This window comes from Salarias fasciatus, chromosome 15, assembly GCF_902148845.1.
Source record: "Salarias fasciatus chromosome 15, fSalaFa1.1, whole genome shotgun sequence".
NCBI classification, from domain to species: domain Eukaryota; kingdom Metazoa; phylum Chordata; class Actinopteri; order Blenniiformes; family Blenniidae; genus Salarias; species Salarias fasciatus.
The window spans coordinates 22,087,657-22,149,044 of record NC_043759.1 but is presented as its reverse complement, the minus strand read 5'-3'; the positions used below and the strand labels follow the sequence as shown (position 1 = coordinate 22,149,044).

The 61,388-nt window shown below is 45.2% G+C and overlaps 3 protein-coding genes across 7 annotated transcripts in view; 2 read left to right on the top strand and 1 right to left on the bottom strand.

Moving 5' to 3' along the window:
• The first annotated feature begins 3,080 nt into the window (after positions 1-3,080).
• LOC115401450 (cholesterol 24-hydroxylase-like) lies at positions 3,081-9,715 on the top strand. 2 transcript variants are annotated; one of them, XM_030109637.1, is made up of 15 exons: positions 3,081-3,855; positions 3,932-4,009; positions 4,461-4,542; positions 4,698-4,771; positions 5,275-5,361; positions 5,513-5,651; positions 5,768-5,878; positions 6,572-6,734; positions 6,842-6,904; positions 7,222-7,294; positions 7,372-7,456; positions 7,531-7,641; positions 8,925-9,013; positions 9,103-9,169; positions 9,264-9,715. In XM_030109637.1, exons 1-15 carry the CDS (start codon positions 3,731-3,733, stop codon positions 9,411-9,413), a joined length of 1,497 nt encoding a protein of 498 aa, XP_029965497.1. In that variant the 5' UTR covers positions 3,081-3,730; the 3' UTR covers positions 9,414-9,715. The 2 variants fall into 2 exon arrangements, with proteins under 2 accessions (XP_029965497.1, XP_029965498.1); XM_030109638.1 differs by lacking the exons at positions 3,081-3,855; positions 3,932-4,009 and adding an exon at positions 4,059-4,367.
• Positions 9,716-11,352: 1,637 nt separating this feature from the next.
• ccdc85cb (coiled-coil domain containing 85C, b) lies at positions 11,353-56,273 on the top strand. 4 transcript variants are annotated; one of them, XM_030109640.1, is made up of 7 exons: positions 11,353-12,785; positions 41,391-41,470; positions 42,583-42,624; positions 47,513-47,614; positions 52,125-52,217; positions 53,223-53,321; positions 54,416-56,273. In XM_030109640.1, exons 1-7 carry the CDS (start codon positions 12,071-12,073, stop codon positions 54,503-54,505), a joined length of 1,221 nt encoding a protein of 406 aa, XP_029965500.1. In that variant the 5' UTR covers positions 11,353-12,070; the 3' UTR covers positions 54,506-56,273. The 4 variants fall into 4 exon arrangements, with proteins under 4 accessions (XP_029965500.1, XP_029965499.1, XP_029965502.1 ...); XM_030109639.1 differs by having other exon boundaries at positions 47,510-47,614; XM_030109642.1 differs by lacking the exon at positions 42,583-42,624 and having other exon boundaries at positions 11,356-12,785.
• A 2,191-nt stretch (positions 56,274-58,464) lies between these two features.
• Positions 58,465-61,388, bottom strand: part of ccnk (cyclin K) — a 4,982-nt gene continuing 2,058 nt past the window's right edge. Inside the window, exons 7-11 of the mRNA XM_030110945.1 lie at positions 60,741-60,910; positions 60,450-60,658; positions 60,228-60,258; positions 59,945-60,016; positions 58,465-59,583 (exon numbers count right to left, since the gene is read on the bottom strand). Coding sequence (XP_029966805.1) covers positions 59,054-59,583; positions 59,945-60,016; positions 60,228-60,258; positions 60,450-60,658; positions 60,741-60,910 — 1,012 coding nt within the window. The 3' untranslated portion in view covers positions 58,465-59,053. The remainder of the gene's footprint in view (positions 59,584-59,944; positions 60,017-60,227; positions 60,259-60,449; positions 60,659-60,740; positions 60,911-61,388) is intronic.

The following is a 61,388-nucleotide window of genomic DNA, read 5'->3' as shown; positions in this document are numbered from 1 at the left end:
ATCGAACCCGGACCTACAGCATGCACTGGGGCAGTTCGCAGCCGAGTGTGAAGCGACAGGGATGAGGATCAGCACCTCCAAATCCGAGGCCATGGTCTTCGACCAGAAGAAGGTGGCTTGCCCTCTCCAGGTCGGTGAAGAGATTGTGGCCCAAGTGGAGGAGTTTAAGTGTCTTGGGGTCTTGTTCACGAGTGAGGGGCGGATGGAGCATGAGATTGACAGGCGTATCGGTGCAGCGGCTGCAGTGATGCGGTCGTTGTATCGGTCCGTTGTGGTGAAGAGGGAGCTGAGCCGAAAGGCAAAGCTCTCGATTTATCGGTCAATCTTCGTTCCCACCCTCATCTATGGTCATGAACTTTGGGTCATGACCGAAAGGACAAGATCCCAGATACAAGCGGCTGAAATGAGCTTCCTCCGTAGGGTGGCTGGGTGCTCCCTCAGAGATAGGGTGATGAGCTCAGTCACCAGGGAGGAGCTTGCAGTAGAGCCGCTACTCCTCCACATCGAGAGGGGCCAGCTGAGGTGGCTTGGGCATCTGGTTAGGATGCCTCCTGGACGCCTCCCTGGGGAGGTGTTCCGGGCATGTCCCACTGGGAGGAGACCCCGGGGAAGACCGAGGACACGCTGGAGAGACCATGTCTCTCGGCTGGCCTGCAACGTCTTGGGATCCTCCCAGAGGAGTTGGAGGAAGTGTCTGGGGACAGGAAAGTTTGGGCATCCCTGTTGAGACTGCAGACGGAGGGGGGGGAGAGACTCCATCCTCCATCCTCCATATCTTTGTGTGATTCATATTGAGTAGGTGAGATGTGCAGCTTCTGATTCCAGAAAAATGTTTATGGCGTTCAACTCCCTGCTTTCTCCTCCAGCTGCTCAGCCGTCCACTGAGCTGACTCCTGATATGTTCGCCTCCTTTTTCACTGAAAAGGTGGCTGCAATCAGCAACCAGTTCTCTGAGCCTGACCAGCCCAGTCAGCTCAAACCCACTACTGCACCTTCTTTCTGCTCTTTTCCTCCTCTGCGTGAGTATGAGGTCTCCAGACTTCTGCTGAGCTCAAAACCGACAACATGTCCTCTCGATCCAATACCCACCAGCATTCTGCAGACCATCTTGCCCATAATCAAACCTGCAGTCACGCACATTGTCAATTCCTCCCTGGAAACTGGCATTTTTCCTGTTACTTTTAAACAAGCCCGTGTCACCCCACTACTAAAAAAGCCTCATCTCAACCCAGCCCAGGTTGAAAACTACAGGCCAGTCTCACTTCTACCATTCCTGTCGAAAATACTGGAGCGCTCAGTATTTAACCAAGTCTCTGAACACCTGCGGAACAACAACCTACTTGACCCTTTTCAGTCAGGCTTCAGATGCGACCACTCCACCGAGACTGCACTCCTTTCAGTCACAGAATCTCTGCGGCTGGCAAGAGCTGCTGGTCAGTCCTCTGTCCTACTGCTGCTGGACTTGTCTGCTGCCTTTGACACCGTGAACCATCAAATCCTCCTCTCCTCATTCTCTGACCTTGGCATCTCAGGTTCCGTCCTGTTGTGGTTCAAGTCCTACCTCACAGACAGATCTTTCAGAGTGTCATGGCGAGGAGAGGTGTCAAGGTCACATGGCCTATCAACAGGGGTCCCTCAGGGGTTGGTGCTTGGCCCCTTACTCTTCTCTCTGTACACCACTTCACTTGGCTCCCATGGCTTCTCCTACCACTGTTATGCTGACGACACTCAGCTCTTCCTCTCTTTTCCACCTGAAGATATGACAGTCTCAGCTCGGATATCAGCATGTCTGGCTGATATCTCCACCTGGATGAAGGAACTAAATCTGCTAAATCTGTCTAAGACTGAACTCATGGTCTTTCCAGCTTGTCCATCTGTCCAGCCTCAGATCAGTGTCCAACTTCACTCGAGCCTACTTGTGCCCACTAACTCAACCAGAAACCTGGGTGTCATGATTGATAACCAGCTGACCTTTAAGGTTCATGTGGCCTCAGTTTCTCGGTCTTGTCGTTATGCCCTCTACAACATCAGGAAGATCAGACCCTTCCTGACCCAACAGGCCACACAGCTTCTGGTTCAGGCTCTCATGATGTCACGCATTGATTACTGCAACTCTCTTCTGGCAGGTCTCCCTGCATGTACAGTCAAACCTCACAGATGATCCAGAATGCAGCAGCACGTCTGGTCTTCAACCAGCCCAAAAGAGCTCATGTCATTCCTCTGTTCATCTCCCTTCATTGGCTTCCAGTTGCAGCCAGGATCAAATTCAAATCTCTCCTCCTGACTTACAAAACGCTTACAAGAATGGCTCCGGCCTACCTGGATTCCCTGATCCAGGTCTACTCTCCTTCACGCCCTCTTCGCTCTGCATGTGAGAGACGTCTGGTGCTTCCAGCCCAGCACGGCTCTCAATCTCTTGCCAGACTCTTCTCCTCTGTTGTTCCCAAATGGTGGAACGAACTTCCTAACTCGGTGTATTCCGCCGAGTCTCTTTCTACTTTCAAGAGACAATTGAAGACTCAATTGTTCAGAGAACACCTGGGTCTTAATCCGACCCCATGTTTGGGGAAGAATAGGTCAGGTGTTCTAAAACCCAGCACTTATGTACCACTGACTAAGTTGACACACACACACAAAAAAAAAAAGGGGGGGGGGGGGGGGGGGGTGTTAGTGGCTCCTCTTCTGCAACTTGATGGCAACTCCCTTGTCCAATCGCACTTGAAGCAATTGAAGCATTTACTAATGGTTTCTTTCTTTCTTATGTCTGTATTCTTGCTTTTGTTGTACGTCGCTTTGGACAAAAGCGTCTGCTAAATGAAATTGTAGAATTGTAGATGTACATGTAGGTGCAAGGTGACAGTTATCTTTACAACCGAAATTGCTGTTTCTTTTTCTTTCTTTTTTTAAGGTATGAAGTTTGTTATCAGTTAACCTTTTATCCAAAGCTCCGAGCTGTCGAAGGTTGATTAGAAAATATTTGAATCTGATGTTGTAGTATTTCTTATGTGCTGTGTTTTTTTTTTTAATGCTTTGCTCTTTACTTTTAAAGTCTTGGTCTTGTCTCAGTTTCGAAACAGGTGCTCTGGACTACAACACAACTGAATCTGTCCCACAGCAGAAATAATCAGAAGAAAGAGGCAAACCATGATGTAAATTATTAATAGGCTGCTATTATGATCCTGATCATTATTATTATTATAATATTATTCATATTATTATTATCATTATTTATTGAGTCAATCGTGGAAATTAAAAATAAATAAATTCAGTTGTGACGATATTTTTTATTGCAAGGTTAAAAAGAAAAGAAGAAATCAAGGAAGTATAGAAGGGTTTGTTCCTATAAACAGAAAACAATTAAATCAGCAAACTTGTGATTGTAAGTCAGTGTGGCTGTTAGATTGTGGTTACAAAGACATTTTGTAAATTCACAAAGCCTGCAGGTCTGTGTTTCCTGTTGAGGTGAAAGATCAAACGGCAATAAATAAGATAAAAGACAATAAGATGTTCAGAGCCAAGCCTGGTTTACAAGACCAGTGCTCTAACCACTGAGCTATGGAGCCTGCGCTGTGCCACGACATCGCGAGAAAAATCCTTTGAAGGAAACTTATAAAAGCGCACACTGCGGAAATGTTTGCAAAGCAGTTTGGTCAGTCTGCGTTGAGCAACCACATCTTTGCGGACTGCCTGCAGCAAAAGTGTTGCAGTTTTGGTGAAGCGATCGGCCGACATGGCGCTTTTGAACCTGCTCCTGGTTGTGCTCGCCCTGCTTTTCGTGGCATTCCTGGGTTATTGCCTGTACATCAAACGCTCCCACATGAAGTATGACCACATCCCCGGACCGCCGAGGGACAGGTAAACCCCCCCGGGGCGCCGCAAACACGGCTCAACGCAACAATTCAGCTGACTTTAACTGCTTTTCTCCGGACAGCTTCTTCTCGGGACACACTCAGACATTTATGAGGATCATGAAAAAGAACGGAAATATTCACGACAAGTTTCTGGAATGGTAAATGGAAATTTTAATGGTTAAACCAGGTTCATACCAGTGCACCGCTTTCCTGATGTTTCCTATTGAATTGAACTTTTTTGTTGTTGTTTCAATATTAATAGCGTTATACTGTTTTAATACGCTCCTCCGAACCTGCGCAGAGTAGTTCACATAAGGCAAAACAAGTGTGCAGGGAATGACAAACAGTGATTTCTGCTCCATTACTCCTCTGGCTTTCTCTGAAAAGGCAATGCTCCTTCTTATCTTTGACTGAGTGCATTGTATTTGTGAGTTCTGATTTTGTGTTCCAGCATCACACCAGGAAATGTATTACAAGAGTCAACTCCAATGATTGGACATATGTAATATTTTGATGGTAATGAATCACTGCGCTATTGTAGATTTTGTACCAGGTGCACTTGAAGCGTACTGTATTGGATGTTTGTTTTACTGTTGATTTCATTCACAGGGCTGAGACATATGGACCTGTTTACAGAATAAATTTAGTCCATATCGTTTTCGTGTGTGTCTACTGTCCAGAGACAACCAAGGTAAACACTTCTCATGCAATCATTACGCAAGAAAAACTGTGTAAAAGTGCTCAGAAGTGCCTTCCTGACACGAGTCCCAGTTTTTAATCTTTTCCAACGGATATCTCTTGGTAAATTTGTTCAATCAAAAATTTCTTAAATGTCATTCAATCCAGGAAGTCTTGATGTCCCCAAAGTATCTGAAAGACAATTTCCTCCACAGCAGAGCCTTCAAGCTGTTTGGTGAAAGGTGAGTGATGGGATTGTCAGATTTTCTGTTTTTTCCTGTTGTAAAAGCCTCAGAGAAAGTAGAGTTTGTGGATGCCTTCTCGCCCATATTTGTGGATATGCCACAACATGCTACAGATGAAACCCCAGAAAGATGCAAAGTTTTTTTGATATCTTGCTGAAATGAAAACAGTTTCCCTTGGAGAAGACATGTCTGTCTGTTCTTTTGCTCGGTTCGTAGGAAAACAATTAGGCAGATAGCCAGATGTCATTCCACTCCTCATCCTCAATTTCAACGAAAAAGTCAACCTGAGGGTCTTCTGTCTTTCTTTAAACTGATCAAAAGGGGACACAACTGACCCATTTGGCTCATTACCTTGTCTTGATACCTTCCTCTGGCATTGTTTTTAAAGTGGGTGCATGTTTTTCAGACACAGCAGCTTTCTGATGTGTCTGTGTGATGCATGTGACTAGACGACTCCTGTGGTCATTCACTTTTTTTATTCTCGCCTGTCCCTTGTCAAGGTTCTTAGGAAACGGCCTGGTAACAGCCGTTGATCATAATCTGTGGTATAAACAGCGGCGGATCATGGATCCTGCATTCAGCAGCGTGTGAGTAACTCCAAGAAGACCGAACAGAGCATCTGTATGTTTAGAATCATGTTGATCCTGTTTATATTGTGTGAACTGTTTTTGTCATTATGTTTTGTTCGTTTCGTTGGTATGTTCTGGAAATTCAGTCTTAAAGTGCCATTTCCTCCAGGTATTTGAGAGGACTGATGGGCACCTTCAATGAGCAGGCAGAGAAACTGATGAATAAACTTTCGGAGATGGCTGATAGTAAAACTACCGCCACAATGCACAGCCTCATCAACTGTGTCACCCTCGACATTATCTCAAAGGTCACTGTCTGTTTTCCGGCTACAGAAGCTCTCGTCCAACATTCCTGAACAAATCACCTACCGGTCTGGTGTAGCTGTCAGTGTGTACCTTTACTTTCTTCTTTGGTTCCATTCAGGTTGCTTTCGGTGTGGATTTAAACCTCCTGAATAATAGTTCACCGTTTCCAAAAGCCATCGAGACGTGTTTGAAAGGGATGATGTTCAACTTCAGGGATAATTTCTTTCAGGTATTACTTCACTGTAACAATCCGTCTGTCTGCGGGGGGCCACATGAATTCACCTGGGTGGTTTTAATTCACTGTTGGAGAATTGGGCATGGCCTGTGGTATCACAGGGAGGGAAAGGCTTTTGTCATGAAACATTAACTGTCGGGTGTGACTGCATTGATTTATTGACTGATCTCTTCTCTTCTGGTTTCATGCTGTGGGATTGTCAACCTTTCTTTCACATTTTCGATAATGGACAGGTTATCGTTTTTTTACAGAATTTTGTGTTTTGAATAAAGGTTTCTTCAAGACTTCTTTCCTTCTTTCTTTGTCTTTTTTGCCCTCAATCTTTTCTTCATACCTGCCTTTCTTTCTTCTGATTTGTCATCCTTTCTTCCATGAAAAGCTGGGAGTTGGAGGATTGAGGTTCTTCACAATACTGATAAATGTGAATATTTTTTAGGTTACCTGGTTTCAACATGCTGCTGAACCTCAAACTTCAATCGTTCAACACAGTGGGTGATGGGTAAAGGTGTGCTGATTGGCAGATCAATCATATTGAAGGCATCATGAGCATTAAATGTCATTTTCTTGATAGTTGATCCTCCTGTATCTGCAGGCAGATCTAAGCCAATTGGCCACAACTTATACCAAAACATGTTCAGTGGAACCTTCTTAACAGTGTAGCATCTCATGTTCCATCTGTGTTTCCAGTACAATCCAGTGAACTGGCCATTTGTTAGCGAGGTGAGAAAAGCGTGCCGGCTGCTGCGCACAACCGGAGCTCAGTGGATCAATGAAAGGAGGCTGGCCATGCGAAACGGCGAAGATCCCCCCAAGGACATCCTCACGCAGATCATCAAATGCTTTGACAAAGGTTCTGGTCCCTGAAGTTCACATACATCTCATGATGATTTAAATATGTCTGTGATGTGATTTATAGAGTGTTCATCTAAACATTTGCTTTTTTTTTTATTCCAAAAGAAAACACTACTCAAGAGGATGAGGAGATTATGTTGGACAACTTCGTTTCATTTTTTATTGCAGGTATGTTTTGCTCTGATAAATACTGCAAATACAATTACATATGGATCAATATGAAGAAAAACATACATCCATTCTTTGGAAAAGTGTTTGGATGAAATATTGATATTTCTTGGCACCAAAAGTTTTGATCCCTTTGTTAAAATGGATATTTGCTCTCTGTATGTGGAGTTTTATTTCATATAATATTGATAAGATTTGTTTCAAATTTTTATTTTTATTTTTATGTTTTTATTCAGGATTGATTTCACTGTGATTAAAAAAGTCCCATTACAGCACATTCTGATGAGCTTTTTTTGTTTAATTTGCTGATGTTGCAGGACAAGAAACGACAGCCAGTCAGCTGGCCTTTTGCATCATGGAGCTTGGACGTAATCCTGACGTCCTGGAGAAGTAAGAGTTAGCAAGGACCGATGATACAACCAGTAAACAAGCCAGTCAGTTTTTCAGTTATTCTTTCTGTTCTCTAGAGTGAAGGCTGAGGTAGATGAAGTCATTGGGATGAAGCAGGACCTGAGTTATGAAGACCTGGGGAAGCTGACCTATCTCACACAGGTCTGTGAAATTCTGCTCCACTGTGCTCTACTAGTCTATTTCTATTGAATAATTTCAACCTTGACCTTTCCCAGGTGCTGAAAGAGACTCTCAGATTGTACGCGACGGCTCCAAGAACGTCCCGTGAAGTTTTGGAAGACAAAGTCATCAATGGAATTAAAGTCCCTGGAGGCCTCACGTATATTGTGAGTCTCATTTGAAAGCTGATGGTTTGTGTGTCTGAACCTGCTGTAGCTTCCAGTAACGGATACCTTGTGGTTATATCTAGGTGTGTTCTTCTAATTTATTTGTGGGTGGTATAAGGCCCTCTCCTGGTCATTGGTGTTATTTTTACATCTCCAAAGCCATAAACATGTAGCCAGAACTCAGAGATATAGCATTTTAGATGATATCAGGGTTATTCTAAACCCTAGGACATTTCATTGGCTACGAGGACCTGAAATGACCTCTGATGCTGGTAGCAGCACATCTCCAGTGTTTCTGGACCGTGGGAGGAGAACAGTGAACCGAGAGGAAACCCACACGCACACACAGAAAGCTCCACACTGAAACCGACCCGCAGAATCAAAATGAAAATCCTCTTTCCTTCTCCACAAACTGACATGAGAAGATAAACGTGGAAAGTGGCTTCAGCTGGGAGAATGCTACTCCTGCTAGCGTCAGCTCCGTTCCAGGTGGTGTGTGTGTGTGCATAACCTGAAAAACATATACGGTCCACCCCTTTTTTACATCTATAAATATACATAAAGATATACATACATATTCATACCCGCATACGTTCACACATGTGCACAATACAGAGAAATAAATACATATACAAACAATTGTAAGGAAAACAACAGCCAATCATCAAAACAACAGTAATAACAGCAACAGAGCTCTGCCACCAAGGAAACATACAAACAAAAAATAAATAAATAATAAAAATGCAAAAAGTAAATCAACAAGTAAATTTGCAAAGCAAAAACAAATGAATAGCAACAGCAAGGATATCAGCAGTGGCGGTGGAGGCAACAAACCCAAGCATCATGACCATCAATGACAGTGACAGCTGCAGCAGCTACAACAAGAAAGTCAACAACAATATAACAACCAAAATGATAACAACAATAGGAACAACAACAACAGTAACAACAATAATAACAATAGGAACAACAATAACAACAACAATAACAATAACAACAACAATAGTAACAACAACAATCACCATTACAACTATCACCATCACCGCCACCACAACACTGACACCACTGCACCCTCCGCCACCCCACCCCAATAATAATAATGATGACAACAACCAACAAAAAAAAACCCGAGTGGCTGTGGTTGTGTTTTTTCCAGGCAGCTCTACATTTTCCAAATCAGCAGTGTGAAAGTAGCGAGAGAGGCCAAAGTTATCTGATACACAGCAAGTTTAAACAGACCCAGTAAAGTGCCTTACAAACAATTTGTGTGGTTTGCTTTTCAGTTCAGCAGCTATGTGGCTTCAAGGATGGACAAATTTTTCAAGGACCCACTGAAGTTTGATCCCGACAGATTTCACCCAGACGCTCCCAAGTAAGCAGCGTTTTCCCTCAGTATGATGTTCCATGAACCGGTAATCAAAGTCAAAGGAAAAACTTTTTAATTTTGATGTGCTTTTAAAGGCCGTACTACTGCTACTACCCGTTCTCCCTCGGACCACGCTCATGCCTGGGAATGAACTTCGCTCAGGTGGGCGTGGCCAAATCAACTCATAAAAACACATCAAGCCGCAGCAAAGATTAATGACTGGAGTTGATCGAGCGCTTTATGATGGTGTTTTCAGATGGAGGCCAAGGTAGTGATGGCCAAACTCCTCCAAAGGTTCGACTTCGACCTGGTCCCGGGACAGACCTTCGACATCTTGAACGCCGGCACGCTCAGGCCGAAGAGCGGAGTGGTGTGCACCGTCACACACAGGAAGTACAAGAAATAACACTTCATGCAGTTCTGTGCCTTTAAACAAATTTACTTAACATTCCGTAAAATTGAGTTGTAGGGTTGCAAAGAGTATCTCACTTTTCAAAAGCTGATTTTCTGCCTCTGCTAGTTCCTAAAATCTCATATAAGTCAAATAACATGTTTTCATAATATGGGTTTCAAATCAAGATTTCATTAAAATAAAATCCATCAATAATATCTATCATGTATAAATTGCACATGTTTTCTTACTCTGAATTTAATGTTTTGACTCTTTATTGAAAACCACTGATGAACTTTGTGCCTGTAATCCTGATGTTTACGCTAAATAAACTGATCAAAAATGCCATGTCTGATCATATGTATGTATTATTTACAGCATTATTTCTGTGTGTGTCAGCTGAGCCCAGATTGGAGGTTACACTCTTCATTTGGAGATGTGTGTGTGTGTGTGTGTGTGTGTGTGTGTGGGGGGGGGTGTTTAACATACTGGTGTGTCCCAGCTGTGAGGTCAGACCAGGACTGGCCATACACTCTGTAACTTTTACTCTGACTTTCTTTAGAACGTAAAACAACCGTTGTCAAAGATCGCTTCATCTCTGAAAAAAACTGTTACAACAAGGTAGTATATCCAATATACAAACAGTTTTCTTCATTCTGTCTATCACGTAGCAGAACTTAAAAGTGTAAATACATTTAGAGTGACTGAGAGTGACCAGTCAACCTCAAGCACAGGTTTTTAGAATATGGGAGAAAAATTTAGGAAAAATCCAAATAGAAAGACCTTCAGATTTAGACTCATCAGTGTGAGGACATTTTTTAAATCCTAAATTCCTGTAATTTTGGGCCACATTTGAAGCAGTTTGGATACTTGGAATTTCCAGCTTTGTCCTTTTTTTTAATAAACAATGCTTTCTATCAGGAAATATTTTATATTCTGTAGGTTAGGGGTGTGGGTGAAAAAATTTAAAACTTTCCAAGAAAATATTGATTTTAAAAAAAGAAATCCTAAGAGTAGCAGGCACAACGCAACACTGAGACCTGAGCTGAGATATCAAGGTGAGTTTTTAAAAGCTATAAGAGGACTTTATTTTATTTTAGTTTTTTATTTCACTGTATTCTGCACCAGTAGGTATCATTAAAATTGGCTTCATGTTGAGATTGTAGTAATTTTCGGTTGCAGCTGTTTGGTTTTGCAAAAACATAGACATTTTCATCATGAATACACTGTACTATACCAAAGAAAAACTTAAACAAAAATAATTTAAAGATAATTTTTGCATGATTTTACCGGTCTGACCCTCTCAGGAAAAACTCAAACTTTATGTGTCCCCTGAATTAAAATGTAATTGAGAGTCCTGCTGTAAATGGTAGTAATAACATGTTTATTAAAAATGATCACTATTTAACATAATAAATAGCATATTCGGCATAATTTTTTTCTTGTCCTTTAAAATACATAAATGAATCAATTAAACAACTATTTCAGTTTTTTCCTGATCATTGCGCATAATTTCCACACGAGGGCGCTGTAACCTCATTGAGAAATATCCAAAGCACCTGTTTACAAATTTTCTGACATTGTACACACTCAAGCCACGAGTTGCTTACTTGTTTCTAGACCTTCCACTTAGATAAATACATTCAGAGTAAATAGAGTTGCAGCTTACAGAATTTCTTCTGTTAAAGTTATTTTTTTCTTGTGATCTATTTAATGCGCTTTTCCAAAAGTCACATTCGATTTATAGGATATTATCAAATGAATGAGTATGACTGATTTCTTTATACAGCAGTGAGAATAGGTGCTCTGTTGTGAAATTTTGAGAATAAATGTGTCTTTTTTTGGCTGTTTCCTGCGCTGTTCCTTTAAGTGGGCCGAGCCTGCGCTGCTCATCTACCTGCTGCCCGCTCCGCGCTCGCGCGTCTTGATTGGCCGTCTCGGACCAAATCCTCTTGAATGATTTCAAACCCGAGTGTTTGGACAAGGAGGAGGAGGAGGAGGAGGGGGTGGAGGAAGGTGGAGGGGAGGGGGTGTAATTCCGAAGCAGGCTGGGTGGGAGAGAAGGACTGAGCCGCGAGTCCGCCGCCGCTATAACGCAAAGAGGTTTATCCCCGGAGAGCCTCCATCACGCCGCCGCGTGCACGGCCGACACCAACAACAAGTAAGCCTGCGTCGACTGCGCGTGGACTTCAACAAAGGTTTTTTTTTTTGAAAAAGAGATTCTGTCGAATACTGGAGTGTTTTTTTTTTCTTTCTTTTTTCGGCGTGTTTTCCATCACTTGGATGGAGGGATGTCCAGCGCGCGCGGTGCGCACGGCGACGGGACGCGCTGTGCCGAGCTGACGGGACGCGGACCTGCCGCGGAAATCTGTGCAAATCAATGAACATTTTGACGGAATGTGAGTACGAGCACTTGTTTTGCACATTTCTCCACACGGATTTTTCCTCGCGTTGCCGTAGCGTCGCATTAATATTTTCCTTTTGATTAATTTGGAGATCAAAACGATCTTTTATTTTTATTTTTTTATGTATATATTCTGGACAATGCATTCGTATTTTAACACGATCCCACAACTGAGGTTGGGTTGAGTGTGATTTTTTATTTTTTTTTTTAAACTGTTGATTATTTGTAACCACTGAAGAAACGCGTACTGGGACTCAGCCAAACAGTCATGGCTAAAAATCCGTCCGAGGGGCCGAAGGATGACCTGGGCCAGCTGACGGACGACGAGCTGCTGCGCTGCAGCAAGGACGAGCTGCTCCGGAAGCTGAGGAGGATTGACGGGGAGAAGATGAACTTGATGATCGAGCACGGCAACATGATGAAGGACATCAACCGGCGGCTGCAGGTGCACCTCCACGAGATCCGCAGCCTGAAGGAGATCAACCAGAAGCTGCAGGACGACAACCACGAGCTGCGGGAGCTCTGCTGCTTCCTGGACGACGACCGGCAGAAGGGCAAGAAGCTGTCCCGGGAGTGGCAGCGGTTCGGCCGCTACACAGCCAGCGCCATGTGGAAGGAGGTGGGGACCTACATGATGAAGCTGAAGGAGCTGGAGGCCAACCAGGAGAGCGTGCTGAGGGAGAACTCTGAACTGAAGGAGATTATCCTCATGCTGGACGAGGAGAGGAACGGAGCGGGCTCCAGGAGCTCCATAGACAGCCAGTCCAGTCTGACCAACCTGAACGGCGGCACCGGTACGGTCAGGGATGTTGGGGACGGCAGCAGCACGTCCAGTACCGGCAGTGCTGGGAGTCCGGATCACCACAATCACAACCACATACACAAGCCCTCAGAGAATAATAAGCTGGGCCCCACCATGAGGAGGTCCATGGATGACCTGTCTGCGCCACACCATCACAGAAGCATCCCCAACGGACTGAATGGTGAGTACATGAGAAAAAACTGACTCCAAATCATAAAAGAAAACTTTTCCGAGCCTTCATTAGCCTCCTCGTGAGGCATTACTCTTCTCCACCTAATTGCTTAAAGATTAATACACTCCAAGTGATTACTCCGACAGCATATGCTGATCAGAACTGTTGTGGAGGATTAACGCAGGGGTCTTGGCTTAACCTCACTGTAAAGTCTTGATTGGGGTGATTACGCCCCATGCACACGCACAGCATCCTCAGGTGGCATCCTCCAGTCCCATGCCAACCCATCGCTTCAGACGGCGCCGATTTGGGTCAGTGCACCCGTGGCTCTAAAGGAAGATGGCTTATCTCGAGAGCTTTCAGAGGAGGCTCAAACAAATAGAGTTTTTGGGGTCGTTTGATGATTATTGTTGTGGTATTTCGGCTGTGGACTTGCACTCACAGCCGCTTAGGGACTATTTAAAATACATGGCGAGGAACCAGAAATCAGTGTCCCTGTTTTTAGACCTAAATACCCGGCTGAAAGCTAGAAGTGGGGATGAAAATGCCGTGATGGACCAGGAGGACACTAAGCTCAGTTTACCAAGCACATGGTCCCATGATCTGTTTGGCAAAGGGAATAATGTCCTCCATCCATTTTAATTTCACCCTGATTTAAATGGATGGGGTAACAACAGCAGCATCACACGACTCACATACTGCTCACTGGACATTCCTGGAGCTGGGCTGTGATAACTGAAGGGAGAAAGGATGGATGTGTACAGGAGGCATCGTCTGTAATCTGAAAACACACACACACACACAGTCACCCTCTGGCACACAACATTTTGTGACATTATGTAACATCAATATTGTGTTTGCGGCGGCCTAGCGCCTCTCTGAGCTACTGTTTGGGAGGATGTGTGTGACATTGTGTGCCCCTGAGGCTGAGGCCCTGTTTGTTCATCGCTGACAATGATGAACCGATACACAGCGAGCATGGGAGAGGCCCGCATCGTTCCAGAGGAGGTTTATTATTTCATTGTTGTGGACAATGCGTTGGTAATGAGAACGATGGTATCTCGTGCTAAACAAAGCTGAGCATTGCAAATCCTTCTAGATTTTAGCAATAAACAAAACCGTGGAAAGCTGCACAACCACTAAGTCTAAGAAGCGGTCCACAGGGGTGTACCCTGAAGCATGCCTGTCAAACAAGGCCCCACTCACATGGCAGAGTTTCAGGTGAAATCTCGTTGTTTTTGCATTGACATTGGCAACATTTTGAAAACGGTGTCTGTTTACACAAAAATGGCAAAATGCTGGAAACGATGTCGTCTTCATGTTGAGCCGTTACATATTCTCCTGTTTTCAAAAAGTTCCACCTTGGGAACCGTTCGCAGAAAGTTGCGTTTTCAGTGCCTCCGTTCATCTTTGTCTAAACAGACACCCAGAATGCAACAGAGATTTTGCATTTTCTCTTCAAAATGTTGTGTTATCAATGAGGCCCAAGTGTCCTGTTCTTCAGTTAACTCTGAAAAGTGGGAAAAGTCGGGTCACTCTCAGGATGGCGCTCGCTGAAATATGCCAGAAATGGGTCTTCGCCACCAGTACAGACTTCTTGCTGAAATTTGAGTGCGGTGGCCATGTTGCGAGGTCAGATGTTCCCGTAGTGTGCGGTCTGCCGAGAGTGGTTTTATTTAATGCTGGCCAAATGCTAGTGGCTCCCCTGAGCATTTAGGAGACAAGCTCGAGGATTGCCACTCAAGTGCTAAATGAACAGCATCTGTCTGGTTGCCAGACAAACACAGAGGAGGAGGAGGAGGAGGGGGGATGATGATGAAATTAAATTAGTTTTTTTCTAAAACTAACATCCTTTCTTGACTAAAAGTTTGAGTTTGATCTGCATTCTGTCAAGTTTCACTTTTATTTTTTTCTTCTTCTGTCAAAGATTTCCATCTCTTTGGAGGGAAAAGAGCCACTGGGAGAGGAGTGCATAAAGGGAGCCCTGCTAAGGGTCTTGTGGTTGTTCGGGGTGGGGGGGGGGGGGGGGGGGGGGGGGGGGGGGGGGGGGGGGGGGGGGGGGGAGTGGCTGAATGGCAGTGAGGGGTTGGCTGGGAAGCTTGGGAGTGGAGCGTTGGACTGTTGGAGGGCATATTGAGCTCAAAGGAGGTTGGGTTTCGGAGACATCCCGCTGTCTGCTTAATTGAATTTCTTGTGCGTTGACACAGCCAGCCCCCTCCTCCCACCAGCCTTCCTTTGTGGGTATGGGCTGTGTCGGAGAGAGTTTGTGTGCGTGTGATTTCGTGTTACATAGGAAAGAAAGCTTCTGCTCAGACGAAATTGAAGATGAAGCAGCTGAGATTGCATAAAGCCACAAAAACTGCCTTTTGTAACCCAAAATAGTGACGTCTATCCCAAAACTTCTCTGCATTCACTTTTGGTGGTCTACGACCCAATTCCAGTCAAAGACCCCCTGAAATATGATGCTGTGTGCATTAGGCTCCCCTATAGTGCCACAAGACCTGAGCATACTTCAGACAAAGTGGCCGAGAGAGAGAGAGAGAGAGAGGCAAACGTTGCTTTGACATCGTGCAGATCAGCGAATAAAGATCCTTTTCCGCAATAATACTTGTTGACCTTAAGCAGACCCTTGCTCCTCTCACCTACTCCCCGAAGCCTTTTCGCCACCACTGGCTTTGAGGAAACGCGTTTCTAACTCAGCAGATAAAGACGCCATAAGTAAGCCAGAGGATGAGTTTTGTCAGACCCAGAAAAAGGAAGAGAAACGATCAAACTCGGGCTGACATCGGCATATTTTACTTCTTATACCATTTTAAGAGCCATCAGCAAGAAAATCTCGCACTGTAGCAGTCTTTATTGTGCTGTGGTGTTTTTAGTTCTCAGGGAGGATCCCTTAGACGATCACCGGTGTTATATGAATGGCGTGCAGTTTCATGAAAGTCAGGTTTACTCACGGTTGTCCTGGTGATCACAGTAATCCCACTACTTGTATGTTAATTGATGCTTTACACTCAGGCCCTGTTTACACTGAAGTGAAAACGTAAAACTTTTGTTGTGTTCTGAGTGTTGTGTTTACATGGCAATGGTGATTGGAGCTACTGAAAATGCAACTTTTTGAAAACGCCTCCAAAGGTGGAATTTTTTTGGACATTGCTCTGTAACTTTCTGGAAACACTCGGGCTTACAAGCCCGCCACGGCTGTAGTAAATCATTCTTCAGCACATGCGTGAGTAGGTGAACAGTAACAACAATGGTGGTCATGACTCCCAGTCCATGCTCTCCTGGGATTTGGTAGTTTTATATTTAAGAGTAACCCAGAGTGGCAATCCACCTTGGTCGACTGTCTTTATCAAAGTCCATGTTCTCGCCATTGTTAATGTTTTTAACATCCTGCTGTCAGTGCATGTGCCTGGTAAACACAAAACTTCACTGAAAAGAAAAGAAAAGGAAAAAACAATACATTTTCCCTTAAAATTGTTGTCGTGCGAAAGGGGCCTAATGGAGGTTAATAATACCAACAACCATTCATTTACTAAATCAACTTAGTCCAGCTGCACAGGGACAAGTGGTCCAGGAACATCGCTGCAGCCACAGTAGCCTAATCCTCCACTTTCGCACAGCCTGTGTGTGTGTGTTGGTGTTTAAACTGTGCGTGCCAGAGGCCATTGAGATTTTGAATCGAGCCCAACTTCTGTCGACCGCCCGAAACAGTGTGCTGAAATGCTGGCCTCCTTGATTGCAGGAGGGTTTACAGTGGCCTTTCCCCCTCCCCTCCCCTCCATACCTGCAGGCTCGCTCATACCAGCGAAAATCAATTAATTCCAGCAGATTGAACTGCTGCCAGGGGTGGATACGCTCACTGGGAGTGAAGTAATTTCCTGATAGAGTTTAGAGTTATTTTCAAAATGAGTGACCACCTTTGACCAATAACAACCTGGCCTTCAGCGAGTTGACTTTTGATGGAGCACCAATGCAGCAGCCCGGAGCTAAAGACTGTAGTTCGTGAGCTACAAGAGAGCTTGCTGACAATGTGAGAAATAGAAGTCGATTGTTCTAATAGGCCTGTTGAATAAACAGTCTGAACTTTGTCCTGTGAGCAGTCGAATTAATGAGCTGGCTCCCTGACAGAAAGCACTTAGCGAGATTGTTGAGTCTTATTCTTACTTACTCAATAAATGGTTTGAGAACAAATTGCAAAGGGGGGAAGAAAAGACGTAGCACAGAGAAAAAGAATAGAGACTTTGAGAGAATGTCCCAGCTAGAGCTTGGCTGCCGTGTCTCCTAAGACTATTCGCCAGACATTGTTACCATGAAGTCTATGAATCCAATAAACTTCACGTGACTCCCAGAAACCAGTTGGATAGGTCGATGATTCACTGGAGGTTAGAATCCGTGAGTTCCTTTCCAGGGTGCCAATTTGAGCTTGATTCGTATGTTGTCTTGTCAAACAGGACTGCTGAGACCTGTCTCCTGCATCTGCCGTCCTGAGTAAACTGTGCAGCGCCTATAAAAACGACAGCAGTTTGGTTTTCAGTCACTCTGCGTCATCTTGTAAACCGACCCACTTGGGCTCAAATTAAGTTCAAATTGGTTCTAATTAGCTTCTTCCAAACTCATAAAAATTGTGTTTAAACAAGGGGGGTCTTTAGCACCTGGGCATTCTTTGCTCAAGTGTTCCCTAATATATGAGGTGTCACAGAGAGTGCCAACTATTACTTCCCTCATTTCAAGGCACTGCGTCTCGCTCTCTCTCCTTCCAGTTTTCGCTCCTTCAACCCTTGGGGAGTGACCTGACCTACAAACTCACAATGAAACTGTAGAACCAGCCCTCCCAGTTGGCCACCAGTGAGCGCATTTCATCATGTTTGCACAAATTACTCAGCGCCTTTGTGTTTTCACATTTATATTTGACCGAGCCCGTTTTTTTTTTTTTTTTTTTTTTCCTTCTCCCTGTGAGGTGCTTTGCCAAACAGCTCAAAATCAAACTTTTAGATCCCTGCTTTTATGTCTTAACAACACATTAAAATCTGCTGTCAGGATCTTGTATTATGAAAAAAAAAAAAAAAAAAAATCAAAGTCAGTCATTCAGTATGTGTCCTGTTTTTCTTAAAAACACCACAGAAAGTCATTGCCAGCCAGTCTCGACTTTCTCTGTGTGAGTTCCTTTCTTGTTTCAAAGGAAACCAGATGATCAACAACACAATGGCGTTTTCCTGTTCGCTGTTGTTTCAAGTCATTGTGTGCCATATCTGTGGTTTAAAAAAAGGGCGTCTGTGCAGGAATAGGAGGTTTGGGTGACTGATATCCTGTTTGTCCACACTCAGAATCACATTTCTGAATACCAAGATGGTTTCTTGTTACCCTGGTTTGTATTTTTTCCAACAAGGTAGTCAAAACTTTGAAGAAGTTGGAACATAAAGTGACCGTTTATCCTGGAAGTAATTTGATCAGATACACTGACATGAGGTCAGGTTAGAACATATAGAAGTAGTGTGTAATTGTCGGTTTTTAGTTTGAAAACTATTCCCCATTAGCATTTCTGGGGTCACTCTATGTCAGGGGTCTCTTGGTTGTGTTTCCCAGCACCCCATCTATGTTTGGCCTGGTCTGCTGATAACACAGATAAAAGGATCAGAAACACACACACACACACACAAGTGGTTAAGCGAAAGAGCCACAGGGAAACTCTCAGCTGTGTACTGTCAATGAAAAGCCAGCCTGTCAGGACGTCCCACATTCCTGAATAAACAAAAGAGGAAGTGGGTCCCTCTCTTCTTTGTGACACAGCAGGAATGGCGCAGCGTCGACGGAGAAATGGGGAGGTAGTGGAACCAGTGTGGCGAACACCCCTGGCTCACTTTCTGAACCTTTACCGCCCTGTCTTTTTGCTACCTGCCAAACTTCTGTAGTGGTTCGCCCTCTCTCCACCCCCCCTCCATCGGCATCCATCCCTCTTACGCTTCCTGTGAACCTGCTGTCTGATCCACTGTCTCTTCATTCCCATCAACGCAGCAGCCAGCCGACAGAATGAGGTTATGGAGCCAGCGTGAGGCTCGCGCACACAGACACAGACTTGCTCAGAGATCTAATGCCAGGACTTTTAGCGGAAGAATCCATTCCTCAACAAGTCGTGGATGCTTTTTTCGTTTGTGTGGTCACCGCTTACACAGTGGCACCTGCCTTGCGTCAAGTCAACATTGTGTTTCCCTCACAAATACGAAGGCACTTGGCTCAATCTTCCTCCCCCTGCGTCTCCCCCTCCTCGTCTGAAGTTGCTCTGAGTGGATGTCCTTCTCTTCTGATTGTCGGGCAGCGGGCTGCAAGAGGGCCCGGGTTGGTTAGTTACCAAGGCAACGGCAATGATCAGTGGGGCGAGTGGACGGCACCCACGCCTGGCCTCAGAGTCAGTGAAGCGGAGCAAAGTAAGCGAAAGGGGGATGGGGGATAGATTTGGGCCTAGTAGGCCTCCTCGCTGGTTGGTTGACCCATGCAGAATGATGCCAGCTCCAGTGAGGTCAGCTCTGTGTGTGTGTGTGTGTGTGTACGTGTGTGTGTGTGTGTGTGTGTGTGTGCTGTTTTGAAATGACTGACTCATAAGAAGCTAAAAGGGCGCTGCCCGAGTTGTACATGCCCTACTCATTTCTGGGAATTTGCGTTTACTGATTTTAAAGGGCAGACTCTGAATAATGTGGATGAAGATGTTTTAAATGTAACTTGACTACTTAGAAGGCAAATATAAAGTTAGTGGCATCAAAAGTTTTGGGCTGAAGTTGAAGTAGCTGTTAAATATGAAAACACAAAATCACAGGCGCATGAGTTGTATAGTTTATTAACACTTGAGCTTTACTATGGCTCTAAACCGTAAAGGTTTAAGTTTGCTGCATGTTTTATGTGCGTGTCTTTGAAAGTTTTGTATTTTTTCTGAATTCCATCACAAAGTTCCAGCAGGCAACAGCAACCCACTTGAAAAACAAAGTATAAATGCATCTTTTTTTAGTTTTTGTTTCAGAAAACTTTCACCATCACTGCGCAGTGTTTATAAAATGATGTCGTTTTGCTTGATAACAGTGGAAAATGCTGCAAATGATGTAGTTTTCCTGTGTTTGTTTTGTAATGAAAACACGCATATCTGTAATAAACATTAAAAATGGCGTGTACACAGGTTGGTTTGCTGTTCTGGGTGACTTTCAGTGTTTCTACATCGAGATGGAGCGCCACGGTATTCATAAATTTGCGACGTAGGTGAAGCGTTTTCTAAAACTTGAGATCTGTTTTCACAAATATGCATTTTAGTGGGTCAGAGCACCGTTGTCATGTGAACGGACACCCAAAACGCAACAAAAGTTTTGCATTTTCACTTTTAAAGACTAAACTCGATGTACAAAACTTTGCTGTCCAAAAGGGAAAAGAGAACTGGGGGCACATGACAACTCTTGTGAATGATCTAGGATGTACTTCTCCATATTTACAGTATCAAGGCTAGCTGAAGTGCAGCCCTGTGCCTGTGCCCTCTGTTGGCAGCCTGCACTTTGCAGACTAAGGCTGATTTGATTGAAAGGCATTGCACCCCTGGCAAGATCCTTATCGATCTGTGTAACACGACAGATGGCACCAGATCTTAACAACTGATTTAGATGCAAATGAGAGACACGAGAGAGTTCCATCGAGTTACTGGGTTCAAGTGGCACAGAGACAAAAACCCATTTGGGGCAGTGCCATAAAGTCACTATCAGCAGTTTCACTTTGTCTATGCAACACGCCCCTCGACCTTCGCCTGTTCGACAGTCCCAGGTTGCCAAAAGTCAGCAGATCGTAGACAGAACACCTCTTCATCAGCTCCTTTCGGGGCCTGGGGAGGAACAAGGCGTTCATCTGGATTTTCTGCCTGTCAGCTCTTTAGTGTTGCTTGCTGTGACATTGGAGACTGCAGTCAGCAAATGTCTTCACCTTGCTTCAGTTTACAATATGCTGTCACCTTATTCCAACCTCTAGTCTAACAGTTATAGATTGTTTTCATGAACGCTTGAGGGCTTCGATTGGGGCGTCTTCTGGACGATAGTGGTACTTGAGAAATTCAAACAATGAATTCCTGACTTGGAATTTGTGCAAAGTCTGTTACAATGAAGTTAAAATATCTACTTTATTGCTGAGTTGATAACAGCTTCCCAGTCATAACTGCATGCCTGGAGTTCATGCAGAGAAAAAAAAAATGAGGAATTGGCATTCGGCCATTGAGATGAATGAGATAATGTGGAGGCCTGATGGTCGACTGAAGCATCTGGAATGAATTGTACGGTCTGCAACACTGTTGCTCCATCCTCAGGAATTTTTTTTTTTTTGCTTTTGAGGAGGGTTTCAGGTAACCATGGTTTGCTTTTCTGGAGGGTAATTTCCTCTCGCGGGCCAGGCTGTGTAACTTGGGTAAACACGTTCTATTGTGGTTCGTGGGCAAGATTTGAGATAGACATTTCTGGTGTATTTTGCTTCTTTACGGTATCCAAGTATCGAGGCTGCTGGTTGAACGGTTGTATGATCAGTGGTCAAGTCAGATTACTTTTGTGTGTGTGAAAGCGGCAGAAGTAAGATGGTTCCGAGTTTTTGTTGTTGACTTTCAACACATTGAGCAAAAAGTTAGTAAGTTCATTGTGTCCACCCACCTCGTCCCACTAGTGTGTCCTACATTATGGTCACTTCGGTCATCTGTCAGTGCTTTCTATTGTTATCCACACAGTGCAACGAGGACAGCGAGGAAGTCGTTTTTCATCTGTCTTTTTTAACTTTGAGAAGACTTTTCATAGCTGAGTGAAACCCTGAAAGTGAAAATGTTTCATCTGTCTTTCTGCATCGTCTCTGTTGACTCGACGGTGACGATCTGATTGCTGCTCAAATTCCATCGAAAAGGTATTAAGACCAGCCCACTTAACCGGAGCTCGGCCTCGGATTATATGGGCCGATCGAAGTCATTATTTATCTGCCAAGTGCTGGGCGTTGATTCCATGTACTGTGGCGATCGTAAAGCGCTTAGGTGAAAGCTGATAATCATATGAAAATGCAAGCTCACAGAAAAGGAGTTTGCCTGACTAAATCAATGACTGGCAGCAGAGAGGAGAGATAGAAAAATGCAATGTTTTTTTTTATCTCTTCATCTTTTCCCAGAAGGAGGATATGGAGGATATTTGTGCTGATATTAATGTTCACAGAAAACCATCAGGGATGTCTGCCTGATTATCTAAAAATGTTCCTGGGTCTTCCCCCGATCCTCTTTTTACTCCATCAGAGTTGGCTTTTGGTTCAACAGATGTGCAGATAATGTCTGATTACACACTGGCTCTGTTCGGCTCTGTTTGTCCACAGCGGTGGATCTTTAAAGGGAAAGCAGTGGAGATGGATGGCGAGCAGATGGGATGGCTTTGTCTTAAGTATGGTGTTAAATGTAGTTGTTGATATAGAGAAGAGGTCTCTTGATCTTCTGTTTCGCCCACAGCAGCCTTCTGTAGTGATGAGCATTAAGAGCCATGCAAAGTCGTCGGGTGTGTAAAGAGACACATTGCTTCAGTTAATACAATTCTGCTTTGATGATTTCCAGTGTTTGTTCAGTCAGATTACTTCTATTCTTTTTTTCTTTTTACCTGTTTTATCCAACTAAGGTTGAGAGGACTAAGGTATACTGGCTTGCACTGGTTTGCAGTCTATCACTTTGACCGAGCCAAAGAAAATCCACACAAGACCGGGAAGAAATTCAATCTCCCCACTGAAAAAAACCCTGGCGTAGAATCAAACCGGGGTCCTCTCACAGTTACACCAAACACTATACAACCCTATGTCAGTGATATAAGGAACTAATGCCAACCATTTGTTAACACAGAGAAGAAAAACTATCAATTTCATTCAATGGTGTTCTGGAAGACAAAAATTGTCCCATCTATATTAAAGTCATGTAATTTAGAAAACTTTTTAAATCATTTTATGTAGAGCAGCAATTGCAATTTTCTCCACAATATGTGCAACAGCGTAAAAATAATGTCATACTCCGCATGATAAGATCGAGATATAAAATTGCACAATAAACCAAGAGTTAAATTTATTCACATTGCTGTCTTTTTTTCCAACTTTGAACACTCTCATTTCAATAAACTGTGGAAATCCCACATAATTGTGGGATATCAGATGAAAGCTTAAACATTTACCCAGAAGCCCAGATGTGTGCAATCACGAAGCGGTCATAATAAGGACACACGCAGACTTATCGCAGCTGATGGGGAAGCTGCTACAGCTGTGACGTCCTCGGCAGCGGCTCGGTGAAGTCGGGCTAATGAGTGCACTCGGCGAACCCCCACATCTATTTGTTTCTCTCCGGTATCCTACCCATTTGTGTGATTAATCCCCTCTAACTTGTGGCTATCTCAGAAGGCACTTCAGGTGGAGTAACAAACATCTCCTGGAATTCCTCGTGGCTGGGCTTAGCTATTATCTCCTCAAGATGCCATCTTTTCCACCAACCCCCCACTCAGTCAACAGAATCTGTAAGGGGATTAAAACTCGTTGATGTTGCAGCTCCGCCGCGGCTCCCTGCAACATGGCGTGGGCTTAGAGGGGACAGCTTCTTCGTTAAAAGGATTTCAACGTGGGATCCGGTGCTATATCTTTGCCCACCGCTCTTTTAAATACATGGCACGTAGCCCTGCGTATGATCGGCGCTGTATAAACCGAGGTGCTCTCTTAAACCCTTTAGAAGACAGAACGGTGTTAAATGGTATGCACACTTGATGAAAGTGCTCTTACCGGGGTGCAACGGAGTGCTCTAACAGGAAGGATGAAAGAAGACAGGAAGAAGGGGGAGGGGGGGTTCCCTGTGAGGGTTTTGGAGAGGAACCTGTGCTGGAAGGATCTAAGGTTGAAGATCCTGGAGCAACAGAGGACACTGCAGAGCAGGGAGCACTTCCTTTTTGCTTGTTGCTAGGATACTATCCCCTTTTATTCAGTATTATGGGGTTTCGCTTTCTACACGGAGAGATGCCTTCTTTAACTCCGCACGTCGTCCTGTGCATTTCTCACGCTGCTTTTTTGACAAATTTCTGCTGTCAACTTTGATTGTTTGTGTTTGGAAGCACCTGAAACACGTTGAGTCTTGTTGCAGAGGAATGCATGGAGATGGAGGGTTTTTCCTTCAGCCAGCAGTCCCTCAAAGTAGGAATGTGTGCTCCATACCTGTAGGGCCTCTTTATAGTTGGCGCATGCACAATAAAACAATTGCAGTAGACATTAAATGGGAAACGATGACGAGGGAACCTGCCCCGCATGCTTGCAGCGTAGTGATTCCACGGGCCTCGGTTACACACACTGGATTGCTTATGCAATGTGAAACAAAGTGAAAGGTACACTGCCAGCAGTTTCCTCGCACAAGTTAATAATTGATTGCACAGGATGAGATAACCGTGTCCTAAATGCTCAGTCGACGGTGTTTTCACCACAGCCGTGGCAGCGCGGTTCGCCGGGCGGGTGGAAAGGCTGACGGAGGAGGTTTTCAGGAAGCCCACATCAGTGGTCGTCTACTGACGAAGGCTGAGGGGAAGGGAAAAGTGACAAGTGGCAAAATTTTGGAAGAGGCAGCGAATGGGCTCAGGGGAAAGGAATGAGGGTCTGTGAAGGAGACGGAAAGGAATATGAGGTGTGGATGAAGGAGGGAGAATATGAACAGGAAACAGAACTGAACCCTGAAGGAGGTGAACATGGTAGAGGGGTCAGTTACTGCCAGAATAACCTTTAAATTTAAACTTCCTTTGTTGTGACGCATGAGAGCATGCGTGATGAAAATGTCTGTATTTTCACAAAAACAAAGAATTACAACTGAAAATGACTACGATTTCAACATGAAGATAATTTCAATGAAACCTTCTGGTGCAGGATACGTTGAAATGTCAACTAAACGTTTCCTGTTCCTCTATTTCTCTCAGGAAATTTAGTAAAAACTAACTGTTTTCTGTGAAATTTTTACATTTTCAATGGTAGTTTGTTGGGCCAGATTGGTCCAGAGGCCATATGTTCGACTCCCCTGTATTAGGACATTTTATTGCATTTTTGAATCTCATTTTTTAATTTCTTGTAGAGCCTACCTTTCTTGTCTCGTCTTTCTTCATCATGTTTTTTCCTGTCTTTTAAATGCATCATTTTGGTGCACTCTTACTGTAAACGTGAAATCTGTCCCAACTCTTTGCTGCTGCTTTAGTCTTTTTTTCATATTTCTGCTTGGTTGGAGAAATTGTTTCTAATGCTGTCTCATTTTTCTCAGGAAATAAAGATTGATTGCTATAATTGCAAACGTCAATGTTGAAAAGACAACTGCAATTACATAAACTAAAAGTAACACTCAGTCATGTCATTTGTACAAAAGGTGTTATTAAATGCACAGCTGTGATTAAGCACTTTGAATGTAACTTAATCACAGTATATAGGTACATATGCACAGAGTGGAACATTAAATGCACAAGTATAATGAAGTACACTAAAACCAACACCAAGATATATGCTAATATAAATTTACAAAAATGCAACTATGAATACATAACTATGGGAATACACTGAATGAAGAGATGGATAATATGAACACAACAGAGCACAGAAAAGACAGAGCAGAATATAGGAGAGCGACACCGAGAAAGATGTCACATCTGGAAACCGGCCATCCACGAAGCCTCAGCTGCTGCTGCTGTGCAGCGCTGCGAGGAGGGGGAAAAAAAAAAACTCTTAAAACACACAGCGAGGCTCAAAATATCACTGCACCTGCAGAGCGCTGAATGAGGCCGTGGTGCATTCTTTTGGAAATCTGTGTAAAGTCTACATGGAAGCAGTTACCTAAGGATTAGTAATGTGTGACCCTTTGGACCTGCGCTGAACAATGCGCTCCCTGTCAACACGGCCGAGCCCACTGGTGCCACGCCGTCGCTGCACGTTTACGACATTTTACCATCGCTGTGTTTCACAACTCCGCTGTCTCCAGCTGCTTACATTCTTGGCTTATCATCAGATATCTCCAGCCTGGTCCAGTGTTGACTGATCTACGGTGTCTTTCTTTGAGTTATGGCTGTCACACTGGAACGCTGATTGTGACAATCTCCATCGCCTGCGAAGCCGCGGACGTTAACAGCTTTGGGGCGGGGCTTCGCCAAGCCTTCAAATTTCTGGGGAATGTCAATGAGAGGATAGGGATGACTGGAACCTGGATGAAAGGAGCCGCGAGTGAAGTGCGTTGTCATTACGCTGAAATAAAAACACAGCTGGTTACGTAAGGTTGGGTCTGTTAACGTGGCCTTTAGCTGAACTGCTTCATCGAGATCAACACGTGGAAAGAGGAGTTGAGAATCAAAATCAGACTTTATTTCCATTGTTTACTCACTCCACTACGAGTTTACAGCCTGAAAAATGTCTTTTTATGTCTAGAAACATTAAAATGGCTACCAGGGCAGCATTTTCTCAGCAGATTGCTGATTTTTAATCAAATGTGTTCTCAGCATTTTTTAATCATATATGAATTTATTTTTGCCACTTTTATTCCATTTTTTCTTTACAGCACAGCACAGAATCAAACTAAATATCCGATGCTTCCACTGCTTCCTGTGTCCTTGTGCTGGGCCTCAGGGATGCTGGATAGATTCCCAGCACACGCTGAGTGACAGACTGTCCACCCCTGCCAGATCGCCGGTCCATCACAGCCATGACACACACACACACACACACACACACACACACACACCAGAGGAGTAATACATTCACACCTATACACAGCTTACAGTGAGCACAGCTTGCCTGCTTTTTGTTGTTTTTTTACTGAACCCAGCCAGCATATGGGGCTCGGAAAGGCTCCAAACAGAAAGACCTCCTCTTGCTGTAAACATGGAATTAGGAGGAATTTCTCCGCGGAGCCAGCAGAGTGCGAGACGGGGACAAAAAGCTAGCATATGTTCCTGTCTGCTAATCTGGAGCTTTTACAGTAAGATGATTAGTGGTTTGATATCCTTCCATTTGAAAAAGGCACAAAAAGGCTAACAGCTTGTTAACATCCAGTTAGAACTGATTTGCCTTCCTCCTCCTTAAAATCTGGTTTATTAAACTGAATCTGTCAGAATTTTAAATATGTTCTCACCCCCCCTCCCCCCTTCGTCGCAGCCTCGTCTCGTCCCGAGTCGCTTCCCTAATAGATTCGGCCGGTTTACAGTTGACCACCCTCCGCTTGACTCGTCAGATCTGAGGAGTCAGAGCGACCACCTGGCCACCGCTGTCTCGCTCTGATCTGCGTCGCTTACCGCTAATGCGAGCTGACACAGCGGCTCCCAGAGGACATCTGGCTCCGCCGACGACAATGGAGGCCAAGCAGCGTCTGACCCAACTGTGCCTTCCAAGATAAAGTTAGTCTGGCCTCGCTTGGTGGCTTGTGTCTGCTGCTTATCCCCCCCCGCCCGCCAACCGTGTAGAGGTCTGTGAGGTAAAGCTGTTTCCGGGCAAAGGACCAGAAACGCCTTCACATGTAAATAAGTGGAGTTTTGGTCCTTCACGTTGAAGACTCTTATAAATGACGTTAAACTATATATCTTCCAAAATCAGTCAAATTGTTCGGTTCTTGTGGTTTTTTCCCCAGTTATTTTTCCTATTTTTTTTCATAAATATGCAGAGTTTTTATCACCAGACGGAATGTTTATTCAAATGAGCGAATTCCAACAGGAAAATGTTACAGAATCTAATTATCTGTTGGAATTCAATTCAGTTCAGTAGTGCCAAACACAACATAGTCGCGTCAAGGCAGTTTTATCGAGAAAAACCAAACAATTCCACATCAGCAAGCAGAAATGATGGTGGGAAGTTAAAAAACGGGACAAGAAAGAAACCTCACTGACAACCTCAAACAACCCTAAAAGTTATTTTCTGTCTCATAGTTGTGCAGAGGTGACTCTGTGCTAAATTTAGCCGTAAGTGTCAAAGTCTTCACATTTTTTGGATGACTGAAGGATGTATTGTTAGCCACACTTGTTTTATTGTCTTCCTCAAACATACATTGTTAAAGTTGAGGCATGTTGTGCTAAAAAAGAAAAGGAAACTATACTAAATACAGTTTCTCTGGAGATGCAAGCACGAAACCTACTGCTAGATGCCGAGCACTTCTTTTTGCCTTTTAGCACAGGCACATTCAAAACACGCTTAACTTCATTCATTTTTATTAACATCTCAATTCTGTTCCTTTCTGCCATGTGGAAATCATCCATATCCTGAAGCGGACCTTAAATTAAGTCTTTCCCCAGTATTCTGCACATTTTTCTTTCACCACTCTCTAAAGTTCGATGGATTCACATCAGCTTCATCCACAGCCGTCATTCTCCACTGATGAAAAGTCTCTTTTTATATTTTTCTCAACACATTTATGGCAGCCTGGTTTTAAAAAGGAACGTCTTGAGAGCCTTTGCAGCTGCTGGGTTGATAAGGCGGGCCTGTGACGCCGCCCCGTCGGAGGACGTATCAAACCAAACGTGACCAGCCTGCGCCGCAAATGACAGCCATGCATCATCAAAGTGAGAAAGTGTGAGTTGATGACCAGACGATGGGGTGCCGGGGAGGTCCTACGTGATAAAATTACCAGTTGATGAGTTTCCATTAGGCTTTATGAGGTATTTATATATGTGTGTGTGCGCAGGCGCGTGTGTGTGTGTGTGTATGTGTGAGATTGAGTGCCGCTGTAGTCTTCATCAGATTGATTCAGGGCAGGTTAACCATCTGGCTATAAAACCTCTCGTCTGAGTTGCTAATGGAATTTGTTCCTGTGATTCTCCCCTCGGTGTGCGTGTGTGTGTGTGCGTGTGCATGCCTGCTGTACAAGCCACACTAATAAACCTAATGGCTATAAAGTCAGAGGCGTGGTTTAGGCCTATTAAAAGCACGGAGTGCCTCACTGCTGCAGTGGCACTTATGGAATTGGGACCCCGGTGATATACCGCTGCACGGCGTTTAATGGCGTTTTGAATTCTCCCTACATGCTGGACTACAGGATGTATATAATGCTCTAATCCGATCAAACGCAATGCCCTAAATTTTGAAGTTGGTGGACATGAGCCTCAGCAACAGCGGCAGCAACCATAAATATCATCGCTGCCGCAGGGACTGGGGCTGATGTTTGGAACCACGCTGCCTGATGAGGGAATTCATTAGCTGCAATTAAGTGCTTAGTAGTGTAATTATTCAGTGCCGTGTGATCAGAGCTGGCTTACGTTGTGTTACCGCTTGTTTTATTGATTGCGGGTGCTTCATTAGAGTAGTTAATTGCACTCGGCACTGACCACACTTGTCTCTGGCCTTTAAAACATCCTGTTTGGTGATTGGACTAATCACTACTGGATAATCAGTGGTATTTTCTCAAATAAATGCAGAGGAATTGGACCATGCACGAGAACAGGGATGTCAAACATAAGGTCTGTGGGCCAAAAGCGGATCACAAGAGGCTCCTATCCGACACAGTCTGAGTGCTGCTTGCTTATATAATGAAACCACACACTGGCGTTCCGAGAATAATACAGTATATATACTGTATTAACAGGCTAACAATAGCCAGAACTTGGACACCCATATGGACAGATAAGGAAGTTGGGTTTATGAGTGACTGTCAACTTTAAAACTGCCGAGTTCCAGGAGAATGGACTGGGAGTCATGACACTCTGGAGGCCGCCATTGTTCCGCCAGTGTTCCACTGTTTCCAGAACGTTGCGTTTTAAATCCCATTTTTATCTAAATGGAGTCGGAGCCTTTTTGAAAAGTTCCACCTTACGAGCTAATAAAGAGTTGACTTTTCAGTTGCTCCAGCCGCTGTTGTCTTGTAAACAGACCCCCAAAATGCAGTGAAAGTTTTGAGGTCTCACATGTACAGTAAATGGGTTCAGAGACTCAAGCTAGCAACCTCACTGCTAGCAGACTAGCATTAGCCTCAGAACCACGCTGCTAGGGTGAGTTTAGACAAACATGCATTTAATTTTTTTTGGACATTTCACTGTGTTTTGCTACAGAAAGTATCATTGCAGTTTTTTGCAGTAATTTACGGTCATTTGTAAAATGCATATTTCCGAAAAATTCAAAGGTCATTCTGACCCTATTTCATCAGTCCTGCCCACTCAAGATGACATTAGGCCCCTGAACTAAAGTGAGTTTGACACTCCTGATTGGTTTAAATGTAGTATAGATACATATTTATGATCGGAGGGCGCTTTGCATTCTCAGTTTGTAGTGGGAATCAATGTGAAGATCCGAATCAGGGATCCTCTGGATTTGCTCGGCAGCTGGACAGAAGACGTGTGAAGGAAACATGTTCCCGGCGCCTGTCAGCTCGACAGGCGACAAAAATAACCCAGGAGTGCAGCCTAACATTTTGCCTGTCAGAACTTGTAAGATTTTCCTTTTCAGAGGTCGCTGGCATTTACGCTCACTTGACTCTTCATCTCCCTGAAGTTTCACACATTTGACTCCATCTTTCACACGTACCAATATGCATGGGTGTACTCGGGTTTTTTTTTTTTTCCTCCCCCCTTCTCCCAGTCTGTCGGGAGTTCTCCCGCCAGGAAGGGAGTGTGACACTTGAATGATTAAAATGTTGTTTTGCTGCTGTAATTTTATTCATGAGTCTAATGTTCGAGCTTTAATAATCGCCTCGTAGGTTGACCACCCATCGCATTTCCACAGAAAATCAAAGCAAATCCTAATAGAAAAATGACTTGAATGAAATCCGGGGGTCTGGACAATGAGTCCTCCATGGCGAGCCTTTTTTTCTCCTGTAGTGGGGACATGGGAGCAGCCAGCGCTAACCATTCATAATGGGGTGTAATAGAATTCCCCCAGCTATTATCCCCGTTTCTGTCCACTTTGCACTCGATCTCCCGTCTCCCTGCTCTATGTCTCGCTGTCATTCTCCTGTTTCCTATCTAATGGCCTTTTTTTTCTTCTTCTTTTTTTCCTGACAACTGCAGAGTATAAGTGCTGTCGCCTCTGCTTAGTCTCACCATATCTCACCACGCTGTCGTCGACGGGGCGACGAGCGAATGGCTGAGGAACTCCAGTCAAACATCAGAGCGGTCTTAGTCCTGCTCGGGATGAGATAACTGTCTATCTAGACAAGCTCTTACGTAAGGGTCTGTTCTCTTTGTGGCAAATTACCGCACTGATGGCCCTTCAGAATGTCCTTTTATTCATTAGAGGTCATTTAATTGTTTGGATGAATAGCAGGAATGGAAGGCCCATCATCATTCACTGCATTTCATAAAGTGTCCTGAAAAGATATGTATTTGTGTAGTTTTGATGGGGTTGGTGCATATAAATGGAAAACTAGAGAAACAACATAAAATGAGCTGGAATTGTCCAAAATTGCTACTTTTTAATGAGCTTTTCAATGTTTTTTTTCCCCTTCCATTATTGAACAATATGGTGAAATTCTCTAAAACAGGGGTCTCAAACTCATTTTAGTCCCGGGGCCACTTACCCTCCAGTTTTATCTCCAGTGGACTGGACCAATAAAATGACAGCATAATAGACATTTTCAAATGTTTTCCCTTGTTTTCACGCAAAAGGTATATAAACATAATGAAAAAGTTAGCACTTGATTTCAAATTTAAAGTAAATTCAGATTTTTAACCATGTAATCAGGATGAAATTAGACTGCATGTTTGCCCTGAACTAAAATTTGTTCACATGAGTTTCATTTACAGCAAAGAATAAATTCTGAATCTTTCTATTGATAACATTTAGTTTTCACCATCGTCACCAGTGAGACACAGTAGAACCAGAATTTATTTATTTAACTGTGGTTGATGTTTTTCAGTGTATCTTTCTGGAATTTACTACTTTTTTTTGTAGATTTTCAACCCAATCACGGTTCAGATTTTGTCTGCACTCGGGTTGAAGAGTGGAGCCACAGATCAGTTGAGGTCCGCTCTCCCGTCCGCCCGCTCCCTTGATTTGCATTAGAATGACTCCTCGGCGGTTCATATCGGTGTAAACAGTAATGAAACCGCGCCGTGTTGTCAGTGGAAAAAGTGAAAAAGGTCATTTCCACCCGTCTGCACCCTGGAGCCGGATTGCATCAGGAGCCACGTGGGAGACGGGATTTGCAGAGGCCGGTAATAAAGGGGTTTCAGGGTTGCACTTGTGGAAGGAACGTCCTCTGTGTTTACCGTCTAACTGCGCGCTGTGAGACTCTGCTTACATAAGCCCAACCTTTGCCAGCTCAGCAGTCAGTCAGACGGGCTTTTTTTTTTTTTTTTTAAAGGAATGCAGATTTATGCAAATGAAGTTGCTGTGGGGTTTTGTGGTGGCGAAACCGTAGTAACGAGGAGAGGAATGAGGTTAAAGAGGGCCATGGGCTCTGGGAGGACGTTCCTTACCCACAATGCCCTCTGGTGTTTGTTTACAGGCTGCGGTGGCTTGTGGGTTGTGTGAGGTAAAACCAGCTTCCTCTGCAGAGCCTTTGGTGGGCACCGCGGGGGTATCGTGTTGATGGTTTGCAGGCACACACTTCTTATCGGTTTTATCACAGGGCACACGTGAAAACGGCGTTTTCTTGACCTTTTCAAAATGTTGCCGTTTGGAAAATCAGTTTAAGTACTCATAATTCCCCCAGCGAGAGGTTTATAATCCTCGCGACGAATCAGCCTGCCTAAATAGCTGTTGATGCCGAAGTGTATTTAAACAAAAGGGGATTGTGTATTTTGCATGATGGGCTGATTGCGTGCCGCTTAAAATAAATAAGGGCAGAGGCAAGACGGCACGATAATCCCACCATCTCTTTTTTTTTTTTTATGCAAGCAGACACTGGTTGACTGATCCAGCGGAATGCAGCGTCCTGCGTCTGAATCAGTCAGGACTTATGACCCATGACCCTTCAGTGTTTAGGGCCAGGAGTGTCACTGAGTGTGAGACAAAGTGCAGGAGGCTTCCTCTGTCTTTTAAACGTCACTTGAAATGACAAACAAAAAAAAACAAAAAAAAAATGGAAAAGAAAGTTTTCCATTTTCGTGCTGTTGTGTAAACCGTGTCTCAGAACACAAAAACACCAAACGATTCCTCCTGGAAGTCCAGTCGAACACACATCCGACTGCTTGAGAATATGGACAGTTTTTCACCCGTCTTTCTTCAAAGTTGAAAAGCATGTTGGTTTGGACTTGCATGTGGAGCGGGGATGAGGATTTCATCTGCTGAGTGAAACGGCTCATTCGCTGCGCCGGGGCCAGCTCAAGAGTTGCAATGCAGCATTCTGTAGACAAACAATAGACCAGAGCTAATCCATCTGCAAATGTCACTAATCTTTTCTGTTTTGTCTCGCAGTGAATAACCAACACACACACACACACACACACACACACACACACACACACACGGACACGGACAGTAATTAAGGGTGTGGACCAAATATAAGCCCACAGCTTTGAATTCATGGGATTAAACCTGACTGGCAGCCTGATTGCCATTCTTCTAGCCTAATCAAAAGATTAAGGGCATGGGACACCAGCCTCACCAGTGGTCTGCTCGCCTACCAAGCACATTCAAACTGTATCCCAGCTGTGTGTGAATATTTTAACACTCGGACGACACGCGCGCCGAGGCACCGGATCCATTTTTGACAGCTTTCTCAACGGCTTTGTTTAGCCGTCGCTTTGCGAGTGCTTATTAATGGCCTCCGCACGTCAACACACGGGCTCATACTGTACGCAGGCGCCTGTTCACGCGTTCGCACATACGCACGCAGACGTATTTTCGGAAGAGCTGCGGGCTCGCAACGCCGCCCACTGACCCCGGAAGGGTGGTGACGGCGAGCGGAGGAGACGGCCGAGGGGACGCGTCACTTGCTCGTGCAGAACGTGTGATAACAAGACACACACATCCGCGTCTGCCGGAAAACCTGCTAATAAAGCCAGCTTTCTGGATTCTCCCCCGCCGCTGACGCTGTCAACCGATCGATCCGCAGCTGGCAGTGAGAGATTTAGACTGGTCTTCAGTTTTTCTGCTACACGATCTCCAGTACATTAAAGAGCCCCGGCTGACCCCTGCACGGCCTTGAATGGGTGTGATTACATACATGACATCCAGTGGTTATTGTGAGTAATTAGATTAAGTCGATACCAATGATTCCTTGTCAGCCCTCCTTTGTTTTATCCCAAGTGTCAGATTGATTTCTGCAGTGAAATATGAGCATAAATGAGGGCTGGCCTGAATTTCTGAATACTTCCCAACTGAAAAAAGAAAAGAAAAAGATTCCAGTGGACAGATTACAGTATAATTACAGGGGTAAGTGCTGTTTGTATGCCTCATATGATTTGCGTCATCATTTATAGGGCATTTCCACTGCAGATTTCCCAGCAGACCTTTTAAGGAATGTGCAGCCCGTACGATGAGCCAGGAGTTATTTTTCACTTCTTAGTATAAAAAATTCCCTCACTGATTTCATCACTAAATTAAAAAGCATTACGTCCGCTTTAACACCACAAAAGAAACTCATCTCACATCAAGGTATGAGAGCCCAGAATATCATAAACTATATCGGTCAAGACCTTTCTCACCTTGTTCCTAATACTGAATGTTCTCAAAACATGCAATATTTCACAACAATTCTTGAGTCATTTAGTGTAAACATTCTTATTACAGACTCAACCCAGTGTCTTGGTACTACTTTTTCTGTTCCAAATAACAGTGCTCTTTCTCTTGGCCCAAATTTACACCAGTAGTTACCGAACCACATCAAGGCTCCCTGTTGGATAAATACCCGTAGGTTAATGTGGAGCCTAACCCCCGGAGATTTAACAGAAATCTGAACGTACACATGGTCCAGAGTGAAGTCCAAATAAATATACTGCTCCGTGACCACATCGTTCCTTACAAAGCACAAGTGTCCTGCTCAAATCGGACCGATCGGCTAATGATTAAACAGCTCCTTTCACCTGGTCGGTGTTTGAGAGCGGCTCTTGTGCACCAGTCACCCTTCAGGAGTGCAGTCTGTCGGGCGCTTTAACTTTCTCACACCGGTCTCTCAGCACGAGTCGTCTCTTTTCGACCATTAAAGTTAAACCTCTGCTGTTATCTCATGCAAAGACACACAAACACATTCACATTCTGAAGAGCATGAAAAAACATGTCTTGTTTTTCCCACAACACACACACATACACACACACTCACAGAGTGGGGTGCGTGGGGAGGTGAGGCACTCTCTCTCTCTCTCTCTCTCCCTCTCTCTCCTTCAGAGTGGGTGCCATGTCTTGTCAGATGGGGTTAGCTCCCCGCTAGCTGATGAGCCAGCGGAGCCTTTGAAGCCCTTCCAGGGGCCTGTGGTTTTACGTGCCTGGGTTGCCAGGTTCTGCCGTCCCCCTCATTAATGCAGCATGGGCGCCCACTTAACTTGTTCCTCTCTGTTCCTCTGGCTGGCTTCGGCTGGCCGTGACCAACTGGGGGAAGAAGCACGCATTAACTGGTCAAGTGCATGCATGCATGCACGCATCCATACACTCACACGTCACGAAATATTGATTAGATTTCTTTTTTCAGTTGTATACGGCACTTTGGATCTTAAAAGCGTTTGTAATTTTTTTTTGATCTTAATAAGTCAATAATCAGATCTAATAAATCCTAATTAATGGAAAACATTCTGTTTATTTTGCAGCATTTGCTGTTGCTACTGTGCTTTTTTTTTTTTTTTTCTTTTAGCTCCCTTTACACGCTCGTTTCTTTACAGTGAGACAGCTGACGGATGTAAAAAGTCAGCTTGAGCTCAACTCTAATAGTCGGTGTTTATTAGCCAGTTACAGCCGATGAAAGCTGTTTGCGGTTGTGGTTTCAGGTGCACAAATTAAAAACCTGTTGATTCAGAAGCGGTGATGCACGCTGTGTGGAAAATGTTTGAGAAAAATGCCTGACAGACAGGGAAAGCAACAGTTGCCAAAAAGATGGAGAGCATTATGGGATTTTTTTTTTTTTTTAGTCTAGACTATGCATTGTTTTACTTTCTGGTCATTTTAAAGAAATGATGTGTTCTTGGCCGAATGAAAGTTAATATCGTTAAGGTCAAAGTTGACCTCTTGAATTCTGACACACAAGAAGCATCTAAAGGTAATTTCTTCGAACTTGGACGCCTTGTTCACTGTTTGTCAGCGGTTTTGCTTAATTGCTGATTGATTGATTGATTGATTGATTGATTGATTAACCTGCCATCGGCACTCTTAACTCCTTAGTAATTGTGGACATGCTGAATGGGTTCAAATAAATGTAGATTACTTGTTTATTGGTCAGAAAAACTGACTTCGACTCACTTTTTTCTGCCCGTCTTACTGCCTCTGTGCAACCACTGTGTGTGTTTGAGCCCCCCCCCCCTCCTCCTTTTCATTCCTTCAGATGGGCGTCATTCAGGCTCTCCATACCAGCTTGCACATGGTTTGTTCCACACTGAGTTTTTGCTGCATGATGGAGATGTTTCGGCGCAGTGATTTGGATGTTTTTGTAACCATGAGGTCCGGTTTCATGGAACTGGCTGCATTTTGGGTGTTGGCTCGAAGAAAGGAGAGACGGTCTGTGCTGTTTCTGCTCTTTCTTCAACATCTTGAGGTAATTGACCCAAACCTCCCGCCTTGAACACACACAAACTCGCACACATACAGTGTGTTCACAGATGGGATTGGAAAAGAAGAAAGGGAGGGAAAAAAAAAAAAATCCTCGTTTCTCGCACAAACCCTTTCGCTCATTCTCTCCCGACCTCCCACGCAAACTCACACTGTCAGCTCAGACGCCCATGCAAACCCACATGCACTCAGCATCTCCCCAACGCCGTGCGTAAGCGCTCATTCGCGCTCCACGTGCACGCACATAGACACATGCACGCTCGGCTGGAAGGATATCCGTGTCTCTGCGCTAAAACACTGAGATACAGCTGTGAATGGGAGATGAAAGCCAGAGCCGAGCCAGGAATAATAAAAGCCCAGTGATTTCAATGCACTGCAGGCTTCTAAACAGCCTTGGGATCTCACTTGAAAACATGAGGGGATTCCAAAGCTGGTCCTTTTTAACCATACTATTTTACCAAAGCTGCTTTGATGTAGCGGAGACCTTGGAGTCAACAGCGCGGAGGTTTCCTTTGTATTGTTCCCAGTCAGTATCTGCAGAAAGGCGCGGTTTGAACCTACATGTCTTCAGTTTTCGTACACCATTTCCCCAGCATGCCTGAGTCCAAATGCTTCGGGGGTGTTGAATGTTTTATATTCTTTAAACAAATAAGTCAGCCTTGACCTTTATTAATGTCAGCCCCACCCAAAGTCCCATGCTGGGATTTGAGGATGTGGGTGTGATCAAGAGAGAGAAAAAAATTAGAATAATTGAAAAACGAACTACAGATCTGAGTATTCCTTTGTATTATTCTACATTTGAGCACTGTAGCTGTGCTTTTTTTTCCCATATCCTTGCTAATTCACCACAAATCTAACTCTGCCAAGGGTTTCTCTTTTTTCCAAACAGTTATTTCTGCACCGATCCAGCCCCGTTAAAGACTTATTGCTTGAATTACGTAATCAACCACAATGATTCAACTCTGCGAGATTTATCTGGAAGATCCATCATTTTGTTATGAGGTAATTCAGCGCGGACTGAAATAGACTCCCAATTTGTTACTGTAGTGACTAAAATGAAAGTGGGCCGTCCAGATTTATCACCGAGCTCTGGACTGGCTGCTTGGCCGGTTGGTGGGTTGATGCATTAGGTAGAAGTAGGTTGAATAAGAAACGCATTATCATACTATTTAACCAGTGTTTCTAAAGAAATAAATGTTCCAAAGACATACTTTTTGGTTCAAACAGAATACCCACAGTCAGTTATTTATAATCATCAAGAGCTGAAAAGAATCAGAAAATATAAATAGTGTTGTAGAAGGAATAACACAATTCTGGCTTCAGTCAGAATTCAATATTTGAAACGGCTTGTAAATGGTCTTTATATGAATGGACTAAGGGATTACATGACGGCATTAATCAAGCGAGCGGGAATATGTGATTCCTTTTCTGTTACTAATTTTACCGTAATCCCTCAATCAACAGTCGGCCTCAGCGATGCATAAAGACGTGCTGGCCGGTGAAAGGTAGCGGATGTAAACAATGCTGGATTAGAAATACTTTTCCAGGCTTTTTGTTTCACAAAGGACCAAAGTGCATTTTTAATTCCCACGCTTTAATGACTCATGTGATACGCTGTGGAACGGCGCAGCAGCTGCGAACGCGTATCGTGGTCTCGACGCGCTGCAGGCCGAGTTCTTCTCCTGCATTTTTTTCTGCACTTGTTTGGGTGTGGAGCTGTGCTCCATTCCAAGGAGCACTAAAACCATCTGGGGAAAAACTTGGCCGACTGCTCTGTGGTGCAGAAGAAGCACGATGCGCTGTTATGGGCAGATGGTGCTTGGTCCCAGCAGAAAACAAAGGGAGAAGCCAGAGGAGGTCAGGACCTTTTTCTTGTTTTTTTTTTTTTTTTTTCAGGGATCACCCAAGTTTTAGGAGCCGAGTTTCCATTCAGAATAACTTTTGTCTGTTTTTATTTTCTCATTACAATGCAGCTAGCGTTACCCGAAAGGCCGGTCCCCTAAAATCTTGCACTCGTTTTTGTTTTTTTTTTTTTTGTTTTGGAGGGAAGAAAAGGAGCAACAATAGATGGAGCAGTTAAAGTAAAAGGACGTAGTAAAACAGGGGGGGAAAAAAAGGTGGGGGGGGGGGGGGTCTCGGCCAGTGAGTGGAGTTAAGGAGGGAGTGGCCGCTGGAAGTGGGTCACAGTGGCACTGACACGATGTGAAGTGACGTGCTGCGAGGGGGATGGACTCGCGCCGCTGTCTGCGTCACCTTTTGTCCTGCGCAAACACACATTCACACACATCAGCTCAATTCATTGTGTAACCCACACTCGCACAGAGGTAAAAATAGCTCGCTTGTACGACGTAAAGTCAAGATCCCCCCCTCTCTCCCTCTCATTTTGTATCGTTTATTGCTTAGTTGGAAATATTTTGACTTTCCCACTCCTTCCCAGCGTGTTGCCCTCACTTTATTAGCTCCTAAAAATTGCACTCAGGTTATGCATAAGTAATAGCAGACTCCTGCTTTCGTGGCGCTCGTTGTTCAGAGAGGGAGAGAAGATGCAAACCCAGTTTTTTTGCAGGGCAATTATTTTTGGCTGGGCCGTGTGCGATCTCTGCGTGATCTGCAGTTTTTTTTTTTTTTTTCTTTTATCTTATTTTTTTTTTTTTTTTTCCTCCAGCTCCATGGGAGGAGTGCTGAAGACAGGAGCATGAGAAGCTGGAGGGGGATAAAGGATGGAGGAGTGGCGGGGGAGGGGGGGATGCTCGGGAACAGTTTAATTGCCTGACCCCCGTCTCCCACCAGGATGACTCTCCGGAGCCATGTGCTAAAGAGAGGGTGACGACTGGATTCTCCAAGCAGATCCCTTTGGCTGTGTGTGTGTGTGTGTGTGTCTGTTCCGACAGAGGATCTGCACATATTTATGCAGGCCCACTTTAGCATGTCACGCCTGATGCTAAATTGACGCGCTGTGAGATTTAGCCCTCTTATTACTCATCAAAGGCTTATATTATATAGGAGGAAGAGTAAAAGGGAGCGCTGGCACCGAGGTGCGTGAAGAGGCTGCTCGTGGCTCTGCAGTTCCTCATCTTAAGCCCGTCAAATAGCGAAGTACATCAGTGTTTAGCTTAGATGGCATATCTTAATTTTTATTTAATGGGTTTAAAGGAGATAAAAATCGGAGCTTATTGGATCACCGTTGGCAAAAATCTTCATCTCAGAAAGCAATCTAAATATTGAGGTGGGGGTGGGGCAATGAACATTAATTTTCCGTCCTCCACTTCTTCCGGGCCGTGTTTCCTTTGTTGTTTGAGTGTGCTGGTGATGACTAAAGGCTGAGGAACCTTCAGCCTAATCGGCTTGAGATCTGGCTGCAGGTCAGGCCAGCAGATGAATACAGATTAGAGGGTCACAAGGCAGGAAGAGAGGATTACCAGCTCTGGCCACTGTAGCCTCCTCATGTAGCTGTTCAGCCGTCGGCTCGCCGGCCCCGCCGTCTGCAGCGACCCTCCTAAAAACAGGAAAATACTGGACGCTATTTCCTCTCCTTCTGCAACACATGACCTTAATTGTTTACACTTCTTTGAACTGATGTGAAGCACAAACACATCCCAGCAGCAAAGTCAGCGTGTTGTGAGTGTGTTTTCGTGTTGTGGTGCCGCATGGTTGCAGAGCGCTCTCTGTTATATAACTGATACAGGGTGGTCGGACTTGTTCGAGTTAATTATACACAAGTAGACAAAGATCAGCGTTACCTCGCTGACGCAACAAGCCGCGCTAGCCCACAGCGGCGGCGGCTCACGTGCATCTTTCTCGGTCCATCATCTTCATCAGCGGCCTCCCCGCTGGCTTTGTTGTATCGCTGTCTCCGCTCTTCCGTCTCTCTCTGTAGCTCCACTTAGAAAACAAAATAAAATCAAGCTGTGTGTGTGCAGTGGCGGGCCCCCGACTAGCTGCCAAAGTGCGGCTCCTGCGCGCAACTCCGGGCTTTGATCTGGCTGTAAATTAAACATGCCGTTTCAGATAACGGGCCCGGCGCCACCTCCCGAGTCAAACTGCACCTCCACTCCTCTGCAGCTCCTGTCCCTGGTTTGAACTCTGCGGAGTTGATTCATGTTTGCGCGGATTTTCTCCTTTGTCGGCGTCAACAGCTCTTGTGCGAGTCTCCGCGGGGTAATTAGGCCCCGGTTACACTGTTTGTCAGATGTGGAGAGCACAGAGACGGTTCCCTGACACATCTCAAATATGACAATTAAGGCTGCTTCACACGGAGTAAGTGGCACAAGAGAAAACACGAGCCTGCGCTACACACGAGGCTGTGAAAGAGGGAGAGGGAAAAAAAAAGTTTGAAACAGTGCTAATCTGAGCGGGAATGCTCAGTGCTTGACCTTTGACACCAGACTGCAAGTGGTCTACTTTGCATGAGGACTTTGGACGACACATGGCGAATAGATCAGCAGAGGATTGTTTTTTATTTCTCCTAAAAGACCGTTTAGGGTTTAAAGTGGCAAATACCAGGTCACAGAATTTTGTTTTTTTTTTTTTTTTTTAATTTGAAGACTTTGGATTTGACATGCTGTACACTCATAAGATGATGTACACATGATTCCGCTTTAGCTTTCGTGATCAAAACTATTCATTAATAGATTGATAATTACAATAATTGATCCCTACAGCTTGTTTAACACTTTAAATTTGCATTAAAAAAAAAAACTGCATCAGATTTTTGAGTTTTGTTGAAGGATTGAAAAGCAGTTTTGTTTTCCAGTCGAGGAAGCATCCTGGAGAAAGATGACATTTGAGCGGTAGTGCTGTGACGTGAGAGTCCTGATCTGCGGAGGGCTCCTTCAGGATGCAGTCTCCGGCTCTCTCAAAAGTACACGGCAACCTTTGGAGCTTCATGTGGTCCTTCTGCCTCGGCGCTCCTGCCTGCCTGTTTTCCGCTTGAGGTCTTTGAAATGCTAATCGCCTCTCCTCCTCTCTTTTCTTCTCCCGTCTCTCCTCCAGATTCCTCCTCCAACTACATCAGGCAGCTGGAGACGAAAGTGCGGATACTGGAGGACGACAACAACAAGCTGCTCTCGCAGGTGAGGCGCCACGTGGACACCCCCCTCCCCTCCCGTGCTGTCACTTTCAGGCCCGCTTCTGAACTTTTCTAGCCCCCGCTAAACTCCTCTTTTGTGACTTTTTCCCCAACTCATTTGAACCTGTCGCCAGGCAGCTGCGGCGACATAAAGTGGTTGTCTGATGCCCGTGTGAAGCCGCCCCCTCACGACACGCCGCCTGTTAGTCAGAAAATATGTTTATCCATGTTTAATTCATGGGGAGTCAGTAGGCTTCAGTAGCGAGCGGGGATGTTCGCCCCCGAGGCGAGCTGTGGGAGCGAAGGAGAGATGAGAGGAGTTAAGAAAAAAAAAAGGGGGGGAAAGAGGCATTAAGTGACAGTGACAGAGAAAAGGATTTCTCCCAAAGCTGACCTTGCTCTGACTTCTCCCAAATCTTCTGGATGGAGAGTGAGAGGAGGTGGAGGTGGAGGTGGAGGGGGGTTCGGGGGTGGGCAGGGTTCACCGGGAGGTCACATGTCACTCTGCAGAGGTGTGTGTGTGCACACACACACACATAGCCACAAATGGAGGACAAAGCTGACACACACCAACTGGTGATTAATTAAGAGTATAAATAGCTCTCTTTATATCTCTCCACCAGGTTTCATGATTATAGTTCATTTGAATGCAAGTCAGGCTGCAGACAGTCGAGGTTGAATTTCACAGTTTTTTTTTTTTATCTGAAGCCTTTATTCTTTCTTTTTTTTTTAAGTCATTTCTCTTCCCCCAATTATCTCCCGGGAGATTCATACGTAGGCAGAGTGTAGGCTGGAATCACTGATATGAAACCGAAGTGATCCTCATAATTAGCTCCTAAGCGCTACGATTAGGTGCTACGCATTGTTTCACAGCAGGCAGGACGGATAATATGAGCGCACTCCTGAGAGTCCGTGAACAGTACACGTTCACAGTGAGGCTTTTTTTTTTCTTTCTTCCACCTCTCTCTTTTCTCAACATGCATGTTTTTGTTGGACAGGAACTTAAACTCTTGATCATTCACTGCTGTTAAGTCTTTATTTCATGTGGGGCGCAGACCCCGACCGAGGGAGGATGACATGTTGAAATATTCCACATTTATGTTCTTCTCTCCCTAGGCCCATAGCCGGTATAGCTTATCACAAATACAGACAAGAAAGGTAACTTCATGACGTGTTTCTGTCCCGCTGGCCGGCCGGTCCAGCCTCTTTTCACTCTTCTATCTGTCCGGTGACGGGACTTTTCACGACCTGCAGCTTGTGGCTTACTTCTCCCTGCAGAGCGAGGACACAGTCGAAGCACCATGTGTAAAACGCGCAAAAACACAACTACGTTACTTTTTTTTAAAAAACATTGCCTTATAAACAAAACTTTTCTAAAATGGAAACAAAAAAGAAGTTCTTACTGTAAACGGGGCTTCATCCTCCTGTTTCACGTAAAGTTGCTAGTTAAGCTAGCTCGCTTTCCACTGCAGCTTCATGTAAACTCGCCGATGTACAGTCTCATACGTTACCGCAGAACTGAATCAGCCTCTAGAAACTCCAGTAATTGGGCTGCGATGCAGCGTTTGAGGTGCTGCTCCTGTGTCCGGGCTCCTTTCATGGTGCTGCTAGCATGCTCCGCTAATGAACGATCACAGGTGGGCCTGCTTGTCTGTGGCCTTTCTTGGCAGGAAAGCCTCTAACCGCCCTTGAAGCTGCACTCGCACGCTCTCCGGTACCTCAGGTGAATGAACGCTGCGTTGCTCTTTGGTGCATAAATGACATAATCCTGTCCTGCCTCGTCGAGACGTCTGGTGGGCTGAATAATTGAAGGAACGGGGGGGATGTGAGTCCATGCAGGTACAAGCAGGCATCCGTTATGCATGGCTGACAACTGAAGAATGAAGAAATGCCTGAAGTCAGGACATAATATAGAATAAATCTGACTTCAATAGTGAGGTTGCTGCACTTGAAGAGTGAGCCCTGAACCGTGTCTTGCAGGTGGAGTAGCAGCCGTGGGTAAGCTGCCTCGCTGGACGTGTTGCTTAACGTCCGGTGTTATGAAACCGGCCCAGTGAAACCCGTGTGAAGCTGAAGGAAACAATAGCCTCTTATTGCGGGAATGCAGACCCTTCAGAACAGCTCGGTTTCGAGGAATTTTACTGTTCTGAAGGGAGCAGAGAAGGTGGTAACAGCCGGCTCCCACGGTGGATTTTAACAGGGGCGTATGCAGCGCAGGTGTAAACACAATAGGAAAAACAGGCGTGTGCGAGTGTGCACGGTCACACACTTTGAAACGTGCTCGTCCACGTGCACACAAACACACGCAGTTTGGCCCTTTGACTTTCTCCCACTCGGCTTTTCACGTGTCCTTATTCCCCTGAACTCGCCAGAGTGCGCGGCTCCCACGCTTCCTCTCCACGTACACTTCCACTTCATCACCGAGGAGTCAGTGCGACGCCGAACGCGCGGTGATTTGTTTGACGTTTCATCCATTAACCGCGGTCTAAATGACGGCTGTGAGAGGGGACTGCAGTCGGGTCCAGTGGGTGAGAATGACTGCAGGGAGTAATGGACTGCGGTGTATTCATTGACAGAGTTCCTGTGGGACTGATTTATGGGCTGAGGCGTCACATCGACTAAAGGAAGACGGATTGGGCCGCGGTTTGTGTAACGGATAATTCACCTTTGGCTAAACCCCACCCTCCAGAAGATCACCACTAAACTTATTAGGTCTTCTTATTTCTCTAAACTGCTGGATTTTAATCAGCTTGTCATTCAGTTCAAAAGTTAGCGTCTTATTTCCGTCCAAATTGAAACTTTGAATTCCAGCATCGAGGGAGTCCGTCCGCTGTTGTTTCCCAGTCACCTCAGACCTCTGAATTCCTAGCTATTGGTGGAAATTATAATTTAAAAAATCTATTGTTGGACAGTATTCTCAGGATGAACTTGAGGTTTTGTTGTTCTTACTAAAAATGCAAGGTTTGTACATTTCAAGGTTTTCAAGGTTCATATAAATGTTACAGAGTTCCCTGTGTGTATGAAGTCATTCATTTTTCATTCATACTCAGTAAAAGCCTGTGCAGGAACAGCTCTAATGGGCTCGTCTGCTCTGTTGTTGACTTTGCAGTATCGTGATAAACTTCGTCCTACAATCTGACATTTTGTGGAAGGTGACTTCTAAATGAGTAAATTCCAGTCAGGAATGAACCTGAACACAGAATTGTACGACTCCAGAAACAGCTGAAATGAACCGTCAGACCTGTGAGTTATCAGTTGCCACAAGATTAAAACAACAAATGGGTCATTTAGGTTTTTTTTCAGCCTTATCAACCCAGAACTTGTTTCCTGACGTCTTGCTCTTTGTTTCAGTTCAGTTTTTTTGAATGCATGACACTAAATGTCAGCTAAACAAAGAACTTTTAAGCATGATGAGCAAAAAATGTGAGGCCAGACCGAGCCCGGGTTTGTTAGATGGACCTGTTTCCGTTTCGTATTGTCTTGAATTATGGCTCTCAAGGAGAACGCGGCTATCCTTTTTGCCCTTTTTGTCAAGGCACCGTCACCTCTGGTCCTCATAACTCAAACAGGAAGCGAGGCGTGACGTCCACAGCTTCTTCCCGTCAGCATCGAGAACATTGTGATGGATGGATCGCCGGAGCACGCTGAGTTTTAGCCAAGGAGGCCGCGGAGGGCCACCTGTCCTTGGCTGTCTGGCAAACAAATAGCTCTGCTGGTCTCAGCGGTCAAGGCCAAGTCAGAGGGGGGAACCAAAGTTGGAGATGTTTCTTTCAAAAACTGTCCTGAGTTTTGGAACATGTTGGAACATTAAACCGAATCACATCCAGCTGATTATGAGGTTGTATTTCTCCTCTTCTTGACATTTATAGTCTCTGCAAACAAAGCTTGGAGAAATGACGGCGATGTTAGCGGAGTTAAGGAATTGAGGGGATGAGCGTGGAAACCCAAAGGACAGATCAAGAAGTGCCGAGGGAGGAATCCGGAAAGGTTAGAGGGACGTGGAGCCGGAGGAGGGAGGAGGTGTGTGAGGACAGGGAGGACAAAGGGAATGCTGATTGCGGCTCTGAGTGAGCGTGCACCTGAGTGTGCAGCAACAAGAGAGATAATGCGCCGACAGACAGCGCAGCACAATGTCCACGCACCCGCAGACGCACACCCACAGCTCATTGGGTTATTTATAGCTCCAGCGCTCCCAGGCATCACGTGCGTTTACACGCCGCGCCCCGCACAACAGGGAACGCGGGTGCGTGACATGAGAAATGTCATACGGAGCGGCGGCGTTGCCGCGCTCCCCCGCGCCGCGGCGAGGGACTCGGCTGGTTCCTGCCCCCCAGGAACCGGTGGTCTTTGGCCGCTAATGAGGACAAATCTCAGGACGGCCGTCTTGGAGGAGAGAGCGGCGCGATGCAGCCTCAGCTCTGCGAGCGAAGGGACATTTACTGCAGAGGGCGTTGGCGTCAGAGTGACGGAGAGAGGGCAGGTGCCCCGTAGTGGGGGGGCGGGGGCAAAGACCTCAATGAACCCTATGTTGGAACAGAGAGAGCGGCCTGGTGTATCGATCACAGATTGCATGATTGCTCTGATGCAAAAAGATTTTATGGTCGTTTCTTTTTTTGTCATTTGCTCATTTAATTTTATTTTCTGTTGTTTTACGAAAGCATGCATTTCTATATTTAGTAACTATTCAGATGTTTTTCATTTGATTACACATAATATTTACTGTCACCAGACCTAATATTGCTTTAAATGCTTTAATACTTATAAATATTTGATTTAAGGCTGAACATTTTTGCAAAACCATGAGATGTTTTCTAATCCGGGAGTATCATTCTTAAGAAAATGCCATTTGAAAAAGAAGAGATTAGAAATACTGAGCCAAGTATTTCACGTTCTGTCCTCCATTACTGCACTCAAGTTTTGTCACAAGGTAACTCAGATTTGTTCCTGGTGACTATTTTCTCAGTATGACTTGTTAATTTTCTGAAAAAGCTCAGAAAACAATCAAAACTCCTCACAATTCATCGTCACAACATTTTAAAACTGCCCCCCCCCCCCCCCAAAACATAGTGCTTATTTAGATGATTTTGATCAGATTTTATATATTTTTTTGAATATTGCTCAAGTATGAAACACTTTCTGAAGGGAATATTGTGTATTTAGGTTCAATATGTTCCATTCACGAGACCAAAGTTTAGTAGAAGAACATCACGACGAGCTGCATTAACTTCATCTGGATAGAATTACAGTATCTCGTGGTAGATGATATCATATTAGCCCAGGAGCGGGTAACTAGCATGCGGTCGAACAGTTCTTCATGTGTCCGACTTGTCGTGCACGTCTCCAGCACTTGGCCGCATCACAGAGAAAGCTAATGGTTGATTTATTCAGCTATTCCGTTATCTGGGCTTCAACTCTGTTACAAGGTGAACCTCTGAAAAGCAGCGCTGGATCGGCCTTTCGAAGAAGCCTTTGAAATGGGCCCTGATGCAGTAACGCAATTGGCTTTTAAATGCAGCCTTTTGAAGATATAAGACAAACCTGCAGTTCACTGATGCAGAGAGGAAAAGTCGGTTTTTGAAGTTCTATAAGCCTGTCAGACTGGACGGCGTGCACAAGCATAGTGTTAATACTTCAAATATGAAGAAAAAAGGCCCAGTTGTAACATTCAATAAAAACAAAATTTTAATATTTATTGAATCGGGACTCTTTTTTTGTAATGTTCATGTTGTGAGTGCTTCTTTAGATTAGTCATTTACATCCAAAATATAAAATTGCAGGATGTGTCCAAGTTTTAACAGATACTCAAGAGGTAAAAACAAGATGTACTGAACATGAATGAAATACTGAACTAACACGTGGCTTTCTTCCTGTATGACTGAGTTTGTCTTTTGTCTTGATTTTGAATAATCCTCGCATAAATAAGCAGTTCTTTTACATTTTGGTTTCATTTTTGTGACATCCAAGTCTTATATCTCCTTTGTTTTTCTTTTGTTTGTTTGTTCTTTTCGTGTTTGTTTGTTTGTTTTGTGCCGTTTGTGCCCAGCAGTGTAACCCCGGTGACCTTCGTGCCCTGAGGAAGGGAATGACTCTGTACCACTCAGAGTCGCAGCTGTCCTCCCTGCCGCAGCGCCAGGAAGCCATGCACATGGTCAGTACCCAGGAGACTGACACACACACACACACACTCACACACACACTCACTCCTAACCTCTCAGACAATAGGCGTCGCTCAACAGTGTGACGCTGCTGACACAAACGCGGTTACATTTAGAAACGGGCTGTAATTGCAGACGGGTGTCTAATTGTAGGGAGGAGGACGACTCCGGGGCCCACGCAGTGAAATCAGCTCAGCTCTAATTCACTTTACTTGCAACTCTCCAATTATACCTCTACAGGCAGCCTCATTCTCTCCTGCACATGGCAGGGAGACGAAGAAAACGAGAGGATGAGAAGGGAATAGGGCGCAAGAAAGGAAGGAGAGGAGGTTCACTTCTCTCCTCTCCTTCCTGCTCGAGCCGAATCCCACTATGAAAGTAATAATCCTCTGCAATCCACCTCCACCTCTGACCCTGCCGGTGTCTGAAGAGGAGAGGCTCCGTAATTGTTTTTTGACTGCTTAAGGAAGGTCAGAGTCGGGCTGCGACACCACCCAGAGGACTAAATCTCCCCCAGCGTATAAGAAATCAATATTATGTTTTAATCACAGGCTGCGTGTGCGGTGGGCCCCGCTGCGTCTCCGTGCCAGGCCCGCAGGTCACGCTCGCCTCCTTCTGGGCGATCAAGTATTGCCCCTGACCTTTGACACCCACAAGAGGTTTCCATCCTGAAGGAGGGGGGGGGGGAAGATAAACTGCAAATCGTCTTTACGGTCGTCCCGCGTTTAATTTGCCCCGGGCGGCTGGACGCGAAGGAAGGTCGAGGTGTGAATTCCCCCTCCTCAGAGACTCTGGCATCTGGTGTGTCTGTGACATTGAAATTCAGCGTGCGGAGAGAGAAACGCAGTCGCTGCAAAAACAGAACAGAAGTCATAAATGCGCGCTTGTTGCCTCTGCCGTTCGTGACAAGTTAATCCATCCGTCCGTCTCTCAGACCGCGTTATCCTGCTCAGGGTTAATGGGGGTCTGCAGCTGATCCCAGATGGTCACCAGTCCATCACAGGACGAAAACAAAGGCAGACACTAAACACACACTCGCATTCACACCTATAGTAAACCTAGAGGGGTGAATTAACCTTAAAGGCGTGTTTTTGGACTGGTGGAGGAAACGAGAGAAAGCAGACGCACATGTAGAACATGGTAACCCTTCACAATGGCTGTCGGGTGTCTTTGATGGAGGCCTCTTCACTACTTTGTGAGTTTCTGATGGCTGCTGTATGAAGAAACGGCACAAAACATCATGCAGGATAGGATTTTCTATGTAATGGTTGTGTCAATCCTCTCTAGAAGAAGCAGAAAACACTCTCATCAGCCAAGTCTGGGCTGTAATAGATGGCACTATGAGTGAAGGCTGTATGTTTGCAGGCGTTGTTGCCTCAGTGTTCATTTGCAGTCGCTCTGTCTGGTTTGAGAACAACAACAGTCCCTCTGGAATTCAGTTGCAACATTATTTGAGCGGATGTTTAGTACTGATTCAAGAGCTGAATGCAAATGCAGATGTGTTTGTGGTACGTGTTTGTTATCAGCACTGATTATATGACTTTAAGGAGAATAATTAGTCGACATTTTTTTTTACCCCGACAATCACTGTGTGAACAGTCTGTCTCTTGTAGATGTTGTGGTTGTGGAAATCCTTTCTATTTCCCTTTTCTCTCCTATTAACTCGATGGGACACTAATGCTTTTGTATGATAGCCCACATTGTTCATATAAATAGCAAACAAAGTGGGTCCCATGACTGACCCCTGTGGCACACCATTAATGACATTTAAAATGCTCTGTGTCACAGTTTCGCTCCAACACATCATGATCACTTCAATCGAAGGTCTCAGAAAAGGTTGATTTCGAGGACAGCTCAGCAAATCTTGATGTCTAAACATCTATAATCTTATTTTTGCCGTAATATTTGCACTACGCTTGTTATTCTTTTGTGTTTTTTAGTTAAATCTCAATTTTGTCAAAACAGCTGGCAGCACATGAAGTTATCTGACCATGACATTGATGTTTTCGTCAATCTGGGCCTCACTCGTGGAAACTGCGGCGCACTTATCTTGGGTTTGATGCCTTTGTTTTAGTGGAGGCTATCGTGACAGCCACAGCAGGCGCTCTCATGTTGGGCTCGGCGGTGGCGAGTCGACTGACCTCAAATTTGGGCTTGAGTTCATCCATGTGGCAGAGAAGAGAGAAGACGGGCGCGATCCCGGGCTTCGGAGACGGCATGACAATTGTAGGACATGAGCGGCCTGCGCTGTCGGTTTGCACGTCCCCCTCCCAGCCCCATCAGCTCATCCTTTATATTTAGTCCTTTGTCTCAGTCAGACACGGTTTCAGGTCAGTGAGCGGTGCGTGAGATTGTCACGACGAGGGGCGAGAAGAAAAAAGGGGAAGATGCAAATGGAAGGGAAGCCAGTGTGTGTGTGTGATCCTCACTAACACGTAGCAGTCTGCTCTGGTTTCCTCCAGACCGCGGCTCCTGACAGTGTTTGTTCCCCTCCTCGATTCCTCCTGCGAGGGCCAAATCGCGCCTGTTTATGCAGAGAAGCCTCCGCCTTAATGCACGTATACATGAAGAGTAAACACTGCCCGGGGCCGCCGGCGTCTCCGCGCTTGTCCAAATCCCTTTCTTCACCGCATCGCTCCGGCACAGAACCAACAGGAAAGCCTAGCCTCGGCGCGAGGCAGGGTGTGTTTACACTTTTCAAATAATAGCTGGAACCCCGAAGAGAGCATAAAGAAGAGGGAGGGGTGGCGCACATTTACATAGTCGCTCTTGTAGTTGACTTCAAAGTCCAGAGTGGAGGAGCTGCATGGAAAATTTCACCGCTACATTTGTTAGTGTGACCTGAAACGAGAACAAACACACTCGACTGAGCGGGACCTGTGCTTTCATTTCATTCAGCGAGGTGAATATTGTGGACCTAGTAGAGAGATTTCAGTGGATTAATTGCATTTCTATTTTAAAACGACTCCTCTTGCGGTTTTCCATGTTATATTTTAGTATCTGGAACAGTAAACTTCCAGTTTGAACTTTTTGGTACCTCATGAAATGCTGCAGTGGAGAGATTTAGCTGATTCCAATGGAAACCTGTAAACCTTGAAGTACAGACATTAAAAAGAAAACCAGGTCATGTGTATTTGCAATACAGTATTTGCACAATAACTTAAAAAACCCTTGAAGTAAAAGCAAATACTTGTTAAAGCAAATTTCTCTTTGTTTTATTCTTTTTACGAATGTCCTGAATCGCATGTTTTTTGGAATGTGGAAGGAAACTTGAAAGCCTTTACATGCACAGGGAGAACATGCAAACTCCACAGAGGAAGGCTTTGTTTCAAAAATGATTCTTAATCTTGAGTGATTATACACAATGAAAACACAGTTTATGAATGTTACATTCAATTTCCTGCAGTAGAGCCGCCGCAATCCCACCTTAAACCCCTTCAAGAGTTTGCTTTGATTCCTTTTATTACTTTTCATAAAGTCCCTTGATGAAAACAACATATATTTTAACAAAAAAAAAAAAAATTAGCAATAGGTAATTAATTCAAGCGACGTCAGAGTGGAAAACAATGGAAACTTTATTGTGAAAAAAATTCACATTAACCTTTTCGTTATATTCATGATGCTGAGGCTCGTGAATAAATTGCTCTTCTCAACTGATTCTCAAAAAATAGAAAAAAACATCATGAAGTTTCTGTTTTTTCCTCTCTTCCACTGACCTTTTGCTATTTGACAGTGAAGTAAATGTTTTGGGTTCTGGGTTTTTTGGGCATTTTCAGGCGAGCAGGTGTCAGGGTTGTCGATATAAATCATAAATCGGTGTTTCCTGTGGCTCATGCCATGTGGATTGGCCGTCCAGTGCTTTCCACAAATCGCCCCTGGTGTCTTGCTGTGGGATTATCATTTTATCTGCGAGCTGTCGGGTTATTCTGGCTCGTTCTGGGATCTAAATGGGGCCAGCGGGCGTTGGAGGGAGCCGACGAGCGCATCGCTGGCGAGCGGAGAATTAAAGCGGCGCTAACGGAGCTGTGGCTAATGCCGGGCGCCGATGCCAGGTTAGCGTGAATGGCGCCATTGTGTGTCCCAGAGATCCCTGTGTCCCTCAAACAGAGAGCCACTGTCTGGAACTAACCAGGGGGTGTGATGAGTCAAGCCGAGCCCCCCCACCTCACCCTCCCCGGTCCTCTTCCTGGCTGGATGCTCCCATCATACCAGGTTAAATCACGCCGTGCAGGTAGCGGAGGTGATCTGAGCCGGGATGATGGCCGTGGCATTTTCAGTGCCGCGGTACGAGAAGCCCGTGTCGTTAAAGCGCAGCAGGACACCCGCTCTTTGTCCGAGGCGGCGCTCACGTGGCTGCGGGGGAGAAAACAGCAGATCCGACATGTCGGCCGCTTCTCCAGATGCTGTTAGTTCAGACCTGGATTTTAACCTTTGACCAGGTCGCCTCTGATCCCACACATCGCCACGACCTGGTTTCTCATCCTCTCCTCTTCCTCCTCTCAGGGGACGGGTCGCCTGCCCACCAGCGAGTCCTCTCCCGCCACCGGGTACCTGTCCTGCGTCCAGAAGCCCGAGGCCGTGGTGCACGCCATGAAGGTAGCTTCTAGATCTCACACAGGCTGACCGGACCTTCAAAGGTTTCCCAGTTGAAGACCTCAATGCTGGATTTATCAAAACTCTTTAACAGTGGGCATCATAAGGCCTGAGAATCACTGAGATGTTACTATTGGCCTTATTCCATGTAAAAACAGTTACATTTCTCACATGGTTGGTCATTGTTACATTACTGGATGTATTCAGCACCTTAGCTAACAGAGCGAACAATCGTTACCTCACGAAAGTAGTGTTTCACAGTGGGGGTAATGGCAAAAGTTCATTTTTTTCTCACTTATTTCCTGAACTCAGAGTTTACAAATCATGATTTCCAGACAAATACTGATAAAAATTGATGCAGAGTAACAGGTATTCATTTAGATCGTGTACAAAAATATGCTTTTTTTTTATCAAGAGATAATTGTTATTGAGCAAAACCTCAGTAAACCGAAGCCTCGGCGTTCAATAGTGCTGCTAATTTTGGGAAAAATAACTTGGCCGCCTCTGAACGGCCACCCACTGTACGACAGTCACATTATCTCAACAGAAGACATTAAATGCTGGAGTCCACTCCATATATTGTGAAGAAATTCAGACATTGTGGTGGAGACCATTTCTTAGAGGAAAAGTTCATTTTTAATACATTTACACTGACAGAAAGAACGGAAAGATGCCGCCCGCTTCTGCAGAGGTTCCTAAAAGAGAATTCACATGAATCTTCCAGAGATTTTCAACTGAATATAAAGTAAAAGCTGGAGTGCTGTTATGGAAATATAAGAGATAAGAAGAGAGAGAGATTCCTCACTGAAGGCTGCATTGCAGCAAATCTGTGGAAAAACTGAAAGCCTGTCATCAGATTTTGGAGATATCTCTGTAAATTCCCTCACTCTGTAACCTTTAACCTCAGATTTCAATGCTGTTTTATTTTAAATTTTGTTGTCAAATGAAGCAAAGTAGTTCTGTAAGAAGTCCTGCTGAAGCATGTCGCGCTCTCGACTGTGCCACCAGGTGCTGGAGGTTCACGAGAACCTGGACAAGCAGGTTCCCGAAGACTACGAGGACGATCTGAGCGAGAAGGAGAAGGCCATCGTGCGAGAGATGTGCAACGTGAGTGTTTTTCCTCTGCAGTATTAAACCGCGTAACGTCGCCCACGATGTAGAAACACTCATGCAGGCAAGATCCCGACTTCCAGCTCTGAAGTGAAATAAAGTTGAGATGAGGATGCATCCTTGATGGAGCGTTTTTTTTTTTCTGGCTCCACATTCATTTTGTCAGCGTGACAAATGAGCTGCTCCGGCTCTGTGGTTTGTTCAGGCTGTCTGTCTCCGGCTCTATCCACCGGGTGCAAACCAGGTCAGGTTTTGAGCTGCTTTTGCTAATGAGGAACTCATTTAGACTCATTTGGTTTGGAATGACACTCGCGGCAGAGTCCCGGGCACGGCGCTCCCTCTCGCATTCCTTCGCTCGCTCTATCCATCCCTTTATCTGCAAACCCCCCCCCCCCATCCCAGCTCCAAAGCCAACTCTTAACTGGAAGCCCTGAGTGGAGGCTCGTAGTTGAGCTGTCAAAGCAATTAAACTGGAGCGGCAGGGAAAAGAGCACTCCCCCCACCTCCCCCCTCCATTATTCCTCTCTCCCACCCCCCCATGTCCCTCCATCCCTTTTTGTTGGTGCTGAAAAGGCCCGGTCCGGGATAAAAAGGCCCGCTGATTAGAGCGGGGACGGGAGCGGGGCTATCCGGGCCCTGCGGAGGTATGTGACAGGCCGGGAATCTGGGGAGCGCCACAATGGTACCTCTGTAATGTCACCGAGCCCCCCCGGGGGGGCCCCTCTCACACACTCTCTCAGAAAGATCCCAGCTTCAGATGGAGGACAGAGGTAGCTCTACTGTACCGTGTGTGTGTGTGTGTGTGTGTGTGTGTGTGTGTGTGTGTGTGTGTGTGTGTGTGTGTGTGTGTGTGTGTGTGTGTGTGTGTGTGTGTGTGTGTGTTATCTTTGCAGCTCAAAGTCAAACTGTGAGCATTTGAAGTTTTCCCCGTCTTGAAGAAGAAAGTGCGATTCCTGCCGAGCCTCCCTCTCTCTCTCGCTCTCTCTCTCTCTCTCCCTCTCCCTCTCTCTCTGTCTGTCTCTGTCTCTCGCCCGTACGCCTCGCCGCTCCTCTTCCTCCTCTCAGCCCGTCTCTCTGCCTCGTGTTTGCAGGTGGTGTGGAGGAAGCTGGGCGACGCCGCCGGATCAAAGCTGTCCATCAGACAGCACCTCTCTGGGAACCAGTTCAAAGGGCCGCTGTAGCTCCAAACCTGCGAGAGATCGAGGAGAGAGAGAGAGAGAGAGAGAGATGGGGATCCACAGTACCTACACTCACCTGAAAACGCCACCTCACTACCTGCACGGCCCAGCATGCCGTGCTCCGTGCTGCCTACGGCGGCCAGATTCCCCGTCTACAGAACGGACACCTTCGCTGTTACACTCACAGTGTATTCTCTCTCTGAGCTCAAGTTGACGACCGGCAGCTAGTTTCACTCATTCGCCACTACTTTCTGATGATTTGGAGGCTTTTGGACACACACATCCCGGACAGACACACACACACCCCGCTTCCAGTCCTTTTTCAGTGCTTACAATAAGCTAGCGTCGCCACGTGGTTCTAAAGCACAGGCCGGACGAGGCGGCGAGGGCAGTCAGCCTGCTGGAGTGTGAAGCGGTATCTTCAGATGAAGTTTTTTTGATAGTACCTTCTATAGAGACCCTAGCCCCCGTCACGCGTCCCTCCTCCTCCCTTCCCCCCCCCCAGTGGTCAGTGAGTACTAGCTAGCATTAGCGTTCTAAGGCCTCCTTTACACGACGGCCTGTGTTTCCGTGTTTTCGTTTCAGCAAAGCTTGCATCGCAGGGTTTGGAAACAACATGAAAACGTTGCGTTTTCATCACCGTTGTCGTGTGAACAGACGCCCAGGCTGAAACAAAACTCTGGAAAATGTTGTCGTGTAAACAGAGCCTCAAAGTTAACTAAGTGAAACCCACTGTGACCTAGCGCCTTTTTTGCTCGTAAGACAAGTCTATGGATAATAAAGTCTAGAGATCACTGTTAACTCGTGTATATTATGTATAAAACCATAGCACTACTTCATTGTTACTGTCGATTTTACTTTTTGATTTTGTATTCTAGCGTGGCCATGTGATCAACCATTCAGTTTTAAAAGCACACGAAACAACCGGACCTTAAAACAGGGTTTGCTTTTAGTAATAAACTTCACTTTCTTTCATTTTTTTTTTTTTTTTAATTCTTTTCTAACTAGATTGCTGTTCTTCCTCCTCTCTGTAACCTCTGATAAATTATCACAGCCATTCTGAATCCATCGTTTTTCCTACGTTCTCAAACTAAAAATTCGTATGCTGTGTGCATGCTTGACAATCATTTTCTCAGGTCGGGAGGGCTACAGCTTTACCTTCGCCCGTCTGTGACTGTGCGAGTTGTGTGTTTGCGTGTGTGGAAGGAGGCTAAGTGGTTTCTCTTGCGGCTGTAGCGTCTGCCTGCGAGTCCTCTATTCTGGTTTTTTTTTTCTCTCTCTCTATTTCTTCTTATTTGGCTGTTGAACCCTGGCTACGAAGCAGTTGACGACTGCTGAAGACATTTTCTGAATCCATACAGAAAGATTAAGAAGAAAGAAAGCCTAAAATTTTCCGATTTTTTTTATTGCAATAATTGTACAAAATAAAAAAAATGAATCGCCTCTTTTAATATTTGCTCTTGTTATGGATTCAGCAGGTGTGTTCACGCAGTGCATGTTAATTTTTTTATTTCTTAGAATATGAGAAGTCTTCCCTTCGATGTGTTCATACCATAAAACACTAACATTAAAAAAAAAAAAAGTATTTCTTGATGTCAGAATGAACAGACACTGTTTGTCAGAGTATTTATTACCAGGCGTTAGATGGAGATGGGATCGCGCTCTGACGGACGGATTTCCAGTAACTTGATGTGTTTAAAGTGAGCTGACTGACTTGTTGAGTGGCGTTCTCATCTCCGGTGTCATTTGTTCCAAATTAGAACATGAATAAATCGAAAAAGAGAAGAAAAAAAAAATCTAATCAAAGTCAGATTTTTAAAAGTGACCTTTTTTCTAGGAACTGATTTGAAGCCATGATACAATTTTGAATACTTTATATATACATATATATTTACAAATATATATAAATATGGCATTTGATTTGAGATGTGCCACATTTTTCCTTCATTGTGTTTTGATTTGGAACCCGACTGTATTTTATCTCTCTCTATCTTTTTTTTTTTTAAGAAAAAAAAAACAAAACAACCATCAGTAGTGTTTCTTTTCTTTCTGCCTCTATCCTTAAATCCACCGTACAGAGTCCTAGAATCTACAGCGTACATGTCTATTCCTGTAGCAACTAGCATGACTGTAACTTCTTCTCATGAATTTCACTGATAAGACGAGTGAAAAGAAAACAAGATAGGCCACTTTTAGAGGAATTTGGGAGAAAATAAACAAGTTGCTTAATGATGGTGTCAGTGGCTGTTTTTTGTTGTTGTTGTTGAATGGAGGTGTGCTGTTTTCTTCACTGCATGAGTCAGAGCGCCCTCTGCTGGTCAACTAAAGCTACTGCACTGGATGTTGTGATATTGATGTAAAGCCAGCATGGAGAAGAAATATCTAAACATGCAAGGGAATCTAAAATATTTGAAATCAATTGAGATATTTTTTTTTCCATTGATTTCAACACTCTTTAACATGAATTTTCATAAAAATCTGAAAATATTCTGCAATATTCTACTGCAGTTTTGATTTTCTTGACTAAGGTCAAATATAAAGGGGCTTGAGTAATTTCATTTTGTGTAATATATTTAGAGTCTAAAGTTTCTCTGAGATGCATGTGAAACTGAAATAGTATTGAAATGATTTTTTTTTTTTTTTTTTTTGCAGCTATGGAAAACATTTAAAGAGGATGTTTGTATCGCACAATTTAAATAGTGCTTCACAGTAAAATAATAACAAGACAGATCAAATCAAAACATGATATAAATAATCATTATTGAATTACATTAAAACAGAAAAGGCAGAGGAAGCCAATGTGTAATGTCCTTTTACCTTCTTTCTGGTACATTTTCCTCTTAAATCACGTCTATATTGTGACCTATTTAGAGGAGAATGCCTCTAATCTCTGCTGCAGTCGAACTGAATGCTCCCATAATATCACAGCTCCCTCCGGATGATCAGACCTGGATCAGGATTCATGTGGCGCTCGATGGTCGCCTGACGTCTCACTCTCACTCCCAATCTAAAGTCGCCTATTAGTCTGAAATGAGTGTTTAATTAAAATGATTTAATGGATTCACTACAAGAACATGCAAACTCCACACAGAAGAGCTCCCACGCCCAGAATTCAGCCAGGGATGACGAGAGACACTTAAAGTCACCTGAAAAAAAGTCTGAACACACCAGAGCCAGAGCCGCTGCAGCCTGACAAAGTCAGTGTGATCAACATGATTCCTCAGTATTCAGGGATTGTGCAACCTTGTGTTATAAAAAGTAAGCCTTCTATTATTCACTACCTTTGAAGTACAGTAACGCTCCGATTCTCTAGCAGCAAACTCCGTGTGTCACACACTGGCCTAGATTAATGATAGAAGTCACACAAACGTCCCTCAGTAAGTTAGATGTTCCTGAACTGTGATGCAAAATAAACCTTAATAAATCTTTGGCTAAATATCTTTCTACTTGAGCCGTAAAAATCATTTTTAAAAGAAACTTAGCTCCATACTGAATTTCCCACCACTGCAGATAGAAACTGCTCCTGTTTGTCTGTGTTCACTGTAACATCTTGGCAAATCCTGATTGGAAAAGGAATCTTCATATAAGGTAATGTTGGGGGGGGAAACAGGTTTGGAACTACCAGATTACAGCTCAGAAGACACAGTGTTATTACTGAGAAGCTACTGCTATCTCTGTATCTGTTGTTGCTTTTACACAGCGACTTTAGTTGAACTGAAAGGCGATTTTAAATAAAGTTTGTTATTTCAGTCGAGCTCCTGATTGAAATGAAGGGGTTACTGTCAGGAATCAGTTCAGTCAGGTTTCCCTTTCTGTACAGCTGCACTGCAGATTCACTGAGTGTGGCCCAATAAAATAAAAACAGCATCCGATGGAAGCAGAAATACTGTAACGTGTCCTTGGTGGCTTTGTGAGTCAGTCACACACACACACACACAACACACAGCACACATTTTTTTTTCAAGTTTCTTTTTAATGTGACGGTCCTTTTAACTGCATGTTCTGCCATCTCAGCATTTTTACTCAGTTCTGTTGTTCTCCACAAAACTGTGGGAATGTAAAGAAGAAGAAGAAAAAAAAAAAAACGGCTGTGGGGCTTCTGGAGATGAAGGAAAAGCAAAAACACAAGATGAGGGCGGCGGAATATGAAAGAGAATAATCAGACTTTGTGTTTGATCCACTCGGTGCGAAGTGAAGACGAAACATTTCCTTTGCCTCACAGTGACGGAACACGTCAGACATTAACTAGAAAAAAAAAAAAAACCCAGGACGCCGATTTATCCTGAACAAAATCAGAGACTGGACAGGATTTGTTGCAAGCTGTGTGGAGCGGACACTGAAGACACTCTGGTTCTTACAACAAAGCTGTCCAGACCTCGCTGTGTCCTCAGCAGCTGTTGGTGGGATTGTTCTGGGTGGGGGGGGGGGGGGGGGGACGCGGCTCTTCTCTCCTCGCTCCAGAGAGCGTTTGCCTGCCCCGCCCCCTCATCCCCACCCTCATCCTCGATTCGACTCCGCCCAGGCTGGAGTTCGTGGCCCGCCGCGGCGCTCTCATCTCATCCACCCGCCGCGGTTCAGGGGCATGCCGGGCGGAGGGGGGAGGGGTACCTGCGACTGCCCCGGGGGCACCGGCGGCGGAGGGGGGTAGCCGGCGGGGGGGAGCCCGATCCCCGGCGGGGGCACGTGGCCCGGCGGCATGCGCGGCGGCGGAGGCGGGGGGTAGCTGTTGTAGCCGGGAGGCGGGTAGGATGGCGGCATGTTGGGCGGCGGGTAGCTGGTGGGGGGAGGGGGCGGGCCCGGGGGCGGCGCCGCGGGCGGCGGGTAGACGTGCGGGTGGTACGGCGGGATCGGGGGGGCGTAGCTGGGCGGCATGGGCGCGTAGGCGGGGCCCTCCGTCTTCATCATGGACTGCAGGCTCTGGTAGCCCTCCCCGGACATGTAGGAGCTGGTGGTGGACATGAGGTAGTTGGAGGGCGGCGGCGGAGGGGGGCGGTGGGGCAGCGGGGGCGGCTGGTGGGGGGGAGGAGCGTGTGGCGGCGGCGGGGCGGCTTCGCTGCCAGGTTCCGCCTCGGCGGGTGGAGCTGGAGAGACGGACACACAGGAGAGAGAGAGAGTTAGAAAAATAAAATCAAGTCACGAAAATCCGGACGGCGATCTGGAGTAACCTCGCCGTTCCCAGACAGTGAGCGCACGGCCCACACAGGACGCCTCATTATCTGGCTCAACACTAATCAGATTGGTCTGGGACGGGGCAGGAGCGAGCGGGGGCTGGGAGACGTAACGTCCAGACGAGCCGCGGTTACGTAAGCAGACTCTGAGCTGCGCTTGCAGGCGGGGGGTCCTGGCTGCTCGCACAGATGACGCCGCGGGACGCCGAGAGGACGCCAGCACCGAGTCACGCTCTCCTAAAAGCCCCGGGCTGGGACCGGCGGCGGCTCCTACCTGGAGGGGGCTGAGACGTCGGCAGGGGAGGCATGGGGCTCTCCAGGCGAGGAATCTTTGATGCAACTTGTTCTGGAAAACAATGCAGGTGGCTCAGAGACACTGTCTGACATGAGGCCGAGTCTTCAATGTAGGAGTAAATTCTACCATCTGCCACGAAACTGACAAAGAAAACCACTTTGAATATGTTAATAATGCTAACATTTTATCTGAAGTGATGTCAGGTTTCATGAACAAAGATTAATGTTTAAATGTAATTCCAGAAATCAGTTGAGCGTCTTACCCGGAGCCTTTGGTTCATCCTTTGGGGAAGTCTGAAACAAAAAAACATTATATTTTTACTTTAAAGCAGGTTGTGTTGAATGTTTAAAGCCCCACAAAACACTGAGATTAATGTTAAAATCAAACAAACGACAACGACAAAGATATACGACTCTATTTGAAAACTCCTGAATGTTCTTTCTTAAATTAAACTGTCAATCGTCACACTTGAGCTCTTCCTTACGTGTGAGCGTTTCAGTTGGCGGGCAGGGCTGCCGCCCTGAGGGGACGTCTTCTTTGGTGGTGGTGGAGGAGGGGTGGCGGGCGGGGGCGCTCCCTGCGGGGCCGGCGGCGCCGGGGTGGGCAGAGGCGGCGCTCGCTCCTTCTCCTGAATCTGCTGCGGGATGGGTTTGTTCCCCTGGGAGTACAAGTCCAGGATCTGATGGCAGATATCTAGAGAGACCAGGAGGGGCGGGGTTACGAGCTGACCGGCGGGAACAGTGGCGAGCGTGCGGAGTGTGTTTGGGATGAGCACCTTCCAGCAGCTCCACCGGGACGTCCTGCACAAACTGCTCCCACCAGCGGCGGGACGACTGCTTGGCGGTCCACTCCTGGATGTCGAACTTGCACAGGCGGCCTGCGAGGTACATGACGGCCACGGCGATGATCTCTGGCTCCCACTGCAGAGACAGCATGGTGCACAGGCTGCCGCACACACACACACACACGCAGTGGTTTCAGTGTTTGTCCAAAGCAACAGAAATGCATTTTAAATGAAAATCTAGGACCCTGAAAGACATTTTTCTGTCTTAAATCATACAAAAGGAATGCAGAGAAGCAACAGGGGCCAGAGGAGATGAAATGGCGTGCAGCAAAGGGCTTGTGGCTGGATGTGAATTGAGGACACGGCTGTTATGTGGTTTGCATGTTAAACCAGAGTTCTGCCCCATATGATTCACAGTTTGCTCCACGGCAAAGTCCGTTGCGTAACATCAACATTCACGGTGAACATATCTCCCAACCAGCAGCTTTCTGAGATTACTTCATCAGGTGTCAGCGTTTTCATGCCTTCGATTAGATTGTTTTATTTTTCACATACAAGCATGGCAGTGAAACGCAGCAACTGTCCACCAGGCTCTATGAACACTGGAAATATGCAAAAAATAGGCAAAAACAATATAAA

Excerpts from the sequence above, each read along its gene's own strand:
- LOC115401450 (XM_030109637.1), top strand. The coding sequence starts at position 3,731 with ATGGCGCTTTTGAACCTGCTCCTGGTTGTGCTCGCCCTGCTTTTCGTG. Across the intron at positions 3,856-3,931 it reads CCCGGACCGCCGAGGGACAG|CTTCTTCTCGGGACACACTC; the intron begins GTAAACCCCCCC and ends TTCTCCGGACAG. Across the intron at positions 5,362-5,512 it reads GATCCTGCATTCAGCAGCGT|GTATTTGAGAGGACTGATGG; the intron begins GTGAGTAACTCC and ends CATTTCCTCCAG.
- ccdc85cb (XM_030109639.1), top strand. The coding sequence starts at position 12,071 with ATGGCTAAAAATCCGTCCGAGGGGCCGAAGGATGACCTGGGCCAGCTG. Across the intron at positions 41,471-42,582 it reads ACAACAAGCTGCTCTCGCAG|GCCCATAGCCGGTATAGCTT; the intron begins GTGAGGCGCCAC and ends TTCTCTCCCTAG. Across the intron at positions 53,322-54,415 it reads TCGTGCGAGAGATGTGCAAC|GTGGTGTGGAGGAAGCTGGG; the intron begins GTGAGTGTTTTT and ends TCGTGTTTGCAG.